Source organism: Pleurodeles waltl, chromosome 2_1 (genome assembly GCF_031143425.1).
Source record: "Pleurodeles waltl isolate 20211129_DDA chromosome 2_1, aPleWal1.hap1.20221129, whole genome shotgun sequence".
In the NCBI taxonomy this organism is placed as follows: Eukaryota; Metazoa; Chordata; class Amphibia; order Caudata; family Salamandridae; genus Pleurodeles; species Pleurodeles waltl.
The window spans coordinates 630,927,551-630,999,639 of NC_090438.1; the positions used below are offsets into that span (position 1 = coordinate 630,927,551).

Consider the following 72,089-nt stretch of genomic DNA (forward strand, 5'->3'; position numbering starts at 1 on the left):
CAACATTTAAGAATGAATTGTGCCTTGTTAAATACTCACTTATTAAGCACAAGTGCACATTTTTTAATCACATGGAAGTCCACTCACCTGAGCTGGCACTTTTAACCGAAACGTGGGAGGATGAGATTTCAGGCCCTGATATGGGGGAGGCTCTTCCTTCCGGCTACTCTATTAAGAGTCTAGACTGAGGTCGAATATGGGGTGGAGGCCTTGAAGTTGTCTTTTGTGACCACTTGGAAGTAACGTGTGAACCAGTTGCTGTAATTGGCTGTGAAGCAATATTTTTCCGATGTAAGCCTCCCTATTAATATTTTTTCAATGGGCTAAAAAGCAGGTTTTTTAGAAAATCTGGGTGACCCGTCTAAGTCTTTTATGCAGTATGCCAACTTTACAATTTTAGGGGGTTTGAATTTTCATTGTGAGGATATGAATAATAGAGAAACGAGGTCTCTTTTGGATTTGTTGAATAGTTTCAATCTTTTTCAGCTGGTAAGTACCTGCAGACACAATGTAGACCATGTGTTGGACAGCATTCTTTCTAATAAACCAGATCTTAAGGTCGAGGATGTTGTGCCCAGTCACATGGTCAGACCACAAGATTGTTAATTTTAGTGTTGCTAGTACACAGTCTATTAATGAGACAACCAAGGTTAATCAATCTAAAAGAGTTCACTCCGAGAATAAAATTTGTGTTCCTGATTTGATTGACTCTCTTAAGAAGTCTTACCATCTTTTCCCAAAAGAAACTAAACTTTTGATAGGAGTACTTGCAGAATGGCTTGTCAGTGAGGTTGCTAAGCACGCTCCAATGAAAATAATAACACAGTTTAGAAGTAGACCCTCTGCCCCTTGATTCTCAAGGAGCTGCAACGTAAGTGGTGTGGAGGGGGGACTACAATGGGGAAACAAAAACTAAATACAATAGCTTTATTCAAGAATATAAAAATAAGATTGTTTCTGAAAAGACTACATTTTAAAGAAATAAAAACTACACTGCCAAGAACTCTACTAAAGAACTTTTTTTAAAGCTGAGTTTTCATCCAACATCTCTGCAAATCATATTTCAGCACCTTGCCAGTTGTTTTGTGATCAACTTGTAGATCTCTTTAAAAGCAAAGTTGAGCTGATTTTCAACACCTTAAACGTCAGGGAGAGGCAGCATGACCCATTCCCTGAATTAAATAATCAGGCCTCTGACTCCAGTGTTTTAACTAACCTTCCACTGCTTACTGAAGATAGAATGGCAGACTTGGTTAGGCAAACGAAATTTTGGGCTCCTTCAGACCCTTGTCCCCCAAAGATAATGCATGAGATTGTAGATGCTAGCACCCTTCTCCCTGTATTGTTATTTATTAACATTTTGGAGTGTGGTTCTTTCCTCTTGGAATGGAAAAGAGCATCCATTCTCCCGTTGTTGAAAAAGCCAACATTAGTCCCTCTGGATGTGAAAAATTACTGCCCATCTTTCGTCTTCCTCTACCTGCCAAAGTTCTGGAAAAACATTTGAATATTATCCTCTCCAAATTTGTAGAAGAGAATAAAGTTTTTGATTCAGCTCAATTTGGCTTAAGACCGAATTATAGCATGGAATCTGCCTTGGTTGTGGTTACCGACCAGGTGAGAAGCACATTGAACAGTGTTGGGAAGGCAGCTATGATTTTGTTAGACCTGTTGGTAGCCTTCGACACTGCCAATCATGATATTTTTGATAGCGTGACTGTCAGACATCAGAATTGGTGGTTGTGCATTAAAGCTGTACCGTTCCTACTTCTCGCAAAGAGAGCATGTATTGGCCCTGGTTGATCTGAGCTCAAAACCTTTCACATTGCTTTGTGGAGTCCCTCAGGGCTCCTATTTGAGCCCCACCATCTTTAATATTTATGTGGCCCTGTTAACAAAAATAATTTAATCTTTTGGTTTTGCTCCAATAGCATATGAGGATCACACACGGCTCATTCAGTCTATCTCAAATGACTTTAAAGAGACAGCTCTTAGCTTTACCAAATGCATGGGGGCAATTGTTCAGTGGATGAGTGCACATTTCCTTATGATTAACTCAGTAAAAACTGAGGTTCTGTTTTTTGGGAGGAATTCCCCTTCTTGCAATCAATCATGGTGGCCTCAATTGCTTGGCACCCTCCCCGTCCGGTTACCAGTGTTAAAAATCTGGGTATTATCTTTGACTCTAGCTTCTCTTTCAAAGCACAGATAAGCAAACTCACTTCTTGATTTTTCTGCTGCACAAAATCAGGAAGATTTTTACTTACATTCCTTTTGAGCTTAAAACAAAACAGTGGTCACATCCCTCATTCTCTCCAGACTTGACTATTGCAACACTCTTTATTTAGGGACTCAACAACGTTCTCCAAATAAACTTCAATGTGTCCAGAGTGCAGCAGTGAGGCCTCCAATGAAGATCCCTAAGTTTCATTCTGTATCAGAGACCTTAAAAAAGCTCCACTTGCTGCCGGTGAAATCGAGGATCAGATTTAAGGCTCTTTTTCTGGCTCCTAAAACCCTGTATGATCTAGTCCTACAATATTTAAAGATCAAGCTCACTTTGTACAATCCCAGACAGTCACTAAGATCAACTAATTCTAAAAAAATGAATGTGTTTAAAATCAGGAGAACTAAATGGGGGAAAGGGGATTTACTTATTACACAGGAGAGGTGTAATTCAGGTTTTAATTATGTTTTCCAGATCCAGCACTTGAGGGTCAGTTTGGCAGCTTTTAGAGCCAAGACGCCGTTGGCATTCACGCATTTTACAAAACTATCATCATCACATCATGCATAGCTTCCCAACATAACAGGTAAATGGGCATACCCTGCCTCACTGAGCTGACCATCACACAAGGAGTAGCTCCCCTTGCACAGTGAGCAGTTCTGGCACATTGAGCAGCCTCTGTGTGAGCTTGACCAAAACCCTTGGATACAAACTAAGGGGTCTGCCCATATAACCCCACCAAACCTGGGCTTTAAACTAGCTAATAATAACAACTTGGGTGCTCATTTACAAGGCCCTAGTGCTACTGGAGCGTCACTTTCAGCCACTCTCTGATGGTGCTGTGCTCTTTTCCATATTTACAACTTTGCATGGCTAAACACCGCCTTGTAAATATGGGACCCCCCAATGCAGTTTTCTGCAGAAGAGGGGCGTGAAAAGGGTGTTGCTGTTGGCACTGCGCCAGATTTATAAGAAATTGTAAACCTAAGGCAGCTCCAAAAATTAAAGCTACTCCAGGGGTGGCATTAGAATGGCACAACAAGGAGAAATACTTTTATTTCTCCTCATTTTTGCTTTCTCTGTGTGTGCTGCATTATGCAGCACTCACAGAAAGGGCAAAACGTCATTAATGATTGTATATGGGCAGGAAGGTGTCCCTTCCTGCCCATAAACAATCATTAAATAATGACAATTTGTTACTTTTATGTGTGCTGCAGAATTAACAAATCGCCATTATTGATTGGTTATGTGCAGGAAGGGACACCTTTCTGCCCATATACAATCTTTCACTGCAACATAGGCACCCTTTCACTATGGTGCAAGTGTGCTTGTGTTGGCGCTAGACTGCTAACTTTAGAGCCAGTGCTAGGGAACACACAGGTGTATGCCGTATTGTTGTGAATATGGCTCAGCCCTGCATGTTTTAAATGTCGGAGTACGGTGCTGCCAAATTGGCGCAGCTCCCACTCCGACATTTCCTTGTAAATGAGGCCCTTGGTATGCAATGGGGATCAATTCTAATTAGTCAATTAAATTAAACACCTAATCCTTATTGAAACCTTATTTAATCAAGCACATTCATTTAATGCAAAAAGAATCTGTTAGTGTTGCCAACATTCATTATATCCAGAAGGACTCCACAATCCTTTAAGGCAAATATATGTTCCAGAATGTGATATTTAATCCCGTTTCGGTAAGCTTGTTTGTTTGGTATTGGTTCACCCATGTAGGGGATTCACTTCAGGGTTCGAGATGCAGTAATGACCCCGACATTGGGGCACGGTTTTGACTCCCTTGTCTTGCAGGTGGTATACAGGACAATTTTTGAGTTCTCTCCGGGATGTTCTCCACTTTTTAGATAGTGCATGGTAATAGCACGGTTCACCGATTTGGTAGCACATGGCTGCTGCAATATATCAGTTTAGATTTGTCCTCCCGTGTTTTTATTGTTGGTCAGTGTGTAGGCTATGTTATATATACAACTGAAAAATATTTTTCAGATTTGTGATTTTCTATATCTTTTTGCAGGCAACAGGCCTCTTATATTGTGTCCTGAAGAGGTCTAGAACTAGCAAGGACAAAACTCGTCAACTGGCTGCAGAGGAATCTACAACAAATCAAATTAGTTAACCAAGTATGTTGAACGGCAAGGAGAAAGAAATAGAGGACATTTTGTTCTGATTCTACGGGTTGAATGACTACCTCTTTGGGGCATTATTGAATGAAATCAGCATTTGGACACATATATTGTAAAGGATGCAGAGGAAACAAGAGAAGATGGTACTTCTTTCAATGATGTGTAAATAATACATGTGTTCTGTGTTTCGTTCTATGTCAAATGGAGCATACACTTGCTTTCAGGGACTATGGAGTCCTTCTGGATATAATGACTGTTGGCAACAGTAACAGATTATTTTTGCATTAAGCGAATGTGCTTGATTAAATCAGGTTAAAGATTAGGGCGGTAATTATGAACACAGCGGTAAACTCCGCCGACCGCCGTGGCAGCGGTGAACAGAAGGCCGCCGTTGGCGGTGAATAGAAACCCGCCATATAATTAACTAAAATCCCAACCCCGCCAAATATCACCAGACCACCAGTCAATGCCATGACTTTGCTGGCAGAAATGCTGGACCTCCCCACCCCGCCACCGCCGAGCACACCCACATCAGGCCCTCCAAATAATGATGCACAAATCACCTTGGCGGACAGTGGAGGCCGGACGACCATTGGCGGTGCCGACCGCCACGGGCGGCAAGTGGACTTAACAGCAAGAAGTGCACATTTTGGATAAGCTTGAAACCCACACACCTGACACACATCCATAACCCCATAAAACACTCATAGACACACCCCACAATCCTTTGCAACAAAACCTAGCCAAAGAAGTAGAGAGCACCACAATACATGAGACGTACACCAACCCACAGAAGAGCACCCTCACCGCATACCCAGCCCCGACATTATTCACCACACTCACCATGTCATCCCCCAAACATCTACGCTCCAGAAAGGGAGCTAAGGACCATGGTGGACAAGATCCTGAAGGTGGAGCCACAAATATTCGGGCCCAGGTGCAGCACACACCCATCGCAAGGAAGATGGAACTATGGCAGACCATTGTCAACAGGGTCAATGCAGTGGGACACCATCCACGTACCAGGGACGACATCCGCAAGAGATGCAACAACCTGCGGTGGAAGGTCAGGGGCATGGCATCAAGGGACCACATTGCAGTCCAGAAGACTGGGGGAAGACCGCCATCAACACCACCAGAATACACCGACTGAGAGGAAAAGGTACTGGCCATCTTGCACCCTGAGGACTCACTGGACTCACTGGAGGAATGGATTTGGGTAACTCATCTACATTTACCCCATATACACCATACCTGTAATGCATGCACCACCGCACCCCACCCATACCCACCAGGGCCAATACCTCACTCAGGCAACAGCCACTGAATCCATCCTCCCCCTGCATGACCACAAACCCACTAAAAGGCCCACATCCCTCCCACTGTGCACAGCCACCTATACCTGCAAGGATCCACAATGGAACTACACCCCCCCCATGCAACCCCACACTCTAAGCAAAATGCAGTGTAAACCTCACAAAGGCACCCTGGATGGCCACTAAAAGTTACACCAGCATAAAATAGCCCAGTCCTGTGCACCCCAACCCTTCATGCATTTGTAACAGAAATGTCTATGTCCCCAACAGGTACCACCACCCATGCCATCCTCACAGATGGGACAAGGAGTGCCATTGCCTCCCATGGAGACAGAGGTACCTCACAGGACACTGGTGAAGAATCCGTGGACACTGATGAGCAGGCAGGCCCCTCACACAGTCCTAGACTGTCACCATGCAGCAGCCCCACCCAGGATACCACTGACACCCCTACCACCCAGTCAAGAACAGAAGCCAAGGGCAAGCATCCCCACACCAGTGTATCCAGGCCACAGACTGATGGAACACAGGTACAGAAGCCACAGTCTCCCACTCCCAACATGCAAGAAGGCGAGGGCCCCAGTACAAGTGGTACTGCCAGACCTGTGCAGGGGACACAGGCACAGGGGGCTAGGGCAAGTGCTAGGGTCTCAGTGGGCCAGGGGGGAGGCCACAGGATGGATGCAGCAGCCCAGGACGTGATATCTAAGGTATTGGGGGCCTACCAGCATACCCATGACAGGTTGGCACAGATAGTATCCACCCTGGAGACAGTCAGAGGATGCAGCAGGAACACCACCAACAGGCCATGGAGCAGTGGAAACAGCACAACGCCACAATGTTCAGCATGGCAGGAGCACTGCTGCAGCTGGTACAAACCCAGTCTGAGACCCACACAGGACAGGAGGCCCCCACTACAGCACCAGAGACAGACCTGACAATTACACCATCATCAGAAACATCCCAGGAACTACCCACAGAGGAAACCCAAGGGCCAACCATGTCATCTCCTCAAGCTGAACAGCAGGCACCCAAATGTACTCTCAGGCCAAGATATGGCACTAGAACCCCAGCAAAGAACAAGGCCCCCTTCAAGAAGTAACTCAGCATCAATCTGCACAGCAACCATCCCACTCAATCAACCGCCACATAGTGCTAAGAAGCAATATGAACTAATGTAAGAACTGATGGACTCATCAATACTACCAACAAGGCTGCCACCATGTTGGCATTGAGGACAACCACACATGACCACTTGCCATCACTGTAAATTGCCTATTCACACCCTGCCACCAATAAAACATATATCACACCTGTAACGCTGTCCCCTGTCATAAAATGTGAACAAAGTGAAGTATGGATGCAACTGGCTTTATTGTCAATTCGTTGCATGAAAGGGCTCCTGTGTGCCTAAATGTGGCCCCAAAGTAAATGCACTATATTGTATTCTGTACCATGCAGACCTGGTCCCAGTTTCACATATAAGAATAAAACCCCCCTATATGACAAAGCACACTGAGAGTATGTGTCACAAACCCCAATGTCAGCCCTTTGTCCCACATAGTTACTGGAAGTAGAGTTGTATCATTTGGGTCCTGGAATTAACATCTTGCCCTTCCTCATCATCACCATCACTCTCCTCACCTCTCTGAGGTAGCTGGTCAGGATATACAGCACCCTCCACCTCCAAGAGGGGGGTAGAATTTCTCACTGCCATGTTGTGTGGCATGCAGCAGGCCACCACTATTCTACACACCTTTTCAGGCCCATAGGCCAGGGACCCCCCCAGAGATATGTAGACAACGAAATCTAGCCTTCAGGAGACCTATTGTTTGCTCTATCACCCTCCTAGTACGTCCATGGGCCTCATTGTAATTCCTCTCTGCATCCGTCCCAAGATTCCTCACTGGTGTCAGGAGCCACCGTAAGTTTGGATAGCCAGAATCACCTAGAAAAAGATGCAATACAGAGTAGTCATTGTCAAGCCTCTTAGGCAGACAGCCTGGCTGTCTGCTATGTGTCAGTTAGTGACAGAAACACTTACCTATGATCCACCCTCTGTCCACTTGGAGTTGTTCCATCTTATGTGGCACACTACTGTTCCTCAGCACAAAGGAATCATGGTCTGAACCTGGGAACATGGTATTCACATGTGAGATTTACTGGTCTGCAGTACATACCAATTGTATGTTCATGGAATGAAAGTTATTTCTGTTTCTGTACACTTGTTCACTGACTCTTGGGGATATGATCGGTATGTGGGTGCCATCAATGGCACCTATCACATGGGGTATGTTGGCAAAGGCATAGAATTCCGACTTGATGGCAGGGAGGTCAGTACTTTTGATGAAATCTCCAAAAGACTGCAGGTGTCTTTTGGAGATTTCCCCTAAGAACTGCATGTGTCATACAAATGCATTTAGAAATCTTGTCAGTATCATGCTGAACATTGGCTGTGAAATTCCAGCATCCTTGCCCACTGTCATTTGAAATGAGCCCATAGCCAGGAAATGGAGTGTGGAGAGCGCCTGCACTTCAGTAGGGATGGCATGCTGAGCACGATTTCCCGGAGTTAGTGCAGGATGCAGTAATGCACAAAGTTCCTGAATTGTTGGACGGGTGAGTCTGTAATTGATTATGATCTGACGCTCCACAATGGTCCTCATATCTACAAGTGGTCTGTACACCGATGGTGCCCTTCCTCGCCACAAGGGTCGGTATCTACGAGGGATATCAAACAAGTGTGAGGAACACACATACATAGGCACACATTGTCATCAATTGTGCACTGCATACTTTATTGTAGTGACTCAACAGTAACATGTTCTTGATAGATCTACATCTACACCTCAACGAGGGAACAGTGTTTTTCATGTGTGTTATTTTTTTTAATGGTCACATGCATAGGTGCTTCATGTGGAAAATAGGGCCTGCATTGTGCACAATTATTTTTTATAGATGCGTAGTTAATGCCAAAATGTCTGTCCCCTGTAATCCAGGCCTGTTGTTGTGGAAGTGACCTCATACCGCTAGCAGTTGACGTAACAGCGTAAGGCGGTGTTTACCACCGTTCGCACCATCATTGGTTAACATGGATGCCAATGGGGAATCCTGCCCTATCATGATCGCCACCGGCAGTGACGGTGCACACTGCCGTGGTACATACATGAATTCATCATCTATACTTCACTTGACTCCCTGATCTCGTGCAAACAGGTACTCCACTGTGTGTACTGCTGTGTCCTGCCTCTGGTCATGGATGTGGCTCGTGTTGCAGGGGAAAGGGCCCCAGCCTTCACCCAGGAGGAACTGGAGAGGCTAGTGGATGGGGTCCTGACCATGTATGCCAAGCTCTACAGACGGCCAGAGGTACAGGTGAGTCGGGGTTTGGTGTGCACTGTTTGGGAGTAATGGATGGTGTTGTAAGGACATATGTGTGCACCTGTGAGCCTGCATGGGCCACGGTGCATGGCATGCTGCGTGCGTATGTCCTGTAAGTCTGACAGTACTGTCCGTCCCATAGTGGATGAATAGCCAGCTGTACCTATCTTGCAAGTGCCTGACCTCTGTGTTCCATTTCTGTGTCACCCTTTTAGGTCAGCGCCAACCAGAAGAGGGCACTTTGGCATGCCATCGCCAAGGAGGTGCGGACCCTGGGGGTCAACAACTGGCGGAGCACCCACTGCAGGAAGAGGTGGGAGGACCTGCGACGCTGGGCGCGTAAAATCTGTGAGGCCCAGCTGGGGAAGTCCTCCCAACGTGGCAGGGGTGCCCGTCGGGCACTGACCCCCCTCATGCAACGTATCCTGGCGGTGGCGTACGCAGACCTTGGTGGGCGCTTGAAGGCTGCACAGCAGTCACAAGGGGGTGAGTACTCATGTCACAATCTTAAGTCTGGATGGATGTCTGTGTGTGCATTAGGGTTCATGCTGCTTAGAGGCAGGGACTCTGACTGTTGTCCATCTACATGATGATCCCCGTAGGGTGGTGGGGTGTCTTTTTCAGGTCTCCCACACGTCGGGTCCTTAGAGGTAGTTCAGGGGATGGGTGTAGAGCAGGGTTCTGCTCAGTAGTCAGGGGCATGGCCATGGGCATAGTGAATGGTGCTGCCTGTTGGGGGTGTCTTCTGGGTGGGTGCATGTCTGGCCACTATGTACCTCCATTCAGCTATTTGCAAGTGTTGCTCCTATTTTGTCTCCCCATCCCTGTTCTCTTGTGTTGTTTTTGTACATTAGCAACATCTGGCGAGGGAGCTGAGGCACTGGCAAGTGGGGAAGCAGTGGCCCATGGATCCTCAGAGGCAGAGTCATCCGATGCCAAGGGGACCAGTAGGTGGGAGGGTGAGGCGAGTACCACGGGGGAGGCAACTACCACTGGAGGTAGTGACTCTGATACCTCCTCAGATGGGGGCTTCCCGGTGGTGGCACCCCCATTCCACCATCGCCCTCAATTCTGCTCCCCACTGAGTTGCCCGTGCCCACTCACCCAGGAAGGTGGGCGTCTCCATCACCCCAGGCACCTCCTCCCCTGCCCCAGTCAGCCCTGCTGCCCTCACAGAGGAGGCTATTGACCTCCTGAGAACCATCTCTGTAGGGCAGACAACCATCGTCAATGCCATCCAGGGGCTAGCATCAGAGGTGCAGCAGACCAATGCCTATCTGGATGGCATTCACGGTGCTGTGTCTGCCCTACAGAGATCTTTTCAGGCTCTGGCCTCCTCTTGGACGACAGCCAGTTTCCCTGGCCATTCCGTTCCCCCCTCCAACCTTCTCTACCCCTTACAGCACCCAACTCCCTTCACCCGTCCAAAGCACACAATCTAACATGCAGTCAAGCACCACACCTCCCACCACAAGCATTCACACAGCCAACATACATATGCACACACAACAACATCCACTTCCCCCAGTGTGCCCACCTCTTCCGCCTCCTTGTCTGTCCCCACTAAATGTACACCCTCATGCACTGCTCCTTCAGTCACTGTTACTGCTCCTCTTACTGCACTTACCACAATAGCAGACATCCATACACCACACCTGCACTCACCACAACTACTGTAGTTGACACATGCAGCACACTCACCAGACTTGCAGACACCCAGACAACATACATCCACACTGGCAGCCTGTCTTCTCCCACTGTGTCCACCCCCCCCTAAAAACACACAAACGCACCAAGACACCCACCCATCACACATCCACCACACCTCAGCATACTGTCAAGTCACCTGCACCCACTACACGCACCCCTACACCACATACTTCCACACTGTCTGCCTCCACTCCCACACCCTCATCCAGGACCACCCCAATTGCTCCGAAGAAACTTTTCCTCTCCGGTGCTGACCTCTTCCAACCCACTGGCCCACCCTGTCTTGTCCCTAAGCGTGCACACCTCCTTGCCCTTTCCACTCCTTCCACTTCACAGCCCACCCCTATCTGCCCGTCACATTCCCGTGCCCCTTCCCCAGAGAAGAAGAAGCCAGTGCAAATGCCAAGTCCATCGGGCTCCACCCGCTCGATACACCCCCCCACCTTCAAAGGACAAACCCACACCCCCTCCACCTTCCAAGCGCAAGTCCAAGCCCCACCCCCATCGCAAGTCCACACCCCCACCACCCCATGCCCCCGTTCCGTGAGGTACCTGGATGCCCCTTTGTTGCCCTATTAGGTGGAGTACCGTGCACTTTTGGGAGTCAGGTTGGGGCCGTTGTGGCCCATGGGACTTCTTGCGCTATGGACTGGCCATTGGCCTTGTTGGAAATAGTTGGCTCTATGAGCTGTAATAAATATTTCTGTGTGGCCTGTGTTTTGGCGGCACACTGTTGAACCCTGGTCTTTCGTTTCATTGTTTGTGAGTGTTCGGCATTTGTATGTACTATGGTCAAGTTGGATTTGTCTTGTGTCGGGTAAGTACCTCTTGCTGTGGGGTGTATGGGTTGTGCTGCTGGGAAGGGTTGGGGGGGCGTTGCTGGGTGGGTGGGTATGTAACTGTGCCCTTTCCTCCCTTGTTTCGTAGGTTGCGGTACTTACTGTTGTCATCTTCGTCGGCGGTCTTGGTGGTGGAGGTATATGGCAAGGAGCAGGGCTGGCATGATCTACAGCTCTCTATCCATGTCTGCTTTGGCGCGTTGTGTGGGCCTCTGGTGAGTGTTTCATTGGATTTGGTTCATTTCTGCTTGGACTTGCGTGGTGGTGGTTCCCGCCCGGAACTGGCGGCAGACTTGTGGTTCATTATTTGATGGGCTTTTGGGCCTTCCCGTCGGCCTGTGGGCGGACTCTGCCGTCGTTGGCGGCACTCCTCTACTGGCGGTGGGTGGTTTTCTGGATGCCTGTGTTTCGATTGGTTCATTATTTGGCGGTCCGGACAGCTTCTCTGTTGGCGGTTTTTACCGCCACTGCCGGCGGCGCGGTAGGGACCGCGGTGTTCATAATGAGGACCTGGATGTCTCATTGTATTTAATTTGACCAATGAGAATTGATTCCGATTGCACACTAAGGGCCTCATTTACAAAGAAGTGGTGCAGTCAAAATGCAATGGGTGTTGCAGTGGAACACCCACCGCAACACCCATATTCCGCCCCTTTCAATCATAGTGATGCGTGTAAACAGCCGTATTTTAAAGGCAGCATTAAGGCACAAAAAGTGGCTTAACGTTGCTTTATAAATATGGAGCAGGGCACTGCACCACCTGAACGTGGTTCCAGTGGCATAGTGCCCATGTAAATGAGGCCCCAAGTTTTTGTTTTCAGCTTGACCCAAACCCTTGGCACATTAAGCACCATAACATGATAGAGCAATACAAATGTCAAACTTATTACCTTCTGCAAAACTTTGCTATCTGTGCAAATTACATAACATTTAAATTATTTGTGGTGGAAACTGAGAAGCACATTTTAGAAGGACCGGGGATGAAACAAATATAAATAAAATAATAATATGCATTTTAATAAATCCAAGATTAAGAGAAACTATAGTATTGCACTTTCGCAGAATCTACTTTAGTGTCTCCGGACTTAATTGTTCAGTGGCAGCTTTAGCAGTCCTCAAATTTAATCTATTTACTAGTTTGAAAATCGCTCATCTGTGTGAGTGGTTTACAGGAGGTTAGTGGATTGTAGTCATGATATGTGATGTCACTGGCATTATTGCAAGCATGATGATCGTGCTTCAGCTGTGGTTTCATACTTTCCTTGAGTTTGTCATACACCACACGACAAGTTAATTAACCATAACGGTATTTATCGGCTGCTTAGTTGTTTGTGGGTGTGCTTTGTATATGCTTCTTTTGATTGCTAAATGAATCACGACGGCAGATTTATGTACAATTGTCAACGCAGCAGCACAGGAACTGCTCAGGAAATGAAAAATGCTTAATAACTGAGCATTCACTGGTCCGCATTTAGCAAGAGCTAGGAATGCTGGCTTTATATGGCAAAACACAGATTACTAAATTATGTGCAAACAGAAAAAAAGTCGGGGTCATCGCAGAGAATATTTATAATGATGAGACGTTTACATGATTAATTGGCATAAAATGAGTGGACAGTATTCAGAACTCTTGAGCAATTAAATACGTTGTCATGCAATATCACATAGTATTTCTTTAGCCAAACTGTTAGTTATCTGTTTAAAGAACATCCTCATAAGAGGGCGCTGAGTCCACCCTTAACCTGACTTTGATCATTTAAATAACCTGGTCTCATGCCACACCCACAAAAAATCCGAAATCTGAAATATGCACCCTTAGGTTTGCTACAACACATGGGTTCAAATTTTCGAGAGGCATAGCAGATTCCTCAGACGACTCGGAGGCTTTAACATGCAATATTTTTGTGGATGAAAACCACGAAGACAACTAAAAAGGGGCATTCAAGTGAGGAGTGGCACCGTTGTGTGAACACTCTTTCCAAATACAAAGCATCTATACAAATATCCAAAACCCAAAGATAACTCTGTAACAGTACTGTTCAGCCATTTGATGTAGGCACACTATCTGACTGTCTTCAAGGGATACCTAGTTGACATCAGTTTTGTGAACGGCTCAAACCCTGAGCAAATTAACAAGATAAAATGAGCTCCCGAGCACTGATGGGCACAGATGGTAAATTGTGTGATGTTATTATTTCATGCATATATTGTAAATGGCACCAAGATCTGAAGCTGAAAGCAACTATTTAAAAAATGGATAAAATATTTAATTTTAATAATACACCTTAGGGCGTCATTTGTGCGCTATAGCAAGGTAGATTAACATAACATAACATAACATTGAGATTTTCCTAGCCTTGGTGTCTGAAAGGCTAGATTTTATTAAAGACACAGAGGAGAGTATTATGCAGTCTTTTCTTGTTTTTAATTTAAACAGCAGCCAAGAAGAAAAACTACATTTCCCAAGAAAAGTAAAAAACTACAAAGTGACATTACAATAGGAACATCCAATAAGACGTTGAATACAGCTATTAATATATGGACTGCGAACAACAAGTCCTCTTTTCTTGATGCAAGAACTAAAGAGGAGAAGTAACAAACAAAATCGCATAAAAATTAGTTATCATAGTGAAAATGTCAATAAGGCAGTCCTGAAGCTGGCGAGCGTAGGCATAGGTCCAGGTAGGGGAGCCATTGAAGAAAGAATCCTGTGTTGATGGAAGAACACCAAGTTGGCTACGAGGATCCAATGCCGGAAGAGGGAGTTGGAACCGAAATAAAGGAGTAGGGAAGGGTTAATCGAGTGGCGGGATAATACTCATCTCCGTGTCTTTAATAAAATCTAGCCTTTCAGACACCAAGGCTAGGAAAATCTCAATTTTATCACAAGACCGGAGGCTTATGCATGTTCAAAGCATAGCAATAACAGAGTCTGAAATATGAGAAATTGGCTTACAGTAAAAAGTTCTAAATGTGTTTTCATTAGACTTGTCTGCAGACTTGAGAATATCCTATAAGGATGCTCTGGCCCAAAAAGCCCGAGAGACCATGGCTCCTCTGGCAGTTTGGGCTCCAAAAGAATCCACATTGATCCCAGCTAAAGACATGATCCATTTGACCCTAAGAGCTAAGGTAGGAGAAGAAACAGGCTTGTGGGGTTTTAGGAAAGAAATAAGTATTTGGGAGGCTGAGGATGATCTCAAATCTGCAGTACGAGTCACATAACTCTTTAAACAATTTCCAACACACATTTTAGGTTGAGAAGGAAAGAATGGGTAATGAACAGAAGCCAGGTTAGTTTTAGTACGTCTTCGAACCTGAAAAGAAACACCTAAAGGAGAGAAGAAAAAGGAGGAAACATCCAAAGCTTTAAAATGCGAAATACTTTTAAGGGAAATCAGACATAAAAGCATAGTCAATTTTGCTGAAAGCTGCTTAAGAGAAAGGAAATCAGTGTCCGGCCAGGTGGTAAAAAATCTCAGCACTAGATTAACATCCTACATTACATTATATTTAGGAGATGGAGGAAAAACACATCTTACTCCCTTCAAAAGTTGACAGATGAGAGGATGTTCACCAATCGGTCTGCCATTGACTCTATGATGTTCAGCTGAAATGGCTGATCTGTAAGTGTTGATTGTATGATAGGCCTTACCCTGGGAGGCCAAGGAAGCAAGGAAGTTCACAACCAGCACTACATCAGCTGAAAAGGGATCTGAATCCCTGTCCATACACCAGCTGCACCAAATTACCCATGCAGATTTGAAAGCCTTGGAGGTACCAGGGGCCCTGGACTGTTGGATGAGTTTGAGAGCATCCTCCGAAATTCCTGGGGTTCTCCAGGATGACCCAAAATCTTCCAAGCAATGAGGAACAAGGAGTTGTCGAGGACCATGTGGTGTTGTCGAACTAGAGGATCCAAGAGCAGGTTGGGGAAATGGGGAAGCCAAACCAGACGGTCGGTTGCTAATTCTAATAGAGTTAGATACCAAGGCTGAGCTTGCCAAAATGGGTTTATGAGAATTAGAATGGGTTGTTGTCTGCGCGCTTGTGCAAGGACCCGAGAAATCAGAAGGAAAGGAGGAAAAGCGTAAAGAAGAGATGATGGCCAAACCTTAAGGAAAGCATCCGTGGCAGGAGCTTGCGGATCCAGCCTCCAGCTGCAAAAAGAAGGAAGGTGGGCATTGAGACGAGAAGCAAAAAGATCGATGGACATGTCGCCAAAGATGGAAATAAGACGACTGAACACTGAAGGGTGCAATTGCCAATCGCTGGAATTGTGAAGATGTCTGGAGTACCAGTCTGCCACTGTATTCAGATTGCCCGGTAGATAAACTGCTTTGACTGAGATTTGTCAAGAAAGACAATATTCCCAGATATGCTTCACCTGGGTAGATAAAATTGTGGACCTGGTGCCTCCTCGCTGGTTGATGTATCTGATGGCGGTCAAGTTGTCCATTCTGGGAAGAATATGCAACTTATTCTGTCCTTTGTAAAGGACCGGATGGCAAAGGAACCTGCAAGCATCTCTAAACTGTTTATGTGCAAGAAGGACTCCTTCAGAGACCATGCGCCTCCAGTCGAGAACTGACCACATCTTGCACCCCAACCAATCCGACTTGCATCGGATTCTAATACAAGATCTGGGGCGGCAGAGAAGATAGTTCTCCTATTCCAGCCATCTAGGTGAGTCAGCCACCACAGAAGTTCCTCTTTGGACTCGGAGTCTAGAACAAGTGGATCAGAATAAGCAAGGCCCTTGTGAAGATGGCTTATCTTCAGACGTTGGAGGGTGCGATAGTGCAGAGGACCTGGGAAAATAGCTTGAATAGAGGAAGCAAGAAGCCCCACTAGACGAGCTAGAGTTCTGAGGGAGATGTGAGGAAGAGACAAAGAATGACAAATTTATTTCTTGATTAAAGAGACTTTGTGTTGGGGAAGTTGAAGAATTGAAAGAGTAGTGTCTATGAGGAAACCGAGGAACTCCAGTTTTTGAGATGGAACGATGGCTGATTTCTGAAAGTTGATGAGGAAACCCAATTTGAGAAGAAGATCCTGACAAAAGTGTAACTGAACAATGAGAAGGCCCTTGTCTTGTGCCATGAGGAGAAAATCGTCCAGGTAAAGAATCAGACGTGAGATCTGAGGAAGGCCGCTACAGGCTTGAGAATCTTGTGAAACAACAAGGGGCCGAAGAGAGTCCGAAAGGAAGAATCTTAAATTGGTAGAAAGAGTTTTGCCATTGAAATTGAAGAAATTTCCTGTGTGAGGGATGGATAGGTACTGTGAGGTAAGCATATTGAAGGTCTAATCTTACCAGCCAGTCGTTTTGTGATAAAATATCCCTGAGATGGAAGGTAGTCTCCATCTTGAAATGTTGATAGATTACAAAATTGTTGAACTTTTTTAGGTTCAGAATTAGTCAAAACTTCTGTTTTTTCTTTTGGACCAAGAAAATGGTACTGAGAAAACCCGAAGAGTCGAAGAGAACTGGTTCTATGGCTTGTTTGGCGAGGAGGGACTGGATCTCGTTGTGGAGGAGTTGGTTTTGCTCCTGAGAAAAGACAAGGGGAAGAGGGAAAAGGGACTGACTTGGGGGTTGATAAAACTCTAAGAGGTAACCCTAAATTGATTGAATTATCCAGGGATCTGACGTGAGGAACAACCATGAATCTAGAAACAAAGCCAGTCTGCCTCCTACTGGAGAATGGCCAGAATTGGAAACACTTACCCGAAACTTGTTCTCCTTTGTTGGCATAACCTCTGCTTCGATAGCCTCTGGAGCGACGGGGGTAGAAACGTGGCTTGTATCCTGTGTAGGTATCAAGCTGGTTCTGCTGGTTGTAGGAGTCTTGATTTGGGTATTGAGCTCTGAGAGAACGGCCGGCAAAGTGACTCCTGTCCTGGCGAAAACCTGTGACGAAAAAATCTTTTTGATAGAAAGATGAGCTTTGTCCAGAGTGGCAAAGGTGGAGACGTACTTGCCTAGTTCCTTAATAAAGGAGTCTCCAAACAACAAACCTTTAGCCGAAGGGCCTTCATCTTTTGAGGCCAAAGACGCCAGTTTGGGATTGATCCTTAGAAGGAGACTTTTTCTCCTTTCAAGGGATAATTGGGTGTTCGCATTCCCAAGCATACAAATAATGTGTTGCGCCCAATTGGAAAGACTGATCCAATTTGGCTTCCTCAGCCAAATCGAAAATCCTGGTGAGAGGACCCACCAAATCCAAAAGCTTATCCTGGCAACCTGACCAGGCTCTATCCACACCTTTCTTAGGCTCTTTTCCAAACTTTGTAAAAAACATGAGCATATTTGGATCAATAACAGGGATAGCAGTAATACTGTCGGGTAAAGAGGGACGGGGACACTCAGATTTGAGTTTATTCCTGGTAACCTTATCAAGAGAGTGACGTAAATAGAAAGAAACATAATCTGCCACATGGTAAGCAGGAAACCATTCATTAGAATTTGGATGAACCATGAAGGAAGGGTCGAACATGGGTTCGCCAGAGTGGCCTAACAAGAACTGAGACACAGGGTGAACGACACCACCGTCAATAAGAGAAATTCTACACTTTTTCTCCGAAGGCCCATGAATATATGGATCCGAAGATCCGTCTATATCATCAGTATGACTCAATGAGTCATCATCATCATCAGTGTCTCTTAAGTGGGTAATATGGAGAGGGGAGGAAGGGGTTCCCAATTTGGAAACCTCTTTGGTGGGAGGACCAAAAGAAACAGAAACACCTTTTGAAGGCCCAGGAAGGGTGGCCGCACGTTTCTTGCATTTAGTAGAAGGCACTTCAGAGGCAGAAATAATTTTAGAAAAGGAGGCTTCCAAATTCTTGGATATGTCCAACATAGAGACAGAAACTGCCTGTTGGACAGAATCCTTAATAAAGGACTTTAAGGATTCTTTAAAAAATTGGGAGTCCTCTTCTTCATACATACTGAAGAAAGAGAAAATACAGGTACACTAAAGAAAGCTAACTGAGGTGAAAAAACTGGTAGCTAAATTTGTTCTAGTTAATATAGGGTTAAAAAATAAGCCTGTGAGGCAGGGAGTGGCCTCGAGGAGTGGGCATGTGGAGAACTGACAGGAAAATCCTACCTTGAGCAAAGGAGGCAGTAGCAGAAAAGAAAACTCCTCCCAGGGGAGTTACATGCAGGGAAAAACGGGTCCATGACTCGGCAACAAGCCGAAAACAAAGGCGGCAGGGATACTGAAGGAATGCTTCCACATGCGAAGCAATAAGAAACGCTGGCTGCACGCGTCTCCGACGGTTAGAAACGACTGGCGGAAGATGCGTAATGGATTAATCCTAAAAGACAGAGACGGCGCGTGATCGTGAGCGCGTGTAAAGCTGCAATATGCAAAAATGGTAAAAACATGTATCAGTAACCAAGGAAATACAATAAATGTACATGTAAGCAAATTTGAGAGAAAATTGGAGTACTTATCTTGACTGCGAGCAGCAAGAAAAGAGGGACTTGTTGTTCGCAGTCAATATATTAATAGCTGTATTCAACGTCTTAGTGGATGTTACCATTGTGATGTCACTTTGTAGTTTTTTACTTTTCTTGGGAAATGTAGTTTTTCTTCTTGGCTGCTGTTTAAATTAAAAGCAAGAAAAGACTGCAGAATATGAGCCTCTGGTCTTGTAATAAAATGTTGGTTAAACGATCCACCACTAATAACAGTATGGAAAGTCTACTACATTTTGGTAATTCTACTATGAAGACCAATCTCCTAAGTGTCAATGAGACTGGTAGTAGTAAATCTCAATAGAATTTTTTTGCACTCTTGCTTGTACAGCAGAACCACACGGTACTATGCATTTAAACCGAAAGTGCACCCCAGAAAAATATTTATATTGTAAGAATAGACAAATGACCAGTTAGTTTGGAGTCATGTATCCAAACCATGGCTTGCTGCTGTAACTGAGCCATAAGTATGAATAGTTTTCCATCATGAAACAAGAAGCATTGACTCATCATCACAGAGCCACATAAAATGCCAAGTGCCTGCACAGAATTTTTAGATTGTACCAGAAAGGCATTAGAATTAGTCAAGGATACACATTTTTTGATTGGTGAGATCAAAGGCTACGCTGGGAAACTTTCTCTCACATAGATAGTATCCTGGATCCGAGATAAAACATGTTATTTTCTATGAGACACATATTGGAGCTGGAAATTGATATAGGAGGCATCTCATTTGTAGGCTGAGCAAATTGGAAAATTCAGGCTACCAGTTACATATATGACAAGAGATTACCGGAATTTATGAGTATCAAGAAGAAGAAGCAACCAGACAAATTGCTGAAGGGCATTGCCCACAATGAGTGGGTGGGTGTCCTCATAATCTGGGCGTGTCCTCTGTCTTTGTTATGGGAGCAGAATGTCAGATGGGAAGGACAATGAAAGGGCTGTGAAGTTTTGCTCTGGGAAAAAGATATCAAACTTGGGATTCTACTCTATCTATTAGAATGGCTCAATAAATTACAGGAAAGGCGTGGGACAAATCTTATCTACTGCCCTTTCTAGGATGGTGGCTAGATGAAGGAACTCTGGCTGGGCTTCCCAATCTAAAGTGAATAGAATCTTTTTCTGTGATGTCAGTTCCTGTCTTCATCATATGTAAGAAGGCATCTACGAGTGATATCAATTGACTTTATTTTTCTTACCGTAATGTTTATAGCTGCAATTACACATATTCATATATTCTGCACTAAAACTGGGCTTTATCTTATTAATAAAGTTTCTTAAAATTACAGAGTGGATTTGTTGTATGCTAGTAATTCAGAGAAAGGCTCTCCGGGTACTCATATATAAGTAAAATGCATTCCTTAAAATCTCTGGCACGATTAATATTTACCTGATTATTATAATTATCTCTAGAAATGTGATGTGTGGGTCACAGCCTCTCTGTTTATCCCACTCAAGCTGGTTTGTTGATTCAAATCTGTGCTTGGCTAATGGTCAAGGAGCTCTACTCGACTGTCTTTACAAGCAGACTTAAAAAAATATGTATCATAGTGTCCAATGTGGGGCTGAATTTCGAGTACCCTCAGGGGCCGCACACAAGCATTGACAAATCATTACTAGTGCAGAGACGTCCATTGTAATAGTGGTTTTCTCTCTTACTCCAGTCAGGAGTTCTTATCCGATGAAGAGTTTTTCAGTGCTTGACTAGTAAACGAGTTTACTTGCAATTCAATTGTGTTTTGAATTGCGTTCTGAATTTGTGTTAAAATTAGCGGTGTGCGAAACTTACATAATTTCTTTTTGTGTTATAACACGATACTTCAGAAAAAATAAGTGAAATTATGTGAAATGCAAATCCGGCATTTAGTGCAATATGTTTGTGCAAAATGCATCCTAATGTCCAGTTTGGATGTCAGGATGTATTTCATGTTAAAACATAGCGCAAAAAACACGAGGACCACAAACAGCAGCTACTTGTGATTTGGTCGTTGGCATTATTCCTGTACACTCACAAAACGTATGCCTTTTATCACGCATAAATACACAGCGTGGCACAATATCGTAATTTTGTGAATCTTGCATAAAAAGCGTGACATCAAATTACACAAGATTACGCTGGCATAGCAGAAATTTCATCCAGGCCTAGTTAAAGAGGCAGATGGTAATGTACAAATATCGTCAATACATAGAAGTCGGTTGACACAATATCCAACTGGGGGAGAAGTAAATCTAATAGTTATAGTGAATTCAGCGTATCCTCCTGAAATATTTTAATAGTTTGAGCCAGTGAATCCTGCCACTAACCATTTTACTCCATTTAAGCCTGCTTCATTTCCCATACATTATGTACTATGTGATCAAAAGGAAATCCCCACTGGTTTTCAAGAACATTATGGTTTGATGAGAGGTTAATTACCAGATGTAGTGGAGCCCATACATACCCCTTAGTATGGTGCCACTTGTAGAGGATAGTTCTACAGGTGGCCTTCTCCCACCTCGCGGTCAAGACCTGTAACTCCCTCCCCACCAACCTACGCAAGACCCAGGACCTCCTAACCTTCAGAAAGCACCTAAAACATGGCTTTTCGAGCAGTAACCGCCTCCCAGCGCCTTGAGGCCCTACAGGGTGAGTAGTGTGCTTAAGAAATTGTTTGATTTGATTTGATTTGATACATGGAGGACTATATTGGCTAGCATATATACCATTACGTATCTCATGGTAGCCCTTTATAGTGGCATTACCTGATATTCTGAAACAAATACAAAACGAACAAGGAGTCACTCTTGCAGTTTATTTGTGTGTGAAGTTGATAGGTAACTTTGAACCTGTTGCTTCAATGATTCTCAGTAAAGTTCAGAGAGACAGCTGAGTTGGCCATACACCAGGGTCTGGCAGCAACTCCTTTAAATGAGTGTGAACATCAGCTATCCAACAATATTGAAACGTATGCATTCTTACATTGAGCTTCTGCTACAGATTAAGACATACAGGCTTAATATCCACTAACGCGAGAGGCAAAGTGCAATATAGAGACCATTCTAGATCAATTACAATATTGGAATGTGTTAGCGCCTTGCCACTCGACCATGAGTTGGCACTAGACCGCTCATTTGGAATTTACTGAATTCTAGAAATCAGAACTCACAAACACGTGCAGTGCAAAGTACTCACAGTACTAGACGTATGATGAATTTAGCTAGGAAAATGTACAAAATCACTTTAAACATTGATAATGGTTTCTGTAGCCAAAATATAAGACCTGAATCACACAATTTAACTGCCTTTACATTTGATGATAATCAATATAGTTACACAGTACTCCCATTGGAAAATAAAAATAGTCAGGGGTTATTTGCAGCAATAATAATGGAGATTCTACAAGATGATCCTGAAGTGTTATCGTACTTTGATGACATGTTTTACTGATGATGGTTTAAATGAGCACCTAGAAAGGATCGACCCAATAGGGATGATTTAGGGTTGACACAGAAAACAATAAAGTTCTGCAAAAAAACTTTGCATGAATTAATGAGATCGTCTTCAGATAATAATTATAAAGTGAAGGCAAAAGATTGGTGCCAGATTTCTAGTGGAAATGTGCCACCTTACAGCTTCGAAATACATTGAGAAAATTACGTGCTCCTATATAGCTCTTGAATATGCACACCATGCTAAGCAAGCAAAGCCCTTATATCCCTTAATTACGCACACACATTCGGAGAAGAAATGAACAGACACATACACAACTATTCTACATCTACTGCAAGCAAACGTGTTTGAGATGAAATATCTCAAAGCACAGGACAAAAAATCCTAGTAATTTGGGTAGATGTTAGCATTTGAGGCTACCTTGTGTAGTTTAAAATGGGAGACAGATAACCCCATTGCATCCAAATCACACTTGTACTTCACTGCAGAGGAATAATTCACTCATACTTAGAAAATTCTCACGAATGTGCAGATGGCTATTTTGAAGGAGTAGCCTCTGCTGCAGGACATACAGAGTACTATACTTTATTTCTTCCCAGCATTAGAACAGGCTACTAAAGGAGATATTCCTAACACTTATGCATTATAATCACAAGGGTGTAATGGTCCTCGAAACAGAATGCTACAGTTAACAAATCTGAGTATGGCCCCCCTCCACCCCGACCCTTCAGAAGATTGCTTTATTGGTTCCCATAGTTATACCAAATTCAGAGAATGAAAATTCTTTGAGGGAATGGTGGCTGCTGTAAACAACTATTCCTGGTCTACATAAACACAAACGTGTAGAAATCCATCCTAAGGAGAAATGTTGAACTGATTTGGCTGCAAACCTGTAAGGTTGCTGCTGTGATGCAATCTCAAATGAAAATCAATGCAGATATTATTGTGACAATACAGAAAACAATGGAAACGGAAAGACCCCTGAAGGTTCCAACTTCTAAATATTACTACCCTCTCACCAAAGACAACATTCCAAATTGTTTATACCAGGAATAGGAGATAGGTATATTCCTAATGAAAACGTTAGGTTAGATCTTACCAAAGCAGTTCATGCAGGGCTACCCTTCTTCTCATGCGGGCATTGTTGGTACAGTATCAGTGCTACTTGAAAGATATTTCTGGTCATATTTTCAGAAACATGTATGTAGCATTGTCAATACCCTAACTTAAAACAAATTAATAAGCAGGATCAGTGTTTGAGAGTGAGGATTTATTCAGTTGAATGACATGGGAGCACCTGGAGCTCCAGCAAAATATCTGACAAAAACTCTAAGCACAGTTGTTCTACCATTGTCCAGCAGTGGAAATGTACTTAACGGTTCAGTTCAGCACAACAAACATATGTGCACTCATTACACATGTACCAACTCCGCCTTGGTACATTGATAACATATGTTAAACAGAGCATTCTTCCCACTGCAGATGCAACCTTGAAAACCACTTGCAAGTGTCAGAAGAAAAACAGCATATCTCGCTCTGCAGTCTTCCGATACCATCCAGAGCTGAGCTCTGTGAAATACCCTAATTATTAGAACCTCAAGCGTGCATAAGAGCTATAACAAAGCGCTCACTTGGCAGAATAAAGGCATAGTCGTTACGTTTTTGTGATTGCAGCCCATGTGCTCACATAGCAATGTAGCATTTCTCAAATAATTATGGGCCTGGTTTAAAACTTGGCAGGCAGGTTACTCGGTCAGAACGGTGACGGATGTCCCGTCCGCCAAAATCTTAATCCCATTATATTTAATAGTATTTATATTTTGGCGGATGGGGCATCCGTCACTGGTGTAACAGAGTAACCCTGCCAAGTTCTAAATCTGGCCCAATATTCTCGGTTGCTGTAAGGCCAGCGCCTATGTCAATGGAAGGTCTTAAAGGCAATAACCTGGTTGACCTCTTGGAAGAGTGGTAGAGCCTCCTGCTTCTAGCAGTAATTGCTCCAGGTTGAGAATAATTCTAAAATTACTCTCAAAAGCAGATTCAGAACTTGGAAGAGAAAAACCTTCCTAAACGTGATTGCTGCTGCCTGAGAGGGGGGGAGGAGCCCCTCCCTCAAACGAGCGCTAGAAAGCGCGGACCTGTTCTCCCGCGACGCAGGCCGCGATTGCTGCTGCCTGAGAGGGGGGAGGAGCCACCCTCTAACAAGCGCTAGAAAGCGCGGACCTGTTCTCCCGCAATGCGGGACGCGATTGCCGCTGCCTGAGAGGGGGGGAGGAGCCCCTCCCTCTAACGAGCGCTAGAAAGCGCGGACCTGTTCTCCCGCGACACAGGACGTGCCCGGGCAAAGCCCGGGCCAAGGGCGGGCCCGTCCTTCGCCCATCAGCGACCGTGAGAGGCCGGGCCACCCCTCTAAGTCCTTGCTCTAAATCTTCGCTGAGGCCCTACGTGGCTTGGGCAAACTAGGAAAAGCAGTATCGCCCGAAGACGTGGCTTTTTAATAGAGGTGAGGTAAACGACTGATGCTTTGGCATTGAAGAGTTACTGGGGGTGCTCTGCAGGCTTTTCAGAGAAGAGAGATAAGGTAAGGTTGAAACCAAAGCAAGAATGGGCAGGCGGAAGGGGGTGCCTTCGCAAGCCAACTGTAAAATAAATCAAACTTTAGATCTATCGGGGGACCCGAAGGAGCAGTTTTAAATCCTAATATTTGTGTATCAGAGGTGGTCTCGGAATATAGCAGAACTAGTTTGGGGATCCAAGGGGATAAGTTAAATGTTTTACATTTTCCCCCAGAATCCTGCCCATATGTCCTTGTTATTTCAAATGTTCCAAGACTACAATCTAATAGACTGGAATCTGATGAAGAGCTAAAAAACAAGGTCATACATTGGCTGCACGTTAATGCTAATTTTGAATTTCGTATGGCACCCTCTATTTTAATGGTGAGGAGGGTGGGCTGGGTGGGTCTGTTGAATAAGACAGGAATGGGCGATTGTATTGTTGTTAACTTTGATTCTCCTGTATTGGTTCAACAGTTGTTTTTAAATACATGTAAACCTGGCCCAGTAGCAGATGGAGTTTCTTTGTGCAGGCTTGCGTCCTTTTATCCCCCAGTAACTAAAGATGTTCCTAGCAGGACGATACCAGTTTTCAGAGATCCTCCACGCTATCAACCACAACATACTTATTACTTAGAGCTCAGGAATTTTTTACCCTCTCCTAATGATATAGATTGACTTAAAATTTTGCAGGGTCCCCCTGAGGTTCTGAGGAACAGACTAACTATTAGGGAACAAACTACTTTTAGTGCTAACGACCAAGTAGGTTTCAGAGCTGGCATCCCAGAGGGAACTTTGATTCCAATTATGGATTCCCCGGATTCAACTCAAACCATAATGTTAACCCAGAATGATGAAAGGCCCCCGGTTACCAGCAGGAAAGATGCCGACTCTGAATTTTCTGGAGAGAGTAATGTAACCAGTGTCCATGACCGGGGACTATTGGAGAGTCGTTCTTCGATAGACCAAATGTGTAACATGAATCCTCTGAACCCTTTAAGTAACCCATCTAAGACACCCCAAGTTATACCGGAAGTCTTGAATGATGTACCTCAAGTTCAAGTTGATATCCCAGGGAAAGTTCTCTGCTGGAACATAGCAGGTCTAGAGCGTAAAATGCAAATCCCTGACTGGGGATTTTTTATAGATGAGCACAAGATCTACTTGTTCCAAGAGACATGGGCTTTGGAGCCCAAGTTTAGGCATGGCTTCAAAAGTTATTGGGTCCCAGCCCGTAAGGCAACTTCCGGGAGACCTTCTGGAGGGTTACTGACTTGGGTTAGCTGTTCCCTTAAGTGCCAGACTGAAGAGATTGACACAGGCTGTGTCGACCTGCAAGGCCTGATATTGACAACTGTTATGGAAAAACCCTTATTACGTTTAAATACATATTGCAGAAGTGTGGGGAGCAATTGCATGTCTGACACTTTGAGGGCCTTAGATAACATTTTATTCTGTAAATCTGCTTCTCACTATATTATAATTGCCGGGTATTTTAATATGACTTTTGAGCCTCATCCAATGGCCCAAGAACTTTATGTAGAAGAGGACATTTACTGGGGCATCCCACAGCTATCTTTGAATAAAAGTATTAGATTGAGTAGATCAGCTTACCAAATAATTGATAGCACACTTGTATACGGTCTCCGTGCTTGTAATGGCCGTTCATGCTCCGATGCCACACCCCGCCCTACTTTCAGGCGGGGAGCCCACAAGAGCCATATCGACTATTTCCTACCGGACATTCGCCTGTGGGGACATATGATCGGTATGGCAGTAAAGGAACACGAAGAAAGCGACCACAAACCATTAGTCTTAAGTATTGGGGGTCTGTTGTACTCATTAGATGCCTCAGGACTATGTGCAGCAGCTCGCTATGACTAATAATAAACGTAATATCAAGTGGGACACTGTGAATTCATTGTTGGGCTCCCTTACATCTATATATAGCCTATTAATAGATCGAATGGAGCATATGCTACTCTCACCAGAGGACGGGGACAGGCTTTTGGCTGCACATATGGAACTATTTAACTCCCTCAAAAAACACTTTATTAAAGAGTCGGTTGCCAAGCAAAGGAATAAAAGTAGTGAGAGATGGTTTAACCACTCATGTAAGGAAGCTAAGCTCAAGTTATTTAGGGATCTGAGAATGGGGATCAGAGAGCCTATCAGACAATCTAGAGAGCGCTACAAGCAGGAGCTTATTAAGGCCCGTAGAAGTTGGGAGGAGGAAAGGTGGGCTGCGCTTTTGGACTCCGCTAGAGCAAATGATACCTCTAAGTTCTGGAAACTGATCTCAAATGATAGCGGAGAATCTCAGCCCCTGCCTGGTACCTCGATCCTCCCTGTAACATGGACAAAACACTTTGGGTCACTTTATGCAGGGGTGGACGTTCCATATTCAGGGGTATAGGTGGAAAACGGGAAACTCGATTCACCCCCAATCCAATTCACCGTAGCAGAAACCAGGGCAGCAATAACTTTTTTTGAAGTGGGGCAAGGCCCCAGGTCTTGACAAAATTCCCGGCGACCTTTATTAATCAAACCCTGATATTTGGGCCCCCTATTTGAACCTGGTTTGTAATGCGGTCGCCACAGGAGCACCCATCCCCTGGACATGGAAGGGAGCTGAGATAGTCCCCCTTTTCCAAAAAGGTAGTCCTAATGATCCCTCTAATTATCGTCCAATCTGTCTACTGGACAACTTACAAAAACTCTTTGCAAAACAGATTCTGTTTTGCCTTGAAGAGTGGATTATAGAGAATGGGGCTATTTCGGATCTTCAGGCAGGGTTCAGACCAGCGGTTAGCACAATAGGTCAGGTTCTGAGGTTTTTAGCAATTGAATAGAAGATGGTGGATGTTGGAGGTGGGAATCTATATGTGATTTTTGTTGATCTGAGAGCGGCTTTAGACTTGGTCCCTAGGAATAAACTCTGGCTGACATTATCGAATATGGGTGTCCACAAAGGCCTCCTAGCTCTTATAGCTCGACTTCATGAAAACACTTTTGCTCAGATCAGGTGTGGCAAAGACGGTGAACTAACAGATACAGTTGCTATTTAAAGAGGTGTCAGGCAAGGTTGGGTTTTAGCTTCGACCCTCTTTCTTTTATATATAAATAATTGCATTAAATATTTAAACAACTGTATCAATGATTCACCTAAATTGGCAGGAAAGAAAATTCCAGGTCTGCTTTATGCGGACGACACCATTTTATTAGCCAAAACACCTAAGGGACTGCAAAATCTGGCTGACCAATTCTGTCTTTATTGTAGAGATTTTGACTTGGAAGTTAATGTTAAAAAAACCAAGTTGATGATATACAGTCCACGGAAGATTAAAACAAAAGTGACTATTTTAATGAACACTACTCCTCTGGAAAGGGTTGCTGAGTATGATTATCTGGGAATTAGATTAATGGACTCGGGTAGCTGGGATGCGGCCATTAGAAAAGGGAACCTCACCTTATGTCAAAGAGGAGGGGCCTTAGGTCGCAAAGCAAGAAGTGTAGTTAGTCCACCTTTAAACCCCACTTTCGAAATATATAAAGTTCAAGTTAGAGGTGCAGCACTGTATGGGGCAGAGCTCTGGGGGTTTTATAGACAGTTGGATGTTCTACAAATCAAAGAGAATCAGCTTATTAGATATATACCTTGGCTGGGGAAGGGCACGCCGCTGATCCCTCTTAGATTTGACCTTGGAATAAATAGCATTAAAGATATAGTAGGCTTGAAACCCCTCTTATACTGGATACGTATATGGAAAAAGGAAGAATTGGCTCCCTTTCGAGAGGCAATTAAAGATCTTACAAAGTTCCAGTGTAACTGGACTAAGGTTAGCTGGTTAAGGGAGATGAAATTGGATGGGACAAACTGGCTCTCCCTCTTTTTTGGGAGATGCTGGAGTTGATTCCCACCAATGCCATCCCATTAGTTAAGCAAAGGTATTGGGAGAAGGCCAATGAGGAGACCCTCCTTAGTAAAGGGGTGGGACGATTGACTTCAGAGTTTCTGATGGTCAAGCACGAACCAAGGCCAGAACAGTTTTTTGATCTTGCCATAACTGCCCATGCACGTGCCCTATTCCTTCAATTCAGACATGGAACCCTACCAGTTAATAGTTTTACCGCCCATTGGCCGAAAAATAGCTCAGAGGCCAATAAATGTTCATATTGTAATTTACGCGAGGAAACTATCGAACATGTTTTGTTCTTCTGTCCTCTGTATAAAAATCCAAGAGGAAGATGGATTATTACTCTCTGTAAAGTTTTATTACTACATGACCTAGCTAACGCCTATAGAATATGGAGTAATGACTCGTCCACACTAGTTGTAAGTGCAGTAACTTTTAACATCAGCGTGGTCTATTCGCCGTAGGGCTACCACAGTGCCAGATTTTTAACACCATGAGGAACTGTAGGATCACTGGAAACTTACAAACAGGCATGTCCTTGGGGAGGTTTCCCCTGCATCGGGTGTTTCCATTTTATGGTCTTAATCACACTATTTCTTTAATTAGATTTTATTATTATTTATAGTGCTAAAATCTGGATAATAAGTAGCATCTGTGCAGGGCCTTTGTGCTCGAATAGTTTTATACGCTTCCCATATATTTTATTTAACTAACTACGATTGGTGATCTAATAGTTCATAAAAGGAGATTACAGCAATGAACTGATGATTGGATTTTAGCCTAAGTGCCTTTCTGAATCATAGGAAGCTTTCCCTTTTTATATCTATGCATTGCTGTCTATATGATTGTACTTAATTAGTCTTTATCTGGTTCGACTAAAGAGACTTACTGTAGTCTGCCCTCTTAAGAAGTTGCTCGGAGTATAAACAGTTTTGATCTTCTTGTGGTGCTTTTCGATATTAGACTCCATGTATTACAATATATTTGTACACTATATTTTTGTTCAAGGAGGAGTCATGAGCCAATTTTAGTGTTTGCCAAAATGTGAATTTACATGGATGCATTATTCTTATCCAGTAACAGTGTGACTACGGTCCTTTGTGTAGCAGTTTTACACTCTGTGGGGTTTGCACAGATGCCCAAATGTGTTTACTAGGGTTGAGCAGGAATGCGCATGAATCTATGAATTTATGAAATTCTGAGTCTATTTGTATTGTCTTTGACATGTTTTTAATGTTTTTTATTACCCTTTCTTTTTGTAGTTCCATGAGTATTTGCTTTAATTATGTGCTTTAATGGCTTGTGAATTGAAAAACCTTCCTAAACTAAAGGCTAAATGACATAGACGAAGAAAGGTGGTAGAGTTGAGGAAAAATCGGAAGAAAGGTACAGAGATCTAAAACCAAGCACCTCGAGTGAGCAACCAACACAACAGAAATGTTGTGACACATTGGGCAGCTCTTTAGTTCTCATTTTATATCTAATTTCCAGGGAGACATTGACTATGACCCAGGAAATAGAACTCCTACATTTTGCTTTGTGAAGAATAAAATAAACAGAGCACTCAAGAAACGTATCCAAAACAATGAAAACTAGGATTGGATTAATAACAATAGAACCCTCCAGAACACAAGAAAAAATATGAAATACAAGTGGAATTACAGAGACACCGCAAGTACTAAAAACAAACATGGAACTGAAGGCAATGCCGAAATTCTAGAAGCTGTTATGGAAATGTGCAAAGGAAAAAACAAAACAATCCCATGGTCCTGAACTGCTGAAGAGTTTTGGTGGGAGGAAGATTCCAGAATAGGTAAGCAAATCACTTGCTGATTGGGATTTAACTGTCTGTTTCAGCATAGGTCTAAAATAGTTTGACAAATTCCTAATAGCCTACTCCTCTTACAATATCCGATAAACTCTTCAGTGTTGTGTACCTCGCCACTTTTGCTCATCACAAAGTGTCAATCAATATAAATATGTGATGGATGCAGTTGATCCATGGTCTAGATTTGTGTGAGTTTGGTCAATAAAGTTTGCCACTGCTCAAAGCAATAAAAAAGATGCACTGTCTAGAAACAATTGAATCAGTTCATAACTTTTATTCAGACAACGGCACAGCATTTGTCAAAAAGTCATTTCCTGATGCTGCATCTGCTTTGGAAGTACATCGTCTATACACATACCCCTTTCTTCCAGAAGAAAACAGAATAGTCAAATGCACCAACAACATGCTTAAATTACCCTTTCCTACTAGGGATAGAGGATTGCCATGGTACCATAACTTATTTCAGGCTCAGCAAGCACTGAATAATAATTTTCCTAGTGCTGTACTGCATGGTCACACACTATATGAAATGCTTTTTGCAGTACATGTTAGACCTAACATCCTTGGTGCGGTTCTCCCCTAACTTTTTGCTTTCAAGACTCCTGTTTAGCTGACTCCTTTTTGCTGCCTTTAAGACTCAGTATACTTTACCACTGCTAACCAGTGCTAAAGTGCTTGTGATGTCACTTTAAAACATGGTAGAATTGGCTAGTACCCAATAGGCACCTTTAATTTACCTGTAAGTTCCTAGTAAAGTGGTACTGCATGTACCTAGAAACTGTAACTTAAATGCTATGAGTGAGCCTGCAGCACTGATTGTGCCGCCCACATAACTAGCCCTTTAAACATATCTGAGGGCTGCCATCAGGGACAGCTCCTCTGCTATGGTGGAGGAGCGCTGTTCCCCCCCCCGCCAGCAGCAATAGCTGCAAAACGTTTACAACAAAATCATAATAAACTATGTTTATTATGATTTTGTTGTAAAAAGGGTGGGGTTATGGGGCGTGGCAGGGACCTAGGGGGAGTGCACAGCACTCGCCTCAGTGACCATGTATGTTTGGCCGGCCGTCTGAGGCAGGCCAAACGCACATGCGCACTAGGGTCTCTCCAACCTGGCACTGTATTGCTGGGTTGAAGGCAGCAGGCAGAGACTTCCACTTGTGAAAGTGTGAATTTTCTAATATGTTTTATTAATAATTTTAATATATTAACTGTATAGTAAATTAACATTAAAAAACGGGTGACTTTTAGAAAGGGTTGCCATAATTCATTTCTGTTCTTAGCTGAGCAAAAATTCTAACTAAACGTTGTAATTATATTCCATAGTTCAGTGCTTATATAAAAGCGTGCTAGATGGTTTAATAGTCGGGTACACAGCTACCCCTAGTGGGTTGCTGCATTATGTCTTACAAGGCCATTCTTTAACCAAGTTCTTGCAAAAGTTGAATGTTCTATTGTCTGAAATTGCCACTAATACGTAGTTTTTTCCTCAAAGATGGAAGAAGACAATACTTTGTAAGAAGTTTCTTCTTGAGAAGAGAAGTTTAGACGAGGTGGATCCAAGGAGCCACAGACGAGCCGGAAGAGGAAAAGTTACTGTTATGAAAATGTACTGGTTGATGTAGCTGTTATAATATTTAGGTTATCAATTAGAGCTACTATTGGTTGAATCGTAACCACCCCATGTACTGAACAATGAGAAACTTTTTTAAGATTAGTATAACAAGCTGAGTAGGATTTTCTACAATCAGACTCCATGATGAGATTATAGGGAGGGAAAGGAGATTGTGAATTCAAGAGTTCCTGTTGATGGTTCGAGTCATACTAGCAGTGTGGGTTTTAGCTGTTGAAAGGCCCGATCATCTGAAGTTATAGCTGATGGTGTCCCTTTGCTAAAGTAGACTGCATGTTGTTGTTCTATGGGTAATGTGTAAGATTGAAATGATATATGTGTCTCTTTTGCTTTGCAGGTACCAGCTGCAACTTATAATTTGACTGCTGCATATTAATAATGTTTTCTTATAATAACCTGAGAAAGTATGTTTTTCCTAGATTTGTGTTTCCAAATTCTTTTACATGAAGCACGAACATGTTGATGCTAATTTGTGGTTATTGAGGGTATTTACTTCAAATGCCCAAGATTTATATTGACACTCTTTGATTGTTTGTACTAATGCATACTTTGTCATTGTTACTAATTCTGGTGTTGCTAATCAGTGTTATTATTTTACTGATCATCTGAAGTTACACCTGATTGTGTCCCTTTGCTGAAGTATCTGCATGTTGTTGTTCTATGGGTAATGTATAAGATTGTAATGATATATGTGTCTCTTTTGCTTTGCAGGTACCAGCTGCAACTTATAATTTGAGTGCTGCATATTAATAATGGTGGTCATTACAACCCTGGCGGACGGTGATAAAGCGGCGGTAAGACCGCCAACAGGCCGGCGGAAAAACAAATTGCTATTACGACCGTGGCGGAAACCGCCAACAAAGACAGCCACTTTAACACTCCGACCGCCACGGTGGTACAAACAAACAGCTTGGCGGTCACCGCCAACAGACAGGCAGAGGACAATGTAACGCCCACACTATTATGACAGGCCAATCCGCCACCTTTTCCGGGACGGATTCACCGCTGATAAAAACACGGTGGAAACAGGAATACCGAAGGAAAAACGCTCACCTCTACACACCCCACGAGGAACGAGGACGCCATGGATCCAGAACTCCAAATTCTACCTGCAATAGTCTTCCTGCTCCTCTACCAGGAGCACGAACGCCAGAGGCAAAGACCACGTGGGTACTGCACCTACGACACAGGGGAAGGGGGAGGAAGGGGGAGGGAAAAAACAGGGACACACACATGCAACACGCAACACCCCCACCCTCACCCACTACAACACATTCACTAATGCATATCAATACATCACAGTTACACCCCCCCAAGCCCCTGGAAGAATGCAAAGACAATAGAAAATGAGTGTAACCATTGTAATATATTAAAAGCAAGTAGGCAGAAATATATATATACACCATTTACAAAATATATACCAAGCATAGTAGTCCAGGTAGTGCTCTAATAAAGTCCGTGGAACACTGGGACCACACGGTATGGGCGAGACCCACACACGATCCCTGACCATGACGGAGAGAACACTGCAGGGGCATCAGAGAGCAACTAAACAGGCACCTCAGGGGGAGGGAAAGGGGGGGCACCACAGCTGGTTGAGTGCACGACGCCAAATCCACGAGGTGGCCACATGCCCACTCTTCCATCCTGGGGAGTGCAAAGCCACAGTCTCTCAAGTCTCTACAGTGGGTTGGTTGCCCACTGTTCAATCCTGGGGAGTGCAAAGCCACAGTCTCTCAAGTCTCTACAGTGGGTTGGTTTCCCACCGTTCAATCCTGGGGAGTGCAAAGCCACAGTCTCACAAGTCTCTACAGTGGGTGGTTTGCCCACCGTTCAATCCTGTGGAGTGCAAAGCCACAGTCTCACAAGTCTCTACAGTGGGTGGTTTGCCCACCGTTCAATCCTGGGGAGTGCAAAGCCACAGTCTCACAAGTCTCTACAGTGGGTGGTTTGCCCACCGTTCAATCCTGGGGAGTGCAAAGCCACAGTCTCTCAAGTCTCTACAGTGGGTGGTTTGCCCACCGTTCAATCCTGGGGAGTGCAAAGCCACAGTCTCACAAGTCTCTACAGTGGGTGGTTTGCCCACCGTTCAACCCTGGGGAGTGCAAAGCCACAGTCTCTCAAGTCTCTACAATGGGTGGTTTGCCCACTGTTCAATCCTGGGGAGTGCAAAGCCACAGTCTCACAAGTCTCTACAATCCTGGGGAGTGCAAAGCCACAGTATCTCAAGTGGATGACAGTCTCCACTGGTTCTGGAGGGGGCATGGTGCCCAGATTGCTTCATCCTGCTAAGGACAGAGGTAGTGGATGCCTTTCTCCACTAGTTCTGGAGGGGGCTTTGTGCCCAGAGTGCTTCATCCTGCTAAGGACAGAGGTAGTGGATACCTTTCTCCACTGGTTCTGGAGGGGGCATGGTGCCCATAGTGCTTCATCCTGCTAAGGACAGTGGTAGTGGATGCCTTTCTCCACTGGTTCTGGAGGGGGCTTTGTGCCCAGAATGCTTCATCCTGCTAAGGACAGAGGTAGTGGATGCCTTTCTCCACTGGTTCTGGAGGGGGCATGGTGCCCAGAGTGCTTCATCCTGCTAAGGACAGAGGTAGTGGATGCCTTTCTCCACTGGTTCTGGAGGGGGCATGGTGCCCAGAGTGCTTCATCCTGCTAAGGACAGAGGTAGTGGATGCCTTTCTCCACTGGTTCTGGAGGGGGCTTTGTGCCCAGAGTGCTTCATCCTGCTAAGGACAAGAGGTAGTGGATGCCTTTCTCCACTGGTTCTGGAGGGGGCATGGTGCCCAGAGTGCATCATTCACCCCGTGACGGACTCAGTTGCGTCAGTGTCCTTGCCGCTCATGGGCCAGCAGTGCTTGAGACGGCGGTGCCCTGTTCAGTGGTGCTTGAGACGGCGGTGCCCTGTGCAGCCGTGCTTGAGACGGCGGTGCCCTGTGCAGCGGAGCTTGAGGCGGCGGTGCCCTGTTCAGCGGTGCTTGAGACGGCGGTGGCCTGTTCAGCGGTGCTTGAGGCGGCGGTCTCCATTGCAGGGACTCAGCTGCTGGCGGTCCTTCATGGCCCAGCGGGGATTTTGCTGGCGGTCCTTCATGGCCCAGCGGGGCTTTTGCTGGTGGTCCTTCATGGCCCAGCGGGGCTTGTGCTGGCGGTCCTTCATGGCCCAGCGGGGCTTTTGCTGGCGGTCCTTCATGGCCCAGCGGGGCTTTTGCTGGCAGTCCTTCATGGCCCAGCGGGGCTTGTGCTGGCGGTGGCCTCCTGGGCAGCTGGGCCTGTGCTGGCAGTGGCCTCCTGGGCATGTGGGCTTGTGCTGGTGGTGGCCTCCTGGGCAGGTGGGCTTGTGCTGGCGGTGGCCTCCTGGACAGATGGGCTGGTGCTGGCGGTCCTGTCCTGGGCAACTGGGCTGGTGCTGGCGGTCCTGTGCTGGGCAGCTGGGCTGGTGCTGGCGGGCCTGTCCTGGGCAGCTGGGCTGATGCTGGCGGTCCTGTCCTGGGCAGTTGGGCTGGTGCTGGCGGTCCTGTCCTGGGCAGCTGGGCTGGTGCTGGCGGTCCTGTCCTGGGCAGCTGGGCTGATGCTGGCGGTCCTGTCCTGGGAAGGTGGGCTGGTGCTGGCGGTCCTGTCCTGGGCAAGTGGGCTGGTGCTGGCGGTGGCCTCCTGGGCAGCGGGGATGATGGCGGTCTTCTCCGCCATACTGCTCTTCCCAGACTTGCCGGGTTTCTTGTGGCCCTTCCCCACCTTGGAAGGTGTCACAGCTGACTCCACACTCCCACTGGGACCCCAGGAAGCGGCTTTGGTGGCTGGAGTCTTCCCCCTCTCCCGCCAGGCACTGGCCAACTTCTGATACTTCACAGGTGGGGGACTGTCTGTGCTGTGGCTCCGTGCCACACTGGCTGCCCTGGTGGCCGGTGAACTCCAGATTCCCAAGACTACAGGCACCACTGGTCCCGGAGATGTTGTGGCTGAGATGTTAGTCCGGGACCTATGAGACGGACGGGGTGGGCGAGGTGTGGCAAAGAGGTCAAGGTTGGACAGGAAATGTTTTTTGGACACACTGGGACGGGTAGCTGGAGGGGGTTTGAGAGTGGAGGAAGTGGTGGTGGTTGTAGGAAGTGTTTGTTTGCTGACTTTGGGTGAAGGTGCATGCTCTGGAGGCTGTCGTGAGGTGGATGGCTGTTGGGTGAGTGTGTGCCTGCGTTTGTGTATCTTGGGAGGTGGTGTCACAGACACACTGGGAGAGGACACAGGGGACGTGTGAATGGTAGTGGGGGTGGTGACTGCACGTGAGCGGGGTGTGGTGGTGCGTGTGCTGGTGAGGGACGTAGTGGCTGTAGATGTAGTGCATGCAGGTGTGAGTGTAGACGAAACAGGGAGGGAGGAGGGAGACGAGGAGGAGGGGGACACAGTGGAGGCAGTGGATGTTGGTGTGTCTGCATGTGTGTGACGCTTGCGTGAGTGCCTGTGAGATGTGTGGTGCTTACGTTTGCCTGAGCTTCCCTTGTGTGTTGACGTGTGTGCATGCTGGTCTGTAGGTGTGCTTGGCATAGGCTGAGGTACAGGGGATTGGGTCGGGGTGGAGGAAGTTGGAGGGGGGAGGCTAGACACAGGGACAATGGCTGCCATCAGTGCTGAGGCCAGTCTGAAAAGCTCGCTGAAGGGCCGCCTGACCAGAATGAATGCCCTCCAGGAATGCATTTGTTTGTTGCAACTGCCTTTCTACACCCTGGATGGCATTCAAAATGGTAGACTGCCCAACAGTGAGGGACCTGAGGAGGTCAATGGCCTCCTCACTGAGGGCAGCAGGGGTGACTGGGGCAGGGCCTGAGGTGCCTGGGGCGAAGGTGATGCCCACCCTCCCGGGTGAGCGGGAACGGGGCGAAGGCTGAGGGGCTGCTGGGAGGGCGGTGCTGGAAGGGGCTGTACCTATAGATGGGGGTGGCACCACAAGGGAGCTCCCATCAGAGGACGAGTCCGTGTCACTGGTCTCAGCTCCTGTCCCCGTCGTGGAGCTCACCTCGCACTCCGTCCCACTGGTGAAGTCAGAGTCCGTAGTGATGCCCTCCATGGCCATGTGGGATGCAGCCCCCTGGTGCTCCGGTGCCACTGCTCCTCCGCCTGATGATGCTAATGCACTCAAGAACAGGGAGAACACAAAAAGGGGACGACGACAGAAGAAAGACATGTTGAGTGCATGCATTACTGCTACCGTTGGCAGACACGACAGACACAGAAGCCCCCTGCACTACGCCGCGCTCTTGGGCTCCACTGTTCAATTCCTGGGAAATGGCCCACAAGGCTATGGACGACATCTGCACTCATAGATGACACAGGGGCATGACTAGGTGTACTTGGCACTCTACAGAGGTGGGGTGGGGTGCCACATGGCCTGCCTTACGGAGGGACCTTGCCTACGGAACTCGCCCTGGCCTAGGGAAACCCACAGCCCACCTCCCCCATCCAGACCCCTCCACTGGGCACAAAGTCAGCAGAATGAGAGTGTACTCACCCCCTTGTTGCTGCTGTGATGCCCTCACGCGCCAATCCAACTCCAGGTAGGCCACCGCCAGGATCCTGATCATCAGGGGGGTCATGGTGCGACGGGCACACCTCCCACGTTGGGAGGCCATCCCCAGCTGAGCCTCCGCCGTCTTCTTGCTCCAGCAGCGAATGTCCTCCCATCTTTTCCGGCAGTGGGTGCTCTGTCTGTGGTAGACCCCCAGTGTCCGGACGTCCTTGGCGATGGCACGCCAAATATGTTTTTTCTGGTGGGCGCTGACCTACATGAAATGTACAGGGGGAACAGCACCGTCAAAGTGATTGGCCCCCATCCCTACCTTTGCCATGGGGCACATGCATTCACCGTCGTTTCATGCACGCCGCACTCTCCCCCCTTCCTTCTTACATCCAGCTCTCTCCACACAGGCATAGCCCATACATCATGCTCCCTGTGTACTTACTGTTTGTCTGGAGGACCGTAGAGCAGCGTGTACTGGGGGAGGACCCCATCCACAAGTTTCTCCAACTCCTCTGATGTGAAGGCAGGGGCCCTTTCCCCAGACACTTGAGCCATTGTCTCTTCCAGACCGAGGTCACAGCAGCACTTGCAGTGTACGTCCTCTCCTGCCGAAGATCAGGTATCAAGTGATTCAACAGATAGAAAATGGATGTCACGTCCGCGGCGGTGCGTACCGTCACCGCCGGCGTAAATCGTCATTGGCTCCTGGGACCCATAGGGTCCAATGTTAACCAATGCAGCATTGCGCCGCGGTCTTCGACCGCCTACCGCGACAGTGTACAACGCCAGCGCAGTTACCTCACATCCCATTGTCCCACTTTAGAGGTCAGGCAGCCGCCATTTCACGGGCCCACATGGCTTCATTTTCAACTGTGTCACACATACCTAGGCCTAGACTCAACACACATACAGGCCACTTTTTGTGTATGAATGGTGTTCGGTGTAAACTGTGGGTACGTACCTCTGAGTTGTTTGACTCTGTGCTCGCTGTTGTCCTTCATAGGCACTGTCCGCTGGGACATGTGAGGAGATGGCGGCATCCTCCGGTGTACCGACCGTTGGTGGACCTGTCGACAATGGGGGAAAGACATGTGATTATCACATACAGGCTTGACCGTGCCACAATCCAGCAACTGTGTCCCCAGTTGGAGCCAGACCTGATGTCAGCAATCCGCCATCCCACAGGAATCCCCCCTCAAGTACAGGTGCTGTCAGTGCTCCATTTCCTTGCAAGTGGGTCATTTCAAACAACAGTGGCCATAGCATCAGGGATGTCCCAGCCTATGTTTTCCAACGTGTTGTCTAGAGTGTTGTCTGCCCTTCTGAAACACATGCGGAGCTACATCGTTTTCCCTCAGGTGTAGGATTTGCCTACAGTGAAAGGTGATTTCTATACCCTGGGACATATCCCCACCATCATAGGTGCCATTGATGGGACCCATGTGGCTTTGGTACCCCCCCACAGGAGTGAACAGGTGTACAGAAACCGGAAGAGTTATCATTCAATGAATGTACAGATGGTATGTTTGGCAGACCAGTACATCTCCCATGTGAATGCCATGTTCCCTGGCTCAGTGCATGACGCCTACACCCTGCGGTTTAGCAGCCTCCCTTATGTGATGGGTCAACTCCAGAGGCACCGTGTGTGGCTATTAGGTGACCACCTGGAAGCAAGACAGTGGGAATGGTTGTCTGGGGCTGGGGATATCCCTCCAGGTTAGTGCGTGTCTAACAGTTGTCCCTCACCATTTGCAGGTGACTCTGGTTACCCCAACCTGTCATGGCTACTGACCCCTGTGAGGAATCCCAGGACAAGGGCAGAGGAACGCTACAATGAGGCCCATGGGCGAACTAGGAGGGTGATCGAGCGGACCTTCAGCCTCCTGAAGGCCAGGTTCCGGTGCCTCCATATGACAGGTGGATCCCTATTCTACTCACCAAAGAAGGTGTGCCAGATCATTGTGGCCTGCTGTATGCTTCACAACCTGGCTTTGAGACGACAGGTGCCTTTTCCTCAGGAGGATGGTCCAGATGGCGGTGTTGTGGCAGCTGTGGAGCCTGTGGACAGTGAAGACGAGGAAGCAGAGGAAGAAGACATGAACAACAGGGACTCAGTGATCCAGCAATATTTCCAGTGAGACACAGGTAAGAGTACAGACCTGCCTACTACATGTACTTAAACACTACTGCCTCTCTACTGTCTGTTGTTTTCACCCAGTGTATGGTCACTGAGTTGTCACTTTCCCTTACGATTTCACAGATGTGGGTCTCACTGTGTGACATCTGCTTAGATTACTCATGGAATAGAGCTGTGTGACATAAGTATGTTGACATTACAATTGAAAGAGCATTTTGTCACTGTAATTGCTAATACACTATTTCGAAATCACAGACAGACTCCAGATTGTTTTGTGCTTTAGGTGTGTTTATTTAAGTGCTCAATATTGGAGGGGGTAGTAAAATGGTGAGGGGTGATGGCGGAGAAATGTCCATGGCAGAGTCCAGTCTATTAGTCTCACAGGTGCATTGCCCATATGGGCATAGGAAGTGGACCTGGGGCAGTTTAAGTATGGACACGGTGACAAAGTGGGACAATAGGATGACAATCAGGGTGGTCTAATTTCTTGGCGGGGATCTTGGCATCGTGCTCTGTCTTGTTCCTGGATCTCAGGGACAGTTTGCGGGGTGGTTCTCCCTCTGCAGGGGGTGGGGTGCTGGTGTGGTGGTCCTGTGGCGGGGCGTCCTGTCCACTAGCGCCGGCGGAGGTGGTGGGCAGTTCATCGTCCATGCTAGTGTCAGGGGCCCCTTGTAGTGCCACAGTGTCCCTCCTGGTGTTGAGTACTTCCTTCAGCACCCCTACGATGGTGCCCAGGGTGGAGCTGATGGTTCTGAGTTCCTCCCTGAAGCCCATTGCCTGTTCCTCCTGCAGCCGCTGGGTCTCCTGAAACTTGGCCAGTACCGTTGCCATCGTCTCCTGGGAGCGGTGGTAGTCTCCCATGATGGAGGAGAGGGCCTCATGAAGAGTGGGTTCCCTTGGCCTGTCCGCCCCCTGTCGCACAGCAGCCCTCCCAGTTCCCCTGTGTTCCTGGGCCTCCGTCCCCTGGACCGTGTGCCCACTGCCACTGCCACTGCCCCCAGGTCCCAGTTGTTGTTGGGGTGGTGGGTTAGCCTGGGTTCCCTGTAGTGGTGGACACACAGCTGATTGACGTGTCCTGGGGACGGAGATATGAGCCCGCTGGGTGGGTGCTGTGCTGGTGTTTCCAGAGGGTGGAAGCTCTGTAGTGGCCTGTGACTGTGTGAGGGGAACCAACTGTCCCGAGGTCCCCGATGGGCCGGGCTGGTCATCTAGCTCCAGTTGGACAGAGGTGCTGTCATCACTGTGGGTCTCTTCTGTTGGTGGTGTGGACATGTGTGGACCCTCCTGTCCGGTGACGTTGGGTAGGGGTCCTGCAGGGGTATAAAAGGATGGTTATTGCATCTGTGTGTGTCATGGTGTGCAATGGGTGGGTGACCGTGTACCCCAGTGCTTGCATTCCTGTGTGGAACCTTGTGTGATAATGGTTTAGGGGGGTGTATGGGTATGTGTAGTGGGCATGCTTTAGTGATGGGTGTCCATGCTTTGTTGTTGCATGCAGGTCTTGGTGTTGGGATGGGTGGTTTGTGATGTTGGGACATATGTGAGGAGTTGGAGTGCTGGGGGTGAGGGTGGCGGTATGTGCTGGCATGCAGGTAGGGTGGGGGATGTAATAGTTAAGATTTGTCTTACCAGAGTCCATTCCTCCACCTACTCCTGTGAGGCCCTCAGGATGCAGAATCGCCAAGACCTGTTCCTCCCATGTTGTTAGTTGTGGGGGAGGAGGTGGGGGTCCGCCGCCAGTCCGCTGAACCGCCAGGTGGTGTCTTCAGACCACGGAACGCACCTTCCCCCGTAGATCGTTCCAACTCTTCCTGATGTCCTCCCGATTTCTTGGGTGCCGTCCCACTGCGTTGACCCTGTCCACTATTCTTCGCCATAGCTCCATCTTCCTTGCAATGGAGGTGTGCTGCACCTGTGATCCGAATAGCTGTGGCTCTACCCGGACGATTTCCTCCACCATGACCCTGAGCTCCTCCTTCGAGAACCTGGGGTGTCTTTGCCGTGCCATGGGGTGGTGTGGGTGATGTGTGGGGTGATAAGTGTGCTGATATGTAGTGGGGTGTTGTGTGAGGTGCGTGGAAGTTCTGTGGGTGATGGTGTTGTATGCCTGTGGATGTTGTTGTTCTTGCTGGTGCTGTCTCTCTCTGGCTTTCGTTTGTGATTTGTTGTCATAAGGGTTTGTGGGTGATATTGGTGTGTGTTTTATATTGTATTGAGTGTGTGGGAGTGGTGTGTGTATGTGTATCAGGTGTAGGTATTTTGATTTGTCCAATGTGGCTATGTTTTGTAAATGTGTGTGTATTTTGAGCGCGGCGGTGTGTACCGCCAATGGAATACTGCGGTTGAAAGACCGCCGCGTGGATTCGTGTGTCGTGATAGTGTGGGCGTATTTCTGTTGGCGTGATGGTGTCGGTTTTGTTATCGCCAGTTTATCACTGACCTTTGGTGTGGCGGACTTGTGTGGGTGTCTAGATTTTGGTGGATTCAGAACTGTGGGTCATAATTGCTGTGGCGGAATTCCGCGGCCGCGGCGGTGTGTTGGCGGTCTCCTGCACGGCGGTAAGTGGCTTTTACCGCCAATTTTGTAATTACCGCCAATGTTTTCTTATAATAACCTGCGATAGTATGTTTTTCCTAAATTTGTGTTTCTAAATTCTTATACATGAAGCACGAACATGTTGATGCTAATTCGTGGTTAGTGAGGGCATTAACTTCAAATGCTCAAGATTTATATTGACACTCTTTGATTGTTTGTACTAATGCATACTTTGCCATTGTTACTAATCCTGGTGTTGCTAATCAGTGTTATTATTTTAGAGATTATTTGCTTGATTGTTTTGATGAAACTCAGATATATCAGACATTCTAATCAGCCAATATTAATTCTATATGCTTATCACTTATGTTTGAGAGTTATTTTTGTGACACTAGCATTGTTAATTTAGGGAAATAAATTCATAATTTTTCTTAATAAACTGGGGTGGTCATTGTCTAAGGTTCGGAATTCTAAATTTGTTATTTATTGTTGAGAATCGCATTACTCATTAATGACATCCTCTCAATCCTAAGTCACGTCGATCCATTTACCTCTTGCACAAAATCCACTATTCAGTTTAAGTAATAGCTTGGATTTTGTAGCGCTGCAGCAGTTTTTGGTAGCAGATTATGGTTCCGTCATTGATTGATGATGTCATAGTGAGGTTAATGTAAGATTTTCTTCCTTTCATGAAAATAGATTTGCTGTTTTTTTCTGAAATGTTATACGGATTTGACAAGATGAGTTGCTAGTTGCCTTAAGTGACTTTCCCTAGTTCTTGGAGACCCTCTAGGTTGAGGGGTACGTTTCTAGCAGTGTTTGGTTGAATTGAGTGAAGTGATTTGTGCTTGCACAGCTTGAGCTAATTTGCAGATGATTGAGGTGTATATGAGTTCAAAGGAGTGGAGGTACTCTAGTAGAATTTAGAAGGAGTGGGTGTACTCCAATAGGTATGAGAGCAGGGAAACGGCTTTCTTCATTTGAGTGTGGCGCTTAATGCAGGAGAAATTATCCACATGGTTGTTGATGACAGACCTAAGGAGAGAGGTCTGGGTCTCCGGAGTATATTGACAAGTGTAGTGAGACACTTGGAAATGTTGTAATTTGTCCAATTAATAGACTGATCTGGCGTGATTGGTAAGTCGAGGTTGTGAGATAATTGGTATGATTGAAACTATACTGAGACTTGGTGAGTACTAAGTGCACTAGGACGACAGTCCAAGGATCAGTCGAGAAGTGAAATTTGCAGTTCGCATTTTGCTTGCAATTGAGGGGAACTGTGGAAAAGAGTAGGCGAAAGCTGAAGGTTACTTTGGAAGGTTCCTGACGTGATTGTATTACCCTACCTGTAGTAAATGGGCAAATTTGTTTTCTTATCTTGGTTTTGAGTTTTGCTTGTGAATTAGGGGGTCATTCTGACCCCGGCGGTCTAAGACCGCCGGGGCCAGGGTCGGCGGGAGCACCGCCGACAGGCCGGCGGTGCTCCCAAGGGCATTCCGACCGCGGCGGTAAAGCCGCGGTCGGACCGGCAACACTGGCGGTCTCCCGCCAGTGTACCGCCGCCCTTTGGAATCCTCCAAGGCGGCGCAGCTAGCTGCGCCGCCGAGGGGATTCCGACCCCCCCTACCGCCATCCAGTTCCCGGCGGTCCGCCCGCCGGGAACCGGATGGCGGTAGGGGGGGTCGCGGGGCCCATGCAGTGCCCATGCCACTGGCATGGGCACTGCAGGGGCCCCCGTAAGAGGGCCCCTACAAGTATTTCACTGTCTGCTTGGCAGACAGTGAAATACGCGACGGGTGCAACAGCACCCGTCGCACCTTCCCACTCCGCCGGCTCGATTACGAGCCGGCATCCTCGTGGGAAGGGAGTTTTTCCCTGGGCTGGCGGGCGGTTTTTTGGCGACCGCCCGCCAGCCCAGGGAAAAACTTAGAATACCCTCCGCGGTCTACTGACCGTGGTGCGGTATTTCGGAGGGGGGAACTCTGGCGGGCGGCCTCCGCCGCCCGCCAGAGTTAGAATGACCCCCTTAATATTGCGTTGATTTAATGTGTGACTTGTGAAAGAAATCGGTATGATAGACTTTGTCAGCGTCTCAACAATCACGCTGAGGAGGGGCGTATGTGTTGGTGTGACGTAAGTGGTGCCGCACTGGGATTGGTTGATTAGTGAGAAGGGTCGCGCACGGATTCGTCGATCAGTCCGATAATAGGGTAACGCGATTGGAAGGTGAGAGGGTTGAAGAGAATTGTGGGATAGTAGTCATTTTTCCTGATTGGTTATTTTTCTTTTTGTTTATTTTACTATTTGTTTTGCTCAATTTAACTCAGTTCGTAAATAATATTTGTCGTGGATATCAGGTCTGAATAAAATTCAGTTGAAAATGAAGTTTTCAAGGCTTTGAGAAGTGCATCAAGAGGCGATGAATATATATTCCGTCTCTCGAAGGAGATATTTGCCCACCAGAAAATACTCTGGCATCTATCAGATTTGAGGAGAAAGGTGCAGGAGCATGCCTCTGGTTGAAACATTGGGTTAAGATTACAAGGAAGGAAGGTTGTTTAGCTTTTCTAGAGAATGGAACATTTAATTTGAGAATTTTGGAGAATTTGAGGTTGAAGACGTACAGTTTAAAACCTCCACCGAGGCCAACCCAGTATGAAGCCCTAGTGAATTGGGAGCTAATAGCTAGACAGCAACAAACATTGAAATTTGAGAAGAAAATGAGGAGAGTAGAAAAGACACTAGCAGAGGCTAGATGGGATGAAGAGCAGAAAAGGTGGAGAGTAGAAACACTACAGGGAATTAGATTATTTCCTGCAAGGACAAAGGAGGATGAGACAAAAGATGGTAAGAAAAGGAAAAGGGTTCAAGAGTGACTAAAGAACAAAAATTGAAAGACTTGAAAAGAGTCATGTTTAATGATGACAAGGAGATAAGTAAGGATAAGATAGCTTCATAGATTTTAGAGACTTATCCTCCACCAAACACGAATCAGAGAGACCAGATATCAAATGGGAGTGGAATTAGTAATACGATTCCTACTGCACCATCCACATCAGAGATATCAAGAGATACCCTGAACAATGAAAGAGTTCAGATACAATAGTTTCAATGATTCACTGAACAATAGACAGCAGTTGGAAATAAACATTCCTGAAATACAGACAGAGGCTCAGATTATAAGGACAATTACTAATCTAGTATTGTGTCCTGGTCAGCAAGGATTGGGTGTAATCCAAAGAGACTCTGTTCAAATATATATTCCACAAACGCAGAGCATGGGTGTAGTACAGATGCAGAGGGTTGGATCTTTAGCTAATCCGGATACAATTTCTGTACCTATTCCAATGGGTCTGGTAACTCCATTATATGCACATATAAACAATAGTGGAGTGAATTCTTTGATCCAAGTTCAGAATTGAGTTTTGGAAAAATTAACTCCTAGACAAGGACAAACCTTCAATGAGACTACTTCTTTAATAGATTTGTCTCCTGTTGAGAATTCTCTGACTACATCTTATAATAATCAGGGACAGAGATTAATGGTTCTGCAACAATGCACAAGCTCTAAACAAGAACGAGATTTAGGTGTGCAATCTAATGGAGTTTCTTTGAAAGTTTTATCTGCACAAGTAATAACAAAGTGGTTGGAATATTTAAGTAATTCAAAGACCTCAGAAAGGAAAGACAGGGAATTTTGTATATGTACCTTGGAATAGGGGTGATATTTTCAGTTTTAAAAATGAATACTCAAGGTTGAGAGAGAAACCAGTGGAGTGGTACCAGCAGACAGATACGTTTGTGAAGCTTGCAAAATGTGGGAAGACCTGAATATACTTTTTGATATTGTTGTTCTAGCAGATTTGTGGATTGAATGCAAAAGGAGTGTGGATTGGCCAACAAGTGAACCGCAAAGGGATCTGAAAACAGGTGCACCATCTCCCGAAGTAAGGAGATATTACTACAAGGTTAATTGAGTTTCTGAAAACGAGAGTTTCGCCGTAAAACGTTGATTTGCAATTCATGGATAGAACATCTCAGGAAGGAAAGGAATCTGTTCATGCATATTATGAAAGAATGTTGAAGGTGTTCAAACAATTTAGTGGCGTGGAAACAATTGAGAAAGAGAGCATGAATCATTTGGTGTTCAGGTTTGTTGAAGGGTTGAAACCAGAAATAAATCAGATGATTAAGAATCATTTAATTTGCTGGCAAGCAAAACCAATTGATGAAGTATTGCAGTATGCGAAATCTGTAGTGATGAGATCAAGTTGAAGCAGAAAAAGTTGAAAGAAAAAGCAATTGTGATGAAGATTAAAGCTGCACAGTCAGGACTACAGGGACATTTTCAGAAGCTGCCACAAGGGAATGGTTTGTTCCAGAGTCAATGTAGAGGCAGAGGTCAGGGTGGAATGATGCTTCCAGTATTCAATAGAAATGTGGATTTGAGTTCAGTGGTGATGCGGGATGAGCAACAAAGGCGAAAGGTGTTACCTTGTCATAGTTGCAGGGTGATTGGACATTGGCAGAGACAGTGCCCGATGTTAAATCAAGGTGGAGTTGTACAACAGACAAAGGGTTTCAATTCATATCAGAGCATGAGAGGACCTGGAATGGGGTCAAAATCAAAAGTTCCAGAATAATATGCAAGGTTTCCACCCTTTACAACCAATACAACAGGTACAGAATGCACAACCACAGGTATATCAGCTACAAATGCCACATATACAACAAATGCAGCCACAGGTGGAGATGGTGCATGTACAGCAAATGCGCATGCTGAGACAAATTCAAATGATACAGAATCCTATAGATCAATAACAGGTAATACTTTCACAAGTGGTCACGAATCAGAAAAGGAACAAAAGTGAAAAAATAGCTGAACAGTTTCTTTTACACAGTGAGGATGAAATAAAAGATGAATGGCCGTTGGATAGTTTAGATGAGGAGGAGTATGTGATGGCCGCATCATTAGAAGTGGATCAGAGGGGTCCTTCTGTGAAAGGTGAAGTACATGGTCATGAAGTTAATTTTTCGATACAGGAGCAACAAGTTCAACAGTAAGAAGTATAGAAGTTCCAGACATACCGATTTCAGAGAGAACAGTGCAGATAGTAGGAGTTGCGAACAAACATTAGACTAACACTCTTACAGAACCAGTTCTTGTGAAAGTTGGCAATTTTAGAGATTTTCACAGTTTTGTCTTTTGTGATTCCAGTCCAGTGTCATTATTCGGAAGAGACTTGCTGTGTAAAATAAATTGTTCAATTTCATGTTCAATTAATGCGATTGATAGTGAGACAAACAGTGGTGGAGAAGATGTGACAATTATTGTCGAAAAGGGGTTGGTGTCCAGAGAATTTCCTTTGATTAATTTTGATGATCAGATTGATGAAAATGAGCAGAAAAATGAAGATAACAATTCAGTAGACTTTATTCATTTCTTTCCAGTCTTTGAAATAAAAGATCTACCAGTCAATTTACAGGAGAGAGTCAAGTTAAAGGTTTGGGATTTATCAGGAAAAGACATTGGTTTGATTAAAGGAGTTGAAGGAGTCAGAGTGACAGTGAAAGAGAATGCAGTGTTTCCACAAACTGCACAATACCCAATGAAGAATGAGGCAATTGAATGGGATAAGACCTTTGATAGAAAAAATTATGGAACAGGGAGTTTTGAAGGAAGTGATGAGTACCCCGTGTAATTCACCGATAATGGGTTTGAAAAAGCCAAGTGGAAAAATTTGTCTTGTCCAGGATTTGAGGAAAATAAATGATATTGTGGTGAAATGTTGTCCAGTCGTGCCAAATCCATCTGTGATAACGTTTCAAATTCCATGTGATGCAGAATGCTTCACAGTGATTGATTTGTGCCAAGCCTTCTTTTCCATGCCTCTACATGAGGACAGTAGACATCTATTTTGTTTCAAATTCCTGACCAGAGTCTATTGTTGGTGTAGAATTCCTCAGGGGTTTTCAGAATCGCCATCAATTTTCAATCAAATTTTGAAAAAGAACCTGGAGTCATTGATAATGCCCTATCAATCGACATTGGTGCAATACATTGATGATCTGTTAATCGAATCGAAGACAAAGGGAGGTTGTGGGGAGGATACAATTGCATTGTTGAACTTTTTGGGAGACAATGTCATAACCTATCCCCTACCAAGTTGCAGTATTGTCAGCGAGAGGTGAAATATTTGGGTCATTTGATTGAAAAAGGATCAAGGAGAATCTCAAGAGAAAGAGTAGCAGCAATAATGAAAATGAAAATACCTAGTTCACAGAAAGAGATGAGAATGTTTCTGGGAATGGTAGGATATTGTCGCCAGTGGATTCCAAATGTTTCCGCTATTTCTAAATCTCTGCAAAGGCTTACACATAAGGATGTTACAGATCCCATAATGATGGATGAAGAATGCATGGGAGCATTTAATGAATTGAGAGAAAGTTTGTGTCAAGCTCCAGCTTTAGGTATGCCTGATTACACAAAACCTTTCCTGTTGTTTTGTCATGAGCATGATGGATGTTCCTTGTCTGTCTTCACACAGACACATGGTGGTGTCAATCGTCCAGTAGTATATTTTTCAGCTACTTTGGATAACGTTGCAGCAGCTTTAACAGGATGCTTACGAGCAGTTGAGCAGACTATAACTCAGAGTGAAAATATTGTGATGGGTTATCCTCTGGTGGTGATGGTACCTCATTCAATAGAAATTCTGTTGACACGATCAAAGACACAATAACTGACAAATGCAAGGTTGACTCGATATGAGACAGTGATTCTTGGGGCACCAAATAAATGTAATGATCAAAAGGTGCACAGTGCTTAACCGGGCAACATTGTTACCAAATGAGGGGGATGAACCAAACAAAACAGATGACATTGAACATGATTGTTTGGAAGTGACAGAATTATGCATAAAACCAAGAGATGACATTAAAGACACTTGTCTGGAAGACAATGATCAAATCATCTTTGTTGATGGTTCCTGTCTAAGAGACAACAGAGGTGCATTCAGACTAGGCTACGCAGTGTGCACAATTACTGGCATACTGGAAGCCTCATGGCTTAAAGGAGTAATTTCTGCGCAGGTTGCAGAAATGGTGGCTCTTACTAGAGCATGGCAATTATCAGATCAGATAAAGGTAACGATTTACACTGATAGTCAGTTTGGATTTGGTATTGTACACGATTTTGGGCAAATTTGGTCGCAGAGAGGTTTCCTAACCTCATCAGGTTCACTTGTGAGAAATGGTGAAAGAATACATGACTTGCTACAAGCTGTATAGAAACCTGAGAAAATTGCTGTGGTTAAATGCAATGTACACCAGAGAGGACAAGATTATGTAACTTTGGGAAATGCTTATGCAGACCAGGTTGCAAAATGTTGTGCTTTAAATGGAATTTAATTCAAAGGAAATTGGGAATTAATGTCTGAAAATGATGAAGTGTATACAAATTCCACGATGCAAATTGTTGGTACATTAGAAGAATTCAAAGACATACAGAACAATGTTCCAGAAGAAGAGCGTAGGGATTGGCTAAAACATCATTGCATTCAAAGAGAATATGAGATTTGGGTGACAATAGAAGGGAAAGTGGTTTGCCAAATAGTCTGTTGACACAAATGGCCAGATATTATCATGGTCAAGCACAAATATGGAGAGATGCAATGATCAGGTGTATTACGTAGTTCTGGTATAATCCAAAGTTCAGGCAAGTGGTAGAACTGGTTTGCCATAGGTGCATTGTTTGTCAGCAAATGAATGTAGGCAAAGGACAGTTGTCAACATGGGACACATAGGCATGGCAGGAGGTCAAAAAATGGTGCAAAGCTAGCTTTGCCCTGTTTTTTAATTCCTCGGTCAGGACAGGCATTAGGGGACCTGTGGGCCTATTTCCGTGGTGGAACACCATGGAATAAGCCCACAGGTGCCCTTCCCAGGCCCCAGGGGCACCCCCACCCACACCAGAGGAACTGCAGAGGATGGGGAACCCCATCCCAGGTAAGTACAGATAAGTACAGGTAAGTATTACATTTTATTTTTAAAGTGCCATAGGGGGCCCTGAAATGGGCCCCATACATGGCACAGGGTGCAGTAGCCATGCCCAGGGGACCCTTGTCCCCTGTGCTGGCCATTGGGGTGGTGGGCATAACTCCTGCCTTTTCTAAGGCAGGAGTCATGTGGCATGGTAGGTTTAGCACCATAAAATGACACTAATCTGGTTAGAGTCATTTTTTTTTACTATAGCCTGCCTAAAGTCATTTTTTGGTGCTAAACCTCCTTCTTCTGTACCGCCCTGCCCACCCGACTAAAGTTATTTTTTTTTACTCTAGCCTACCCTTTGCACCGGCGAGCACCATTCCATAAATATGGTGCCCGGCTGGTGCACAGAAATGGTGCAAGCCGGTGCAAAACTTTTTGGTGCAAAACTGAGTTAGTGCAGTTTTGCACCAAAAAGTATAAATAAGGGCCTTAAAGTGTCCAGATGCTTTAACACTAGTTTTAATGTCAATGAGAAGTACTCCTGACAAGAAGACTGGGTTGTCTCCTCACAAAATTTTAACGGGGAGAGCAATGAGATTGCCAGCGATACCTGCAAATGCACTTGTGAATTTTACAGATGACATGGTGGGAGATTATTGCAAAAGCCTGGCTGATGTAGTTCGATCTTTTTCTCATCAGGTGGAAGCAACAACGGTACAACAAACGCAAGGTCAAGGCCGCAACTTGAGAGGTGGCGATTGGGTGATTATACGAAAGCATGTGAGGATGTCTTATATGGAGCCATGGTGGAAGGGGGCCTACCAGATCATACTCACAACAACGACAGCTGTAAAGTGTGCAGGTTTGCCGAACTGGGTGCATGCCAGACACACGAGAAAGGTGAATGCCCCAACAGAAGAAGAAGAACTGTTGAGGTTACCGACAGATGACAACATTGCGATTAAAGAACAGGAAAGTGAAGATCCTAACACTGAGAATGATCGAGATGTGCCTACTCCTTTAACAGATTAAAAGAAACAAAGACCCAAAGAAGCTGAACAATCTGAAGACGGAGAAGAAGAAGAGTCGGAAAGAGAAATTTCACTTGAGAGAAATTCTCATCAAAGGAGGGTGTCCTCAGACGAGAGTGATCAGAGACATTTGACTGAGGGAAGATCTGCTCAGAGTAGGGTGTCCTCAGAAGCAGGTGGTTTTACATACCAAACTGAACAAAGGACTGACCCCATTGGGAAAGGAATTGAGGGTAGTCCCGCCCAAGTGTATTATACTCTACCTGAACCCTGAACCTAAGAAGAAAGAGGGTCAACCTCAAGTGAAGACTCAATCTTGAGAAAGTTGTTGATGAAAAAGACATTGAAAGGAGACAATTAGTCAGAGAAAAGTTCAAAGAGTGGAAGAATTAATGTAGTACCACCAATTCAGGAGGGGAAAGAGTTGAATGAAGGAGAAAATAGTAGTGGAGAAGAAGGTGAAAGCAGTGAAAGACCGAAAAGAAAAAGAGCTGCAAGCAAGTGATATTCTGGACAAGAATGGGCATATATAACTACAAATGAATGGCAAGAAGAATTTTTGAGCTATTGTTTTGATAGAGATACTGAATTTTTTTATTCTGGCACGTGAAGTTTATGAGAAAAGAATTTGGGAAAAGAAGTTGAAAATTAAAAGTTGTGCTTAAAAGAAACATTAATAACTGGAATTGACAAATAGATAACAGAACTTGACAAGCTGCTATACTGAAAATTGACAAAGAAAGACGGTGCTGAGTAAATGAATTTCTGGAAAAAAATATAAAAAATTAGGAGGGTATTTTAATTGCTATGCGTAATTTTTACAATTTTTGAAAATGTTTTTATTTTTTATTTTTTTTAGACCATGGAGACCATGAGAATCTTTAATAACCAAAACAGTAGAATTAGTTGCTGTAAGATTTTAAGTATTGGAATGGAGGTAGCAAGTTGAGACGAATGGAGCCAACCATACTGCAAAGATTGATAATTCTTTGGATACAGCTGGTACATCACTAACTAAAGGTAAGTTTAGAATAGATGTCAAATACTTGCATGATGAGAAAGAGCTTTCCTCTAATGTTTTCCATTGCTTATTGAGTGAGTATGTTGAAGTGATGGACATGAAAGACTGTTATGTATGTACACAGATTCCCACTTCAGTGGAAGAAGGAACTACTTATCATAGTTTGCCAGTGACTTATGCTATAAGCTGCAGTCTTTTACTAACGCGCTTTTATAACCAAAAATATATTCAGTATTTCTATTCAAATTATGACCTGGCATTTTCGTTTGTACCTGTCACTGGTTATTTGAATAGAACAGCCAAAGATAATAACATAGTTATTATGAGAGATTTCTTGGAGTCTACTTTAACTTTTGACACAGCACTCGCTCACCGTGACAATTTAACATGTTTACTAACTCCTGCAGAAAATACATTTTTAGATAACACTGAAGAAAGAAGGAGAGAAATAAAGGCAAGTGTAGATAAGTGAATGATTAGTAGAAGACCTGGGATTGATTATGCCTATACTGATATTACTAAACAAGGAAAACTGACATTGGATGCTGAACATGTGGGAAGACTTTGGGCCTGATTCTAACTTTGGAGGACGGTGTTAAACCGTCCCAAAAGTGGCGGATATACCACCTACCGTATTACGAGTTCCATAGGATATAATGGACTCGTAATACGGTAGGTGGTAAATCCGCCACTTTTGGGACGGTTTAACACCGTCCTCCAAAGTTAGAATCAGGCCCATAGTGTATATAGGCCATGGAGTGAGAATGGTAGAGTGCTTGTGGGAACAAGTAAGTGCTGACATTTGTTTATATTTTGGAGTAAGTGGTATTTTATGATGAATGGAAAGGATCCGCCAGTGCCTGGTATTTACCATATTTGTGGAAGAAATGGATATTACCGTCTTCCTAAAGGATGGTATGGAACATGTTATTTGAGAATAGTCTTTCCAAAAATGTATCAGTTGGAAGACTTGAGTAAATTTACTGAGACAATGAAAATTCAAACAAGACAAAAATGAGAATCAATTTCTAGCATTGTGGGAGACATTTTTGGGGCTATAATTCATTCAGTGGGAGTAGTTCTGAATTCTATCAAGATACAGAAGTTGTCTACAATAGTGGCTAACATGTTGTCAAATTATTCTGGAGCTATCATTCTTCTACATACTGAGTTGGCTACTACAAGAGCTATTGCACTTCAGAACCACCTTGCGTTAGATATTCTTTTGGCAAAGGAGGGTTGAGTTTACAAATTACTTGGTTCGAATCATTGCTGTGCATACATTCCTGATAATTCAGGAAAAGTTGGAGAGTTGGTTAAAAACGTAACAATTAACAAAGCAGATTTAAAAGAAATACCAGAAACTACAGTATGGGAAAAAGCTGGCAAGGTAATCGCAGCTGTGGCAAATTGGTTTGATAATGTGGTGAGAGGTATTATTTTGACAATAACAAAATGGGTGTCAATAATTGTATTTTGTTTAATTGGAATCTGGGGGATATATAAAATGATAAAATGTTTGAAAAGGAGAAAGCTGGAAAAGAATCGGAGAAGATTTAATATACAAATGGCTAAATTTTATGGGGAAAATATAAGGAGTAAGAGAAATAATGCAAAAGTAAATGATACCAGATTTTGAATTCTCGGATGATAAATAAATAAATTTATTATGAATTCATGTGATGACATATATAGTCATCAGAGTAGGGATTGTTAGAGTGTGAATTTTCTAATATGTTTTATTAATAATTTTAATATAATAACTGTATAGTGAATTAACATACAAAAACTGGTGACTTTTGGGAATGGTTGCCATAATTCATTTGTGTTCTTAGTTGAGCAAAAATTCGAACTAAACGTTGTGGTTTTTTTCCATAGTTAAACGCTTATATAAATGTGTGCTAGATGGTTTAATAGATTTGTACACAGCTACCCCTAGTAGATTGCTGCGTTATGTCTTACAAGGCCATGTTTAAACAAGTTCTTGCATAAGTTGAATGTTCTATTGTTTGAAATTGTCACTAATACATAGTTTCTTCCTCGACGATGGAAGTAGACGATAGAAGTTTCTTCCTGAGAAGAGAGGTTAAGACGAGGTGGAACCAAGGAGCCACATACGAGACGGAAGAGGAAAAGTTACTGTCATGAAAATGTCCTGGTTGACGTAGATGTTATAACATTTAGGTTATCAATTAGAGCTAATATTGGTTGAATTGTAGCCATGCCATGTACTGACCAATCATAACTTTTTTGAAGATTAGAATAACAAGTGGGTAGGAGTTTCAACAGTCAGACTCCATGATGAGATTCTAGGGAGGGAAAGGAGATTGTGTATTCAAGAGTTCCTGTTGGTGGTTTGAGTCATACTAGCAGTGTGGGGTTTAGCTGTTGAAAGGCCCGATCATCTGAAGTCATACCAGATGGTGTCCCTTTGCTGAAGTAGACTGCATGTTTCTGTTCGATGGGTAATGTATAAAATCGTAATGATATACAGTATGTGTTTCTTTTGCTTTGCAGGTACCAGCTGCAACTTATAATTTGACTGCTGCATATTAATAATGCTTTCTTATAATAACCTGAGATAGTATGTTTTTCCTAAATTTGTGTTTCTAAATTCTTTTACATAATGCCCAACATGTTGATGCTAATTTGTGGTTAGTGAGGGCATTAACTTCAAATGCTCAACATTTATATTGACACTCTTTGATTGTTTGTACTAATGCATACTTGGCCATTGTTACCGATTCTGGTGTCGCTAATCAGGGATGTTATTTTAGAGATTATTTGCCTGATTGCTTTGATGAAACTCAGATATATAAGAAATTCTAATTAGCCACTATGAATTCTATATGCTTATCACTTATGTTTGAGAGCTTTTTTCACGACACTAACATTGTTAATTTTGGGAAATAAATTATTCTTAATAAACTGGTGTGGTCATTGTCTAAGGTTCGAAATTCTAAATGTGTTATTTAATGTTGATAATCGCATTAATCATTGATGACATCCTCTCAATGGTGCGTCGATCCATTGACTTCTTAAGCACAATCCACTCTTCAGTTTAAGTAATAGCTAGGATTTCATATCGCTGCAGCACACTCTGCCTCGGGGGCACCCAGCCAGGGTGCTCCGGCCAATCCTAACGCTGCTTTCATGCATGAAAGCAGCATTAAAATTGGTCGCAGGGCAGGCTGGAAGCCTGTGCCTACAACTTCTGGCAGCCAGAGGAGCATCGGAGTGGCGCAGCTCAGCAAGAAAGCTAAGTTTCTTTTTTGAGGAATGTTTTTTTTTTTGTTCCGGGCACGCACTGCCCCACCTCTTTTCCCTCCGGCGAGCAGCGACTGCCTGCTATTGCAGCCTGCATGTGCACTTTGACCTAGAAAAATAAACCTTTTGCCAGGCTCAAACCTTTCTTTTTAATACATATAAGTCACCCCTAGAGTAGGCCCTGAGCAACCCAGAGTGAAAGGTGCAGTGTATTTAAAAACTATGATGTGCTTTTAAGCTTTACATGTCCTGGTAGTGAAAAACTCCTACAGTTTTGTTTCACTACTGCAAGACCTACCTCCCTCATAGGACAACATTCCAGTTACCTTATTACACTTAGTGAGCTCTAACATCCAACTGGGAGCCGGTGGACAAGTCGAGTTTGGTGTCTAAAGTCCTCTTTTATAGTAAAGTCAGATTTGTAATCAAAATTCTGAAAATACAACTTTTAGAAAGTTATTATCTTCTCCTAAATATTTGGTGCCTGCAGCCTGTTCCTGGGTCAGATGACTAGGTGTAGCTGGCAGTTGTTTTTTGTGTATTGCTCCCAGACAGTGAGACAAAGGGGAGCTATGTGTTGGCGGAATGGGCCACTCTGAGTAAATAAGGGAGATGAGCTGTCACCTACCACACTTGCATATCACAAAGGCTCTGCCTGAGTACTCTCGCAAAGGGGTTATCACTGGTCTTTTGTAACCTGAGACAAGCTAGGGCCAGGACAGGGAAAAAGGCGATTCTTGACACTTCAGAGGAGTGGAAACCCCTAGAAGCCTCACCCACTTCAAAGTGGGCACCAGGTATATATGATGGACCTTAGACCTCAACTCGTCGTACACTACAAAGTATACTTCATGACCTGTGATCTCTGTCAGGAAGAAGAACTGCTGTGGTTCTGACAAGACTGCCACTTTGCTGGACTGCTGCTCTGGAGGACTCCTGCCCTGACCTGCTACTGTCTTGCCCGGGTGAAAAGGACTGGACCTGCATTTGTTGAACCCAGGACCCCAGAGTGCCTCTAAGGGTTATTCGTCTGACCTCCTGAATAGAGGCCGAGGGACAGAAGGTTCCAACAACCTTGATTCCCATGCTTGGGCTCTGCTGTCTGTGAGTTCTACCTTGCCAAGTGATGCCACCCTACTCCTAGTCCTAGACTCTTGGAAGGGGGCCTGAAGGTGCTCTGCAAGCCTATCTGTGGATACATTAGAACTGGCACATCTCCTCTGCTGTGCTGTGCAACCCCAAGCAGAATCAACACATTGGTCTGCTGAGTGGACTTTCCAAGTCCTAGGACTGCATGATGCATCCTTGATGCAGGCCCACGCAAACCAAGCCTCTTGTAGACAGCAGCCTCGATGATGCATCAGGACTTCACATTACAAGCCCCACAGCTTCTTCGGAACCAGCTCATGCGTGACGCATCCTCGATGCAGAACTTCGCATCATGGCCCCCTCTTGTTGGCAGCACTTTTGTCAATGATGCAGGACCTTCTATTGCATCCTTACAACTCCTCAGAACTGGGGCTGCGCAACACATCTCTGACCAGGACCTTGCATTACATTGGTTGTGCACCCCATCCTTGAAGAGAGTACTTCACAAATCTTTATAATTAGTATTTAAGGTACTCCTGTTCAACAGGCCTAACTGACTCCCTATAGCTGGCCCATGCTCCATCATGGTCTGATTGGAATTTTGTATTTTTGGTCCTGGGTTATTTATTAAAATGTATTTCACTATTCGAAATTGGTGTGGAATTTTTCTTGTACTGTGTATTTACTTTATTACTGTTTGAAGTGCTACACAAATACTTTACACATTGCCCTAAGTTAAGCCTGACTGCTCTGTGCCAAGCTACCAGAGGGTTGAGCACAGTTTAAGTTGGGGTTTGCTTGAGACTTCACACTGACAAGGATTGTGGTTGCTCTCTGAGGTTCTACCCCCCTCATTCAGTAACCCAATACCTTACAGTTCCCATGTAGAGCTCTTTAAAGCGCAGAGTCATTGAATGATTTGTCTGATCACATCTCATATGTCCATTTACTACAGAGCATCATGGATGTAAGAGCAAAATCCCCCCACTGAAGATAAAAAAACTGCCAACTTGTGGCTCCCAAAAGATAAAACACTAGTTCTGTAATGGATCCTGCATTTGGCTCATCCTACAAACCACCTGTGCCAGTTCTCAAAGTAGAAGGTACTCACACCATAATCCTGCCAATTTCTGTGCTGGCGCAAACAATAGAAAGGTGTTGATTAATTGCATAAAGAAGTGTCATGTGGATGAGTCTATTCAACAGAAGAGATCAGTCAAGTTAAAGTCATTGTTTCCATTCCAGGGACTGCTGAGTCTCCAAATTTACTACATCTTAAAGTACTGAGCCAGATGTGGTGCTGAAACATCAACTACCATTGCAACTGAACCTGCACCAACACATATACAGTATATGAATCAGCACCTTTACAGCAAATTGCATTGTGAGATCAGTGCTATCGGCCCAAGGGTTGTTCTTCTTCCATCACTCCCACAGATACCAAAATCTGAAATCAGTGATTGATTCATAAGTGTATCCAGGAGGTAGATGAATGTGAGACAGTTGCAGCAGCTGACACGTATTTCACCCTCTATGGTGATTCCACCTGGGGATTTCTCAAGGCAGTATAATTGATGGCGTCCGAATAAGACGCGCATTTGGCAAATCGCTGCCGCATTTTTCTGAAGGCTCCTTTTCCTTCGTATTCAGACCAATTACTACAACAATGTGATGTATAAACGTGAATATTATACTGCCTTGAGAAAGCTCCAGGTGGAATCACCATTGAGGGCGAAACACGTGTTGGCTGCTACAACTGTCTCACATTCATCTACCTCCTGGATACACTTATGAATCAATGACTGGCTTTGATTTGTTCCACTTTCACTAATTGTCCTCGTATGGACTTATGAACTTACAAATAAAGACTGTGCACATTTGACTCATCTACGTGGGTTCTCATCCTTCACACGGTTTGGATTCTTACTTTGAAGGGGTTATGGTCCATACCCCTTAACTTTGAGTTCCCACATATAAAACATTTCTTAATAGGGCAATCAATCAGGAAGGGAATTTTGGACCTTTCTCATAGGAGAAGAACTACACTTTTTAATGTATGTTTTTTGTATGCTGAATATTTTTTTTTTTAAAGAAATGTACTTTTCAATGTTTATGTGATGACTAATGCTATCTATCATTCAAAGCTGTTTAATTGTCAGATTATTACCCTGCTAGGCCATTTAATTTTTTAAAAACATTTTTCCCCTCTATTTTGTTGTGTTGAAAGTTTGCTCTATTTCATGTATATTTTATAACTTTTTTTTTACATTTAAGAACATCATTTTACATACTTTTTAAGTAGGTTTGTGTGTATTTTTGATTTGTAACTTATTTAAAAAACAACTGGAACTTATAATAATGATATGAATTGTCTTTTACCTTTTATGTTGCTTCATTTTGTACATTAAATTGATCTGATGTACAATCCAGACTATAAAACAAATTGTAAATACTTATAGGTTTCAATTGCTGTAGACTTGTTCTCTGTTGTGTGGTGGCACCAAGGCAGTAGTTGTGCCAGCAATTGCTCCAATCATGTGTGGTAGGTGCCACAAAGCATAGAAATCTCCCTTCACAATGGCAAAATCCTCCTTTGTAGGAAACTGTGTGAAGCTCTTTGTGTGTTTCATCATGTAGAAAGTGCTTCTTGTAGCACAGCACTGAACACTGGCTGTAACATTCCACCAGATATTGCAACAGTGCATTGGAATGATCCTGTTGCCACAAAATGGAGTATTGCCATTATTTTCACTATTGGTGTTATTGCAGTGGGATTCCCATTGTGAGGCAAAAGATTGCAGGAGATCTGTCTCCAGCTGATAACATAGATCAATAATAATTGATCTATTTTACCTGAATTTGTGTATTATAGCCCATTCTTCCATAGTGGGGAGGGACGAAAATGGTCTCATAACTTGAGGCTATTGTCCTGGCTTGATATGTCTGTAGCTAAAAGGTTAAAAAATGCATTAATTTTTAAAAACATTTTGTTTTAAATGAAACACATTAATTCATGTTTCTGAGTTAAATTAACACATTTGTTTCTGATTATATTTTTTACATTCAATTTTTAACATGTCTATTTATTTAAAAATGTGCAACTAAGACATTTTGAATCAATCATTTACACATTACACATTTTTAAAATTGTAATAAAATATTCAATCAATAGAAGTATGAAGAAACCTGTGTAAATATTGAATTTTACCACAGTAAAGCACTACATAATGCATTTTTGGAAAAACAAAGAAATAACATTAACATTTTGTATATTTAAGCAAACAAGCCACCGTTTTGAATGGTGGTGATGCACTTATCATTCACAAACATAGTATTTAACAATCTAAAATAGAACTCACCGTCAGAACATTTGCAAGTACAAAGAAGTCGGCGGAAGTTGACCAGGTAGTGGATGTGAAACTCCACGACCACCACAGCAATAGGCTCACATGTGTGAAATCAACGTGTGATAGTCAATGGATGTGTCCGTTTCTGTTGACGGTTTCACGCATTGTGTATATGTACATGGCATTAAAAAAAAAAACACTTGCTTCCTAACAGTGCCAATACCAACACCTCCCAAACTTTCGGCGCTGTTTACTGCCTCTGGGAGCTACAATGCCTTGTAAATCAGGAGGTAAGGTCCCAAACTTTTCACTTGATGAGCTGGAAATGCTGGTGTTTCATGTCCCTTCCCAGTACAGCAAGCAAGCTGTATGGCTCCCCAGAGGAACAGGTACATGTTTAAAATGTCAGCCCAATTATGAATAACTTTTTCTGTTAATTAAATCATAGGCTAGAATGTCCTGTTTAGTTAGTTCGTGAGTTAAGTATAGTGATTTAAGTGGCATTTCTGTTTATTTTTAAATATATTGAAAATTATGGTGTGTATTTTAAAAAAACAGTTTAAATATACAACACTACAACATGCTATATACTTTTTTAGTGCGTATTTTCAAATATGTATCTGTATTTTTAATATACTATCTTAGATTTTCAAAAAAGTTAAATATGTTAGTTCAAATATGAACATATATTTTTCATATGAATTATCATATATAATTTTATGTACAAAACATGACTTTTAAAAATGTTGACAAAAGACTCAAGGCCAGATTATGGCCCTCATTACAACCCTGGCGGTTGGAGTAAAAGTGGCGGTAATACTGCTAACAGGCCGGCGGGAAAAAAAATTGCCACTTCTACACTCCGACCTCCAGAGGGGTAACGACCGCTGGGCTGGAAACTTTGGTCTCCAGCCCAGCGGCCGTCACTATACCGCCGGCGGTATCAGGACCCCCCATACAACCATGGATTTCGTGGGGTTTTGTACTACCACAAAATCCTTGGCGATAGGCACTATCAGTGCCAGGGAATACGTTCCCTGGCACAGATTGGGGTCTCCCCCTCCCACCTCCCCCTCCTCAGTGCCCTCCCCCAATATCCACGACCCACCTACAACCCCGCAAAGGTGGTAGAACCTCCTCCCCCCACCCCCCCGGATACACACACAGCCCCCACACCTCCGACAGGCACGCTCACACCACTCATACACAGACATGCACACATAGAAGCACACAGACATGCACACAGACATTCGTCACATTTCCCATACACACAATACACCCACCGCAGGCATACACGCATTCACACAACCCCTCTACACACTCACACGCACACCCCCATGCAAGCACACAACACACAATACCCCCCCAACCCCTCCCACAATGGACGATCACCTTACCTGGTCCGGTGATCCTCTGGGAGGGGACGGGATCCATGGGGGCTGCTCTGCTGCCAGCACCCCGTCACCAGAACACCGCCACATCTAATCCTGGGTTGTGATTCGGTGGGCGGTGTTCTGATGACGTGGCGGTGGAGGTGGAGGTGGAGCAGCCTCCACTCACCGCCAACTGCCAGTATGGCTGCTGGCCGCTCTCCGTCCGAAAAAGGGCATAGAGCTGCTAGCAGTCATAATACACTGGGCGGGAGACCGCCTGCACTGGCAGTCTTCAGCCTGGCGGAACCTCGGCGGTCTTGAAAAAAGACCACCAAGGTCCAAATGAGGGCCTATGAGTTTTGCGGTTGGGAACACCCGTCCACCAAAATCCAGATGGGGTGGTTCCCACCCTGCTGGCTACCTCCCCACTGGCCCCATTAACACTTTCCTGCTGGGCTAACTGGCAAAAACCAAAGTTTTCACCGGTTGGCCTGGTCGGAAAGTGACTGTAGCATTGTCGCCGGCTTTTAATCGAGGCAGAAGTAATGCTGCCACCCACAGGGGGCACCAGCACCCTCGTAATGTGCACTCTCTGTGCAGCAGACAGTGCACATTGCCGGGGTACTGAGCAGGGTGACCCCTGCACTGCCCATCCCCAGGCTTGGGGTGTGCAGGGATCCCCTTGTGGTCCCTTACTCCTATTCTCCGTCAGCCTTTTCATTCCTGGCAAAAGCATGAAAGGCTGGCAAAGAACAAGGTTGTAGTCAGCAGGGCGGTGCTGACTTCAGCACCACCCTGTCCGATTCCAACCTGCACTGCAGTCAGCCAGTCGGGATTTCTGATCCCGGCAGAGATAGCGGCAGGATGACAGGGCTGCCCGCCAACCTTGCAATGTGGTGGTCAGACCACCACAACCGCAGTGGTCTGACAGTCACTACGACTGTGGTGGGGCCAGGACTGCCACACTCATAATTAACCTCTCAGCCTAAATGATGGCACTGGCTTGGATTTTTAAAATGATGACTAACAAGGGATAAGGTTACTCAACAGGTTACTACACATTTGTGTTTTTTTTTAAAAGACAAAAAGCTGTGCTGTTTTAACTTTAAAGAATTTTTGTGACTGATTTCTCAAATTTGTGTAACATTAAAACCTTAAAAAACTAGTCACTCAAAAAGTTTGTCCTTTCTTTGTGGTATCAATACAGGTCAACTAGCATCTGAAGAAGGAGATCTGAAAGGCCATTACCATCAGCAAGAAGGAGGTAAGTTATTTTTTTATTTTTCATGTTAAATAACTAATTTTTGTTCAGCAACAGAATTTGGCTTCATCATTGAGGGTGACACATGACCAACACATAAGAAGTGCTAATGAAGGTGTAAATCTTGCAGGTGTATCAAGATGTGTTTTTGAAAAGATTTTTTAAAAAGGATACCATTATATTTTTGATCAATCACTAAGGACTGTTTTGAGCAGACACACGTCTGCTTAAAATAAATGTAACATATTTTTGGGACAATTGTACCAAACAGTGCAAGTGTTTTTTTGTGTCATGTGTGATACTCCATCACAATTGTGAAGGTTGTTATGTTTCCCCTCTTAAAAGTGACATGGTGTATAATGCACTTATGATCAAATGGATGATTTCAAATTCACAATTGTGAGTTAATATTTTGAGCAATGAATATTAAACTTGTGAGCCAAAATGACCAAAACCATCAGATGAAATGGATAAAAATGTGATTAACATATTAATATTTATGTTAAATGTGACAACTTGCATGATATCTTGCTCATTCACAAATGTGCATGTAAGCCAGTCTGTTTTTAGAAAAACGTATTCTATAGGCACAACTATTTTCTAAAAAACAGACAGGAATGTGAACACATTTGTTACAGAGTAAAACATAGCAAAACACAATCATTTAATGTCCTTTGTTATATCCAGATAAAAAATCAATAATGACAAAAAAAAGATTCTTTAAAAGGACTTTTGCAGATGAAATGTTCCGTCACAACAAAAACAATATTTTGCCCTATATGTTCCAAGGGAAATTCTGTCAAGTCTATAGCAAAAATCAAAACCAGCCCAAAGAAATTTATCATTTTGAAATATCTGAAAAAGGTAATTAGAACTTTTAAACAAATACTTAAGTTAATTAAAGTAAGCATTGTGAAATGGACAAAAAAAAAAATATGGCACAGTAAATATTGACACACATTGATTCATATTTTTATTATTATAAATTAAATGTCTAATCAGCCTTTTTTAGCCTCATACACAAAGGCCCTCATTACAATCCTGGCGGACGGTGTGAACTTGGCAGTAGCACCACCAACAGGCTGGCGGTAATTACTGCCAAATTATGACATTGGCAATTTGGATCCTGCCAAACCGCCAATGTACCACACTGTCAGCCACGGTGGTAATGACCCCCAGGCTGGAGACAACGGTCTCAAGCCCGGCGGCCATCACTAGTCCACCTGCAGGATAATGACCCTGCATACCGCCATGGTTTTTGTGGCGCCTGGAATTTCTTCCCTGGCACTGATAGGGGTCTCCCTTCCCCCCCTCCCCCTTGCCACACAACAGCCACGGCCCGCTACCCCCCCCAAAGCTGTTCATGCCACCTACCCTCCCCAACCCCTCCGAACCCCATGGGCCCCCCATATATAAACTCAAGTATGCACACACCACTCACACACATACACACGCACACACATGCATACACACATAAACGATACATCCCCTGACACACACCACCCCTCCGCATTCATACACGCACTCACACATCCCCTCTATACACACACAGTCACACCCCCATTCATGCACATGCCCCATAACACCTCCCCACCCCCCTCCCCTGCCGGACGATCACCTTACCTGTCTCGGTGGTCGTCCAGGAGGGAACGGGTTCCATGGGCCCTGCTCCGCCGCCAGCACCCTGTCACCAGAGCACCGCCACGCCAAATACTGCAATGTAATTCGGTGGGCGGTGTTCTGACGACGTGGCAGTGGTGGAGGAGCAACCTCCACTGCACCGCCGACCGCCGACCGCCAGTATGTCTGCTGGCGGCTCTCCACCCAAATTATGGCAGAGAGTGCCAGCAGTCATAATATGGTGGTCGGAAGACCGCCAACGCTGGCAGTATTTGGTCTGGCGGGACTTCGGCAGTCTTCTACGAAGACCGCCGAAGTCATAATGAGGGCCATAATGTACAAAGGGCCATATTTACTAAAATGTAGTGCAGCATGATGCTGTGTCAAAATTTGCAGTGCTGCACTTCGTCACTTCAGAAACACAGGGATGCGCCGTATTTACTAAAATACAGACCACCCCGGTGTTTCCCTCTGCGTGGTGCTAAATTTAGCTGTTAACGCAGGCACCCTTGCATGATAGTGCAAGGGTGTCTGCGTTGAGAGGATTGATTGTTTATGTGCAGGAAGATGTCCCTTCCTGCACATAAACAATCTATAATGGTGATTTTGCACCTATATGTGTGCTGCATTTTGCAGCACACATAGAAGTAGAAAATTGTCATTTTTGAATGATTGTTTATGTACCGTAAAGGACACCTTCCTGCACATAAACATTCATTCATGGCCTTCTGCTCTTTCATGTGTGCTGCAGAATGCAGCACACATGGAAAAAGCAAAAACAAGGAGGAATAAAAGTATTCCTCCTCGTTGTGCCATGCTAACGGCACCCCTGAGGTAATGTTACTTTTTGGCACTGCCACAGAGTTTTGCCTTCTTGTAAATCTGGGGCAGTGTCAAAAGCAAAAGGTGTTTCAGTGAAATGCCCACAGCAACACTCATTGCATGCCCCTCTGAGGTGCCCATATTTACAAGGTGGTGTTAAGCCACAAAAGTAGATCTTGTAATTGTGGCACACTACACAGCGCCACTGGAGCGTCACAAAAAGTGATGCACCGATGGGACTAGGGTCTTGTAAATGTGGCCCAAAGTGTTTTTAGTTTGATATAAAATTTGGGTAATATAAGTTCACTATTCAAAACAACAAATCTGAAACATTCAGAAGTGTAAACCAGTTCCTGGAAATAATAGAAAATAGATAAGAACAATTTTCATAATTGAATTAGGAGCAATTATACTAAAAAGTACAAAACTGCGACCAAACGGTTTCTGAACATGATCCCTGCATGCAGGAGATTAACATGAACATAAACCTAGGTTTAAAAGTCTTGAAACTGGTGAAATTTGAAAAATTATGAAATGTTTTAATGACAAATGTCATGATCTGTTATATTTACACAGATACAATAACACTATTGTATATATCTTTACAGCATCTTCAAGGGCAGGCAAAGAAGACTTTGGTCAAGAAGGCAGGGAAGCAGCTGGCCACTGTTTTTCAGATGGAGAAACATCAGACACTGATGAACACAGAGGCACAGAGGGTGAGGGGACTTTAACAGAGGCCATGACATATTCATAGCCATCAGAGACCTTCACTGGTGACCATTCCCTAGTGGTGGAGGACCCTACTGGAACAGTTAGCACCTCATCCTTGCTCGCCACCCAGAGACACATCTCCACCCTCTCCCTTGCTCTCCCCCACTTGACCAAACCCATCTTCTTCAGACACCTCACCCCCTGCCCCTGTAACTGTGGCTACGCTGATTGAGGAGGCTATTGACCTGATACACAGTATCTCTGTATGCCAGACTGCGCTAGTGAATGGTATCCAGGGGCTAAGCTGCCAAATGCAACAAATAGTTGTATTTCTGGATGCCATTCACAGTTCAATGGCTGGCATGCAGAGATCACTTACAAGAATAGCAGCCTTCTCACCTTCTGCCCCAACTCAGGTCCCTTCCTCAACCCAAATCCAGATTCCCACCCCATTCCCAGCCACACTCATGACTTTGCAGGCACTCTCTCCAACAGACACAAGCAGCAGCACTATCACACACACACACAAACACATACACACAAAGAAACACAAACAATGTACACACACACTATTGGCACTGCATTGACAAGCACCACAACCACCACCACACCCACAAGCACCACAACCACAACCACCACAACCACTATCACACTCACAAGCACCACAACTACCACCACATCCAGAAGTACCACAACCACACCAACAAGCCACAACAACACACTCATCAAAACCAACACACTCACACAAAAGTACACCTACACTTAAAACAACACCAACCAAAAGGAAACACACATACTCACTAAATTACCACACACCAGCCAAAAAACACACATCCAAGCATACAAAACAAACACCAGACCCACATGCAACCACATCACCCACTCCAGCTCCCTCTACCTCCACTTGCCAATCCTCTCCAACCCCTCCTAACCCTACTCCTCCTCTGACTTCTTTCCTTGCTTTGACCCTTATCACACCTAAACCCACAACTTCCCAAAAAAAGCCTTGAGATGCCTGCTTTGTGTCCAATAGACGCCTCTTCCAGAGAAGGTTATTTTTGAACTACATATACGGGGCAAGTTCTGGGCAACAAAGCCACAAGCTATAGTATATTAAAACCATCATTTTCTTGACTTTTGTCACATTGCCAAAATAATTGCCTGAGAGAAGTCTCTTGTTTATGATTAATAATAACTTTTACTTTCGGAAAGTCTGTCCTGTCATTATTATTACTCATGTACAATTAATTATTTTAAAAAAATGTATTGATGAAAATGTGAAATACATATTCGTACTTATATTTATGTTAACAAATGCAAAATATTTTAATATGACCGATTTGTAAAGTGCAAACATAAGGGGAAAAAAAAGTTAATGGACATTACAATTTTGGTGCAAGCATTCATCATGATAATGAACACTTACACAAAAAATTAAATAGTTATTTTTAAGTGTTAATAAAGGTATTTTTTTTTTAACTTAATAAGTGCAAAAAATATATATATGCATTACACCTTAAAAATACATTTAAATCTAATTTATGAAAGTACAGAAAATGCATTAGACAAGGACAAATTAAACATAAAAAACTAAAATATGGTTTAAGTTCAGAACTAACATTGATTTGACATGTATTTGTTAAATCAGGATCAGGTACTGCTGAGGAAATCAATTCCTTATTGTAGGAAAGACCTTAAGGTCAATCAGCCCCAGATGGACTAGTGGTTGCGCAGCTCCATAGACCATGTTCTGGCCTTAAAACCCAGTTGCTCCGCTAGGCTTCTTCCTCCAACCCCTTGGTACACTGAGGAATTACAGATGATGAAAATGAGCTGTAAAAGGATGGAAAGACTTTGGAGTGTCTGATATGATGACACTACCAGGACCAATTATAAATTAGCACTTAAAAACTATCATAGCCAGTGTAGATTGGTCTGAGCTACTTTTTTCTTAGACCAGAATACCTTGGTTCAAAATTGTCTGAGAACACTTTTTAAAATAGTTAGTGAGCTTTCTAACCCTGGTGGGATAGCCCCAGCAACTGGTCTATGCCAGGCTCAACGTGAGGAACTTATGTCTTTTTCTGTGAACAAAGTGCAGGACATCCAGCACTCCCTGCTGAAAGGAAGAAGGGACCTTCTTCTCATAGACGTCACTCCTCTGCCCTCTTATTTGACTGTGTCGTTTGTGGCCAATTTTCCCCCATGGTTTAGTGGGACACTTTGGACCTGTCTACATTTGTGTTCTTGGCACAGTCTATTAGATCGGGTTCACAAATGGACCCCCTTCCGCCTATAATGCAGGGCCTGATTCACAAAGGTAAACTTAGACATTTGGTCTAAACTTAGATCAAATGTCTAAGTTTACGTCTTTGGGAATTCACAAAGGGCATTTACGAGTAGTATGTTTACGTCCACACTCACAGCGGATCGCCACCCAGAGTACAGACATAAACATACTACCTCCAACAGGTGCTTTTACCGATAATGCCATTGACGCAGGAGGAAAATTCTGCTGAGGATGGTGGGACTCCGACACATTGATTCCCATAGACTCAGCATCTAAATTGAGCAGGCAAACTACCTAGTAGGCGGACGGAGTAACCAACGGAAAAGTGACAGCAGAACCAGATCCGCCAAGATGTAAATCTGGTCCAATGTTATTGGGACATAAGTTTCATCTTGTGGTCTCACCCAAGAACACTTTATCTTCCAACTGTTCAGAAAAGTTTCCAGTGTTGTGGGGTATAACATAATATCCTCCTCCAAAGAAACCTTTTTACATTGCTCTATGGTCAAAAATTAGACTAGCAAACACATGTGTTGATCAATGAAAGATGTTTATTGGCATCACAAAACGAGGTTCCTTCAGCCTCTGCTGTAGAATCATTTAACGTTCAAATCACACGATCTGCAGCAGAAATACACCAGATTTTGCACGCTCAACTCCTGGAACACATTGCTGATTTGCTTGCTGTTTTATGCCATACTCTCAATACAATTGCCATCTTACTTGTTTTTAAACCAATTAGCTCTGGGATGGTGACTGACTTTAAGTCTGTTTTGGTACCTTACTCACATTTTTTGAGTTCACTATTTCATAACCCGTAATTGGAATTTCAGCAATTTTTTATTGTTGTAGGTAGTGTTGCACCAGTCTTATAAGTATGAACACACCATATGCAACTGAGCAGCTCTATTGCTAAGCTTCAGCTATCTAATTGGGTGCAGATTTGCTCTCCAGTCTGAGTAAGCATGGGACTCTGTGTTTTCATTAGCTTTGACTACCTATCGGGAGACCACTGTTTCAGTGCTTGAACTATTATCCCACTGCCATCTTGAATTTTACAAACCATGCTTCCTGTAGGTTGTTGGAAGCTGATTCAACTTTTGGTTCTACATCAGGTATTTTATGTTGCTATGCAACTATCCATTATGAAATCTGCTTCGTATGGATCACCCTTAGTGCTGTCACATGTGCATCTTTTTCAGTGTATTCAAATGAATTGAGGTCTCCTGCACATGTGGCTCTTTTGTGGCTTTCGCACCACAAACTTGATTCACCTGCATCATCTACAACTTATGTCTTCTGTCAAACTTTTTCAGTGACCACAATGGTACAACCAGATTCTCCTAAATCTCCTGGATCTATTAGTTCTTCAGGTACTGGCATGGCATGTCTCACATCATCATCTTCAGTTTTGAATTCCATCTCTAATGGAGCAAATCACCTTTTGGTGTGGCACCAATTTCTGAATAATATGAACTTAGTTGAACATGAGAAGATCAATCAGTTGCTGCTGGTGTAGACTTATTCACAAGTTTTTAACATTGTTAATCCTTTTGGGATTTTGGGTTTTGCATCATGCTGCATAATCAGATTTCACCTAAGGTTTTTGTCTAGCTTGTTTGTTTATCAATGTGCAATAACACCTAGGCCCTTATTATGAGTTCGGTGGTCAGACTGCCAGATCACCATGCTTACTGTCCTGAAAAGACTGCCTTATTATAAGTTACACAGGCAGGACTGCCAATCACCAAATAAAAATGCCAAATCGGCAGCAGTGCAGAGGCCTGGAAACAGGCAGTCCGAACTCCAGCCTCGACAACCCATCTACCAACAACTGGCCGTATTACAAGCCCAAAGTCTCAGTGGCAGGCGGTCCGAACCAAGGCTGTTTGAGGTCACCAAAGTAATACACTACTACGCATTGGATGGATTAGAAAACAACATAGCTGACACACATTGCCACACTAGACACACCTGCAATGGACACTATAAAACACACCTTTTCATACACCACCATCCTTTGCATTTATACAGCAAGACCCAGCAAGACAGATCAGCTCTTTTCCCACACTGCACAGAAACATGGCACCATTTTTTCCACCATCCCAAACAACACTGTGCACACACTTTTGTCCAGTCATACCCTTTTGCACCACTCCCCTTTAGTAAATCACTGTCATTCTTTTTAATTTCAATGTTGTTTTTTTTCCCACCATGTCATGTTCCAAAAAACCCTGTTTTTCTCAGATAAAGAGTTAAGAGTCATGGTGGACAAAATCATAAGCGTGAAGCAGTGGGAGGGTGCACCCTGAGGCAAGGGCACAGGCCCAAGGGGGTTTGATGGTGCATTGGAGGGATGCTATGGGCCAGTGGAGTGAGGCCACTGGGGATGCTCCTGGCCAGGACCCCATCAGCCACGTCTTGGGGTTCCATCAGGAGTCCCAAGGCATGATGGGCCTGGTACTTTCAGAACTCCAGGACCTCAAGCAGCTGCACAGAGACATCCATAGGGATATGTGTGAACAGTGGGAGGCCCACAATACCAACATGGGCTCCCTAACAAGGGTGTTGAGGGACATTTACAATACCCTGATCTGGGATCGTCAACAAGCTACCCCTTCCTTTGGTGCAGCAACACTAGGACCTTCATCAGTGCAAGTCACTGGAAGGGAGGCCCTGTCAGGCCTGCCACAGACACCCCAGTCTCTGTAGCAGCAGATCTCCCCCACCACACAAGCGGGGACGTCCAGTAAAGACTCTTAGAGGTGCAGATGGCAAGACCTCTTCTTAAAAAACCTTCTTTGTGTGCCACATATTCTCTCTGTTGACTGTTCTTTAACCACCTTCAATTTCAAAGACCATGTGAAGCAAATGAGGAAGACACAAGATACTAATGCAAGGAGGGATATGTTACAGGTACAGAGTCCTGCTAAGGATTGCTAACACACACAAACACATTGCAATCATGTTATTGCATTGTACAGCACATATACTGTTCATATGGCTGGATTGTCAGAGCCAAGAATGGCTGACTCATATTGTGTCACTGTACATATATCAAGAAACGGCCCCCCAGACAATGGAAGGAAGGACCTTGTCAGACATTGTCCTGTAGAATAGGCTAAGAGAAAAGTGAATGATGTCACCAGCTTGAGCCTTATCACATACCAAACCAAAGTAATCCAATATCACATAATCCACATAAACCAAGGTACAGGCAGAGGGCAGTACAACAGTCCCTTATAACAGGTCCATCATCATCCAATAACCTTGCACCAGGTGGTATGACATAAACATTTGTCAGTGTTGTGGCACTGGCACTGTGGCCTACAATGATGAAACACATCTACACTTATATACAGGTCACACACGGATAGTATTTAGCCTATGTGAAGGGTGAATACCATGCCTGAATTGATGACACCATATTTCATGCCCACATGATCACACATATGATGCAATCGGCCCAACACAGCACAATAAACAAGTACAATGTGCACTTCTGACCTTCAACCCAAACACTGTTCAAGATGCCTTGGCACAGGTCTCATACACCCTAAATCTGTGACCTACATTCCCTGGAACAATCCGTGTCTACTTCCTATGTCGGAAAGG

At 44.4% G+C, this 72,089-nt stretch overlaps 1 long non-coding RNA gene across 1 annotated transcript; it reads left to right on the forward strand.

Annotated features, from left to right (window-relative positions):
• The first annotated feature begins 24,740 nt into the window (after window positions 1-24,740).
• On the forward strand, window positions 24,741-55,591 carry LOC138267087 (uncharacterized). The gene is made up of 3 exons (XR_011199773.1): window positions 24,741-25,113; window positions 51,339-52,690; window positions 54,748-55,591. It is a non-coding gene; the product is annotated as an uncharacterized lncRNA (long non-coding RNA).
• The last annotated feature ends 16,498 nt before the right edge of the window (window positions 55,592-72,089 follow it).